The following is a 72,089-nucleotide window of genomic DNA, read 5'->3' as shown; positions in this document are numbered from 1 at the left end:
CCACTTTTTACACCTCTCTGCAACGCAGCTCTGTGGCACTTACTGGAGGTACCTAGTGGGCTAGTTGGACCCTAGGGACCCTCAGGATTCAAATGAACTTAATCTCCCAACTAAAAACGGACACAGGGCGTGTTTACACAGTGGTGAAGGGAGGGGACGGGGCCTGAGTTAACGTGTGCAAAAACGCCCTGTGGCCTGTTTTAAGAGGTAGTTTTAATCCCCCTGCCCTATTATATACTAGGGGCTTACAGAGGAGGGCATGCTAATCACAGGGTGACCCCAACGCATAATGTTCCCTAGTGTATGTAGGTGTTTTCACTGTATTCTAAGTGTCTTTTAACATAGCACTGGCTCTAGGACTGGTTAGTCAGACTCAGTTACCACCAGTATCCGTCTGAAAAAGTTGAGGGTACAGGATGATTTTGCAACAAGGCTTCTTTCTGATCTTCTTTTTGTTCTTTCTGCACGTTATCCTTCTTCCTGCACTTTTCTTCGTCTTTGAGGACTTCTGTTGCTTCTTTCTGCTCTTCTTTTTTTTCTTTCTGTGCATTTTTTCTTCTTTCTTCAAATGTCCTATCTCTGTAGGCATAGTTAGAAATTAGCATTTAAAAAACCTCAGAAATTCACTGAAAAAACCATAGGTTTCAGGGGTGTTATAGTTAGCTGGACATTTCACTTGTACAAAACCATTGAAATTCCCCCGTTATAGTTAGTTCAGCTAACTATAACTCGCGCGCCCGCAATGCACTGCTGATGACGTCACATATTACATCACTCATGACATGGTCAGTGACATCACTCATGACATCACTGATGACATCTCAAATGACATCACTGATGACATCATCCTTGTGATAGAGTGGCAGACCTCCTCTCACCATAATATAACCTTTGATACACACATTCAAAAATAGAGACTAAAATTTTCAAAACAATGGACATACCAATACCAGTTACAACAACCTCTTCAGTAATTCTAAGATCCACATACACATCCACTCATTCACCAACAGTCCTATACAGTCACTCATACATGTACTCACTCATCATATGTACTCATACACCTATACATCCTGTTACACAATGCCACTCATCCATAGAGTTACTCACACACATAGTCACTCATGCTAATAAAGAATCAAACATACATTTACTTGCATATACAGTTATACACACACCACCACACTGACTTCTACGGAAACTTACACATACTTAGTCTTTTAAACAATCACTTATAGAAACACATACTTATTCATACAGGAACTCTTTCAATCTCTCACTCTCACATATACTCACTTATATACACCAATAGTCACATATACTAGTATAAAACATATGTAGTTACTCATAAAGACACTATTGAGACAGTCATTCACTCACTAACACACCCATACACACACTCATCCACCCATACAGTCCTCCACACATGCTGTCTTCAACACATACAAACAGTGAGTCACTCACTCATGCACCTATGCACTACGTAATACCCCCCACCGAACCATGCAGACACTCAGACTGATACTCAAAAAACCAACTAATAACCTATATAGACACCCATGTAGCTACTCACCAACCCATGCAGCCACTTATACACAAAGTGAGAGACTGATACAGATATTTACATATTTAAACATTACTCACTAAGCCATGTATTCACTATGATACACTTAATCAGTGAGTTACACAATCAATTTTTCAAAAACAAATCATCCATTTAGACACTTATATACCCATTTATTCTTCCATCGACCTTGAGATATACATATATAAAACATATTTAATTTTCAGAAAAACACACATTCACTGGATGATGTCATCAGTGATGTCATTTGAGATGTCATGAGTGATGTCACTGACCATGTCATGAGTGATGTAATATGTGACGTCATCAGCAGTGCATTGCGGGCGCCCGAGTTATAGTTAGCTGAACTAACTATAACGGGGGAATTTCAATGGTTTTGTACAAGTGAAAAGTCCAGCTAACTATAACACCCCTGAAACCTATGGTTTTTTCAGTGAATTTCTGAGGTTTTTTTAAATGCTAATTCCTAACTATAACGTGCCTGAAACCTATGGTTTTTTCAGTGTATATATATATATACATTTTCTTCCATTTCACATAAGAAAATAGCTTTTGTTTAAGGGCACGCAAAGTTTTGCGAAGTTTCTAATCTTTAGATTCTGCACAGTTTCATCGTTATCTTCACTGTTTCTGTACATTTTGAGACAATATTCACCCATTAAAAGGTCATTTCCTCTCTGATCGAACTCAGCTAAGCCTGATGTGTGCGCAGAGTTTTCGGAGAGGTTCCCTTTTGTGCAGCAGTCCCATTGATGTCTAGAAAACGAAGAACCTTTTTTTTTTTAAGAATATCTCCCTCTGAACCATTTTGTTAATCGTAAGTAGAGATATAGGCAACGTACATTTCTGTCAAAGTTACAGTTGTCTCAAAAAATGTCTGAAAGTGAAAAACGCTCCACCTTCACACAGTTGCAGAACTTTCCACAGTTCCTCTTGAAGGCTGCAAAAAACGTTTGTATATTTACAAGCCCCTCTAGATAAAATCTTATTGCATTGGCCCTTCATCACTACAGATCAGAAAGAAGCACTCTTCAAAATTCTTCTTATACCAGGGCAACTGGAATAATGCGATTGTGTGGCCGCTGCAATGTTCGCATACTTATAGATTTGACACATAATCCGTCATCTACCGCATCATCTGCTGATATTAACAACAACACAAAAATTGTTCTATCTCAAACGGTTCCAGAGTTAGTAAAAGTGCAATGACACAAGGTGCCATGCGGTGGAAGGCTGAATGTTAGCTGCTCACCTCCAGGTTTTCGACGCAACCCTTCTCGCATGGAGCACAGAGGTGGGACACTGCCCAGAGCGTGAGTGATTTAGAAAAGTAGCTGCCATTCTCTATGCTAAGGAGAAGAGGATGCGAGGTGGTGGTGCCGCATTAGCTGACTGATATAAGCAGGGGACGAGCCAACAAGGAGAGCGGGTGGCGGGGACGCGCACATCTTCACGCAGTGAGGGAAACGGCCAACGCGGTGTGCAACTGCCTTTACCTGTCTGCTGTGAGGGGAACAGCCGCAGTCAACTACCTCTCCCAGAATCCCCCCAACCTGACACCACCTGTGACGCCGCGACACGCGCCCGGAGGTGCGATTTAAGCAGCCCTTGCCCCCCCGCAGCGCGGGACGCGCCAACAAGGAGAGCGGGTGGTGGAGACGCGCTTATTATCACGCCGTGAGGGAAACAGCCAACGCGGTGTGCAACTGCCCTTACCTGCCTGCCGTGAGGGGAACGGCCACAGTCAACTACCTCTGCCAGAATCCCCTCAACCTGACACCACCTGTTACGGCGCGACATGCGCCCTTAGGCGCGATTTAAGCAGCCCATGCCTCCCTCAGCGTGGGACGCACGTAGGTGGGCCTGTCTGCGCCCATCAGCGGCAGTACAAGGCAGGGCAGGGACATCCCCCTTGGTTGGTACAGCGGGCATAACTACACATGACTCCTGGTCCTGGAACAAGATCGATAAGCACCAGTAAGCCTTGGTGGTGAGATCAAACTTCCCTATCCCTCCTTTTTTCCTGGACTGTAACTACTACCCTCTCATTACCGTTAAAAAAACCCATAGACTGTCCGTTAAGTGGTGGTTGGTTTTTTGGGGTAGCCCAAAGGAAACTGTCAAAAGTTGTTTTTTTACTAATTACTTTTAAAAACTAACGGCCAAGTGTTTACCTGCACGCCTAATTTGTTGTTCACCTTAGCTATATAGGTCTTTTAAAGATTTTAAAGGAGTTCAGATACCTGTTAGTGGCTGGAGTCTTCTATTATGCTCTTTATGGTCATAGTTACACTGCTACCCACATCCTAATCCAGTTTTGCAAATTGCATTTTGATACTTTTCCTTTTTTTTTTTTCTGTGCCCTGGGTACTCTTTTTATCTTGCCTCCCTTGTTCCCTATTCTCTTAGAGAACTAGCAGTCCTCAAATAACATTTCATCTTCTTTGAAAACATGCCATAATCGCGGGTAAGCGCGTTTATGTAGAAAAGAAACAACAGGCTCCCCCTAAGTCAAAAACTAAAGCACAACCCACCTCTATTGATAGCATGCTTGAGAAGGCTCTAGGAGTGGACAGAGAGACGACTATCTCTAACCCCAAACTTGGAGCTACCTCTGGTTGATTTAGATACATCACAAGTTTCAGGAACCCTCCTTACCTACATTCCTGGGGGCCAATCACCTGCAGTGGAAGCAATTATAATTGAGCAAAGTATGGAGGATCCACAAACACGGCCCATTACTAAAGGGAAACCCAAACCACAAGCTAAACCAATGGCTAGAAGGAAGAAGGTGACGAGAGAGAAGCCAGATAATAGAGGTACTGGGATGGGAGGTTTAGTAAATAGCTCCGAGCCGGTCACTGAACAACCTGCCTGGGTGACCAAATTAGTAGTGGATTTGCAAACACAAGTTAGGGCCATAGTTCAGGATGAGATCAAATCCATTTTAGATAGGGTTGATAAGATGGCCACCCTGCTCAAGGAACTGACAGGTGACAGGGGAGAAGTTGACAGGGGGTTTGCAAATGGGAATGACGGGACTGGCATTGGACCTATAGCATTAGTTGAAACCAACACTATAAGGGCAGCCCCGTCCCTCTTACAGAATGACGCCTCGGTTTTTGCTGCACTAAACCTTGAGAGACAGCAACCCGCAACCTCTAGTAGAGTCACTTTAAAGAGACAGCACACCACAATCCCAAATAGACCTAATCCATTGTCTTTAGATCAACAACCCAACATGGATTGGCAGTCGAAGAAACAGTGGGAGGGTGTAGGATCCAAAAAGCGCACTGAAGCGTCTAACAAAAATCCCTCCCTCCCAGTCTTAACTTTACCACCCGCATCAACTCCCTATGTCCTTGTTCTTGCAGGTATCCCTGAGCTAAGAGGGGGGCCAACATGAAGCGCACCAGGAATTAAAAAACCAAAGTTTGTCCTGGCTAGTTAACCATAGACAATTTATGTATGATGATGCAGGAGAGATTTTAACAACACGTAGAGTTGACTGGTTTGGTTGGAGACTGAAGGACATTCACGGTGATTGTATAGTGATAAACTTTAGAAATCCGTGTGTTGTCCAAGATATTTTAAACAGAGACGATGGGAGCCGGATGGGTACGATTAGAGTTTTGCCGTTGGGTTATTTTCATCCCCCAGAGAGAGCTCACCAAGCAAGAAAGAAACTTGGTTGGGACTGGAGACCAGAAATTCAAAGTTACCATACAGCTTCCCTAGATCATTATCGACTCAGGCAGCCAATTTACAATATCCCTACATCAAACAGATTCTATGGCTTAGAAGGAGTAGAATGACTCGAGCCCAAGGCCACAGGACCCGGTGATCTACGGGGCGAGACCCAGACGGGAACTGTTATATCCGAGTTGGATCTAGGGAAATGTGCGACTACAGGGGAGGGAAAAACCAGTGGGAGCATGAGCGGCTCCCTAGGAATAAAAGAGGGACGCAACACGGCCAAAATCAGCATTCAGCTCCCTCAGCTAGTCTGTAGTGGAACTGTCAGGAAAGCTGCTCTTTGGCTTTGCAGGACCTCGCCTTCACCCACCACTGAAGTTGTTGCTAAAATTAATACCCTGGAGCCACCAAAGCTGCAAGTCATATCCTGGAACGTAGCTGGTCTAAACCCTAGATATCCCAGATTGGGGTCACTTTATTGACCAATTTGAAATCTGTATGTTCCAGGAGACGTGGGCAAGAGAGGAAGTCTCAAAACTGTGCTTTGCTACTTTTTGCATTCCTGCAGTATCGTGGCAAAGGGAGGCCCTCAGGTGGATTATGCACATGGGTAGGTGTCCACCTCGTCTGCACAGCCAATAAGATAGAAACATCTTCAAATTACATCTTTTGTGTCCTCCTCCACTTCCCGCTAAAGATTACTATTGCACTCATCAATGTGTATTCAAGACCAGTTAGATGGGGCCAGGAGTCAAAAACTCTTGACAAATTAACTTCCTTTCTAGCCACATGCCCGAAAAGTATATGGTGATTATAGGAGGAGATTTTAACTGTCAGTTTGAGCCATTAGAAGGCATCTATAAGGATGGCTCCTGTGAAGAAGATCAATATTGGGCCATCCCAGAGTCCACTAGCCCTTTAGTTAAAATCGCGTCCCCTCTGGTGATACAGATGAGCTCCCTTGTCCTAAATCATTCACTAAGGGCATGTAACGGACGAACAAAGTCGGATTCCCCGAGCAATCTTACCTTTAACAGAAACGGCCGAGGCTCTCTACTAGATTACATCCTAGTCGATTTAAAATCCTGGCATAGAGTATTTGATTTCAAGGTCAAGAAGCGGCTTGACAGTGATCATAATGCCCTTGTACTGGAGCTACACAAGTTAAAACCTCTGAGTGCTCCAGGGTCACAGGACCCAGCTGATGCTAGGCTGTCTCTCACCTCTTGTAGGAGGAGAGTCAAGTGGGCTGACTTATACCAGACACAAGAAAGGCTAGGGTCCCTGTATGAAGCTATTATGCCTGCCCTCTTGACTGCAACCGAATCTGTCTCTGCTATTGGAATTACAATTGACCCACAGATAGTAGCCCTGAACCATAGTAGGCTAATGTCAACTCTGGCCGAATACTTCTTCCCCTTGAAAACTATCTGGCCAAATAGGAAAACGCTGCACACCTGGTACAATGCCCAATGCTGAAAGGCTAAATCAGCCTTGATTTTAGCCATCAAAGCCAACGACCGCCCTTTAACTAAATCAAATAGAGCGGCCTATCATTTAAGCATTGGGGAAGCAAAAAAAGGCTGGGAAAGTGACAAGTGGGACACTCTGAGAAGTTCTCTGAGCTCCCATGATATGAGGACCTTTTGGAAAGTGGTCAACTCAGGCACTTCTGAGGTAAAATCACTGATCGAACCAAACTTAGAGGCAGAAGTGTGGAGGGTCCACTTTGAGTCCTTCTACACGAGGACTGAGACAGTGGATGGCGCAGTACTGGTTGACTGCCAGACTGCACCCATGACCACCCCCAGGACCAGCGACGTTATCCCGACCATAACACTTAAAGAGATAACGAATGCCCTAGACAAAATAGCACCAGGTAAGGCGCCAGGACTGGATAAGATCCCTGGGGATCTATTCCACAGTGAACCATCAATTTGGGCATCCATCCTTTGGGTTTTATTTAATGCTATTATGCAAGGTATGCAGATCCCCGCTAGTTGGGCCGGAGCTGAAATTATTCCAATCTATAAACAGGGTTCTCCGTTGTTACCTACAAACTATAGGCCCATAAGCCTCATAGACATAAGCCAAAAGATTTTTGCGCGAGTGTTGTTGTCTCGGCTGCAGAGTTGGATGGAGGAGCACAAGATACTCAGTCTCCTCCAGGCAGGGTTCAGAGAAAAAATGTCTACACTGTATCAGACCCTCAGGCTACAGGTACTACATTGGAAGATCGTGTGTGTGGAGGGTGGCAGCCTCTACCTAGTATTTGTAGACCTGAAATCAGCGTTCGATCTGGTCCCAAAAGACAAGCTGTGGGCGGTTCTCTGTGAGTTGGGGGTTCCGGTATACCTATGCCAGATCTTGAGGCGGCTACATGAAGGTAATTACGCCCAAATAAGGTATGGCAAGGAAGGAAAACTCACGGCCCCCATTCACGTAGGAAGAGGTGTTCGTCAGGGATGTGTCCTCGCTCCGACCCTTTTTAGCCTGTTCATAAACGCGTTAGTTGATTTTTTACTCATTGAGAAAGATTTGGACGTCCCTAATCTGGCAACACGTAAAATTCCCGCTATGATGTTCGACACTTTATTGCTATCAAAATCTCCCATGGGGATACAGAGAGTACTTAATAGATTTGATGCCTTTTGTAAAGAAAGAGGGCTTGAGATTAACCTCCAAAAAACAAAATTTATGGTGTTTAACTCAGCCAAAAGTTCCCGATCAAATCCATCCCTTAATGGCACACCCCTTGAGAGAGTATCCGCTTTTGACTATCTCGGCATAACCATCACTGAAACAATGGATTGGGGGGCCCAAATCAAAAAATCTACTCTGAAATTAGCACAAACAGAAGGGGGCCTAGCGAAGGTTTTTCGTAAATCCAGTCACAAACCTGTGAGCCCAGCTATAGAAATATAAAAGGTTCAAGCCAGGGAGCAGCATTGTATGGTGCCGAGATGTGGGGTCATTGCTGTCCTGACAGCCTCACGAAGATAGAAAACACCTTTCTCAGGCAACTGTTTGGTCTCCCCAGGAGCTCCCCCCTTGTGCCGCTCCGCTTGGACCTTGAGGTAAGGGCTATTGCTGAAGAAGTCAACCTTAGACCGATTTTATTTTGGCGGTGACTATGGGTTACCCCAGAACTTGCCGATTATAGGGATGAAGTCACAGAGGTGATGACTTTACCAGGGACAAAGAGACTACCCTGGCTCGCCCACGTTCGTCATACCTTAATGACTATGGGACGAGGGCAATCTCTGGGATAACCCAGAAGAGGCATGTGCCATAGTGTCTAGGAAAGAACTAAAGGACTGTTACTGGGAGCACAAACGGGCACAACTCCAGAGTAATCCCCTAGTAGGCAAGTTAACTGCAGCTTTTTTAGAAACCAAGGACCTGTATAGCTTGGAGCCGGCATTGAACGACATCAAGCCGGCAGGAGCCAGGAAGCTTTACCTCCAGTTTAGACATGGGGTGCTGCCACTCCGCTCCTTTACAAATAAATGGGCGGGCTCTCAATCCCAGGGGTGTCCGGATTGTGACTTTAACACAGAATCAGTCCATCATGTGTTTTTCTGTTGCCCCGAGTATCTTTAAGCAAGAAAACGGTGGCTGGTCCAGATCTGCAGAAACTTGGGAACTAGGCGCAGTTCTGAGGCCTACAAGATACTGAAAAACGACACTAGCCTCCCCATAGTTTATTCAGTAGCAGACTTTATATTCTCTATGTGGTGTACTCGTAGAGTACTCCTAAAGCCAACTCAGTAAAATTAATAGTAATACAAGAAGAAAAATGAATTGAATGTCGTTTATCTACCTTATGCTACTCCAAAGGTATTAACTGTTTAATCTGGAATTACTGTTATGGCTTAATCTATTTGTTATTAATGGGAATGTACCGCTACACAGGATTGATGCCTTTGAGATTTGAACGTTTATACCAGAGTAGTTAAAACTTTGATTTATTAAATCTTGCCTGGTGAATTGTTTGTATATTTGGCACATGCACCTTATAATCGCTTTTATTATTCCCTATTTTCGACTGTTATGGTGACTCCTATGGAGAGAACCTCCCACCACTTAGCTGCTACCATGGACTGTACTGTATTTTTAGTGTTTTAGGCCTTAACTGGCCATGTTTTTATTCAATTTTCTATAATTGTACACATTTGGCTCTTTTATATTTATTTTTAAGTAAATAAAATGTGTGCTATTTGTATCTGTGCTTTTATGGTCAAACTGGCCGAAATAAAGCTATTATTGAATTGAATTGAATTTTGCAAAGCTGGCCTGATCTTCTTTCTGTTGCTTATAGTTATATTTCGGTATTAAACTTGTACTAATGAGGTGTAATCAATGCCCAGACAGTGTTAATAAGTTTTGAAATGAAAAAATAATGAAGCACTACTATTTTTAAAACATGCTGCATAATTTGCCTATTCTTGCCGCATCATTTACTCAACTCTATCTCATAATTTGACCCTCTTCTGCCACATAATTACTTTGCTGATACCCTGGACCGCAAGCTAAGCATTCTAGGTCCGTGTGAGGTACAGGTGCTCCCCAAGTATAGAAACAGACCGGGTAGCTCTCAGGCACCTATGAAATTCCTACTGAATGCTAGAACTTCCCACTCTTTGATGTGCGCATTTTAAATGTTAATAACGTTTTTGAAACAAGAAATTATTAACTCTTCATCCCATAATATAATATGACGGCCGTAAACCGTGACAAGTGAAAGCAGCAATCCCTCCTCGTGCTCAAAACCAAACAAAGCGCTCTGATACCCGATACTGGGTCAAGTTCGCACTATATAAAACTCTGTAAAAAAAAGAAAAAAAAGACACTTACCAGTAAGACACATCCTGGTGAAACACAACCAAAAGCATCAAAAAATAAACAAGGGAAAACGCAAAGTACAAAAGTTGCATTTATTACTGCACAGTTAAAACGCACATTCAAACAAACTCTCAAACAAATATAGTTTTCACCAGGACAAACACACCACGAACTGATTTCACTTTAAGTATTTGTGCAGCCTTTACTTATTGAAACATAGAGAAAATACATGTTTCAGGCAAAATAAGTCTGTCCATTCATATTTACACAAATTGCAAACACCGCAAAATTGGTTCCTTTGTTTTTGTTGAGTCATTCATTGACCAGAGCTTCTTCGATAATATGTCTATAACTCATTTAAAGTTATGTACAGGGTTCAATAAACGCGCTCATGCGGTTTTAGACCCATTTCTTCAACTTATCAATGCCTCATCATCTATGCAGCATTAGGTGAGCAGAAAATATGAACAATGGTAAAGGTGGATTTGACATGTTTCTGTACCAGTGAAGATGTTCTGTGTCCCAGCCCCTGTTGGGTTTCACTTGCGTTGTCCTTAATACAAAGCTCTTCCAATTTTGCGTGCCTGAGAGTCTTTCTACTATGTCTGTTTAATAAAACATAAGCATTATTTCAAGGGAGTTTCCAAATCTATTCACTAACGGTCTTTAAAGGCTAATTGTGAACAGTAAGCACTGTGACACCCAGGTTTCCTGGCGACATCTTCCTTTGCAGCATAAATCAAAACCTTCCCTCCCCCCCCAAACGAAAAGTGACTACATATTTAAGTAAACCTTAATTGAAATTAGTTGCGTGAATCTCAACAAGAAGAACGAGCATTTGCAATGCTATAGGTCTCGTATTTACGCGAGTTTGAGCCATCGGCATTGTAAATGGCAATGCCTTTTATTTATATTTTGGTTTTTAAAACATAAATAAAAGACATTGTCATTTACAATGCCAGTAGCTTACATTCCTGCAAATGCGAGACCTATTGCATTCCAAATGCTTGTTAGTAATCTCTTTGACCCTGCCCCCATGGCACTAAAACCACAGTTCTCACTTTCACTTCAAGGGCTCGGAATGAATGAAGACAGCCTGGAAATGCACCAATTAACATTGTTCGCACTTCCAGGTCATCTTCATTTACATATACTTGCAGAGGCATCTACGTCCACCTGGGAACCCATGGGGAGGGGTAGCACGCCCCACATTTTGAAGGCCTGTGCCTTAGAGAGTAACACATATTACTTACACAAATTCTTCATAAAATATTTAAAAATTGAGCATTGCCAAGATGACAGATGGGTAGGATATGCTCTGTGGCGCTTGTATCCCCACAGAGAAGCTCAATCCACATCCTGCACTGTGGAAAACCAGCCAGCGATTTCAATGATTCTGGCTGGATAAGGGTAAGGTGATGAAAGTTTCTGGGCCAAAAGAAACACATGATGCCGCTGTGCTTGTGATACCAATTGTTTTTATAATGCAGTCTTTGTTAATTACTTTTTCTCATAGTGCTAGGGTGGCATTGGAGGAAGTTCTTCTCTGTGGTCTGAGGTAATAGCTTAGAGACAAGCGCTTAATGTGTTGTTTGCTCTGCAGACAGCAGCCTGACTGACGGTGTATTCATCTGTTTTGTGGTATTGGAACAAACACATGGGAAGGGATAAGTGCTGTTGACTACTTTTCATCTTTAAATCATCTTATAATATATATTCTGAAGTGGGTTGAGCTATGTAAACTGTGTCTTAACCTAAATTGATATATATGAGTCATGTGAACGTAAGCGGATAGACTAATGTTTAAAGTGTTATAGCCTTAGAGAGATATGCAGAGTGAAAAACGAATTATTGATGTGACAGTTTAGTAAAGTGGATTACAAGGTGAGGCATTTTGATAAGTATCGTTCTCAGAAACAGACCTTCTAAGACAGTAGGGAGCTAATTCTGTTGTAGCCAAAAAGTAATACATAGATATGGATAACCGGTCAAGATCGTAAGGCCTGCCTACTCTACTAAATAACCTCCTTGAAATAAATTAACAGTGATACTCTGGATTCCTCACCTGAGTTAATCCCAGGCTATTTTTAGGTCTCGCTGAGTCAGCGCGCATGCGCTGCTCGGAGAGACTTTAGTAAGGGCTTTAAAAAATGCTACCGCCGGCTCCAGCTTGCAGTGCATGTACGCGGGCGCGCGTTTCAGCAGAGGCACCATATGGCGTGATTACTGCTGCGTGCGCACCACTCGCGCACATGCACTGCAAGCTGTGGCCGGCGGTGGCATTTTTAGATTGCTAATCGCAGCACCGGTGCTTTACTTTTAACATTAAAAGTAAAGCGCCGGTGTCGCGATTATAGCAGAAGTAAAGAAATAGAAACAAACATCTATTTCTTTACTTTTGCTATAATCGCGGCACCCGCTTTTAATTTTAATGTTAAAAGTAAAGCGCCGATGCCGCGATTATAGCAAAAGTAAAGAAATAGAAACAAACATCTATTTCTTTACTTTTGCTACAATCGCGGCACCCGCGCTTTACTTTTAATGTTAAAAGTAAAGCACCGGTGTCGCGATTATAAAGAAAACAAGCATTGGCATAGCCAATAGGTCTCGCCTTTGGGACCTTATAAGTGTTTAGCCATGCAACAGTTGCATAACTAAATACTTATAAGGTCCCAAAAGCGAGACCTATTGGCTATGCCAATGCTTGTTTTTAAAGCTGTTCAGTTGGAGTTGGCTCGCCGTCTTTACTGTACTGATGTCTCTGATAGTCTCTATCACATACCTCCACCTTCAAGCTGTGCAGCTTTAGGTCCTTGTATCTTATGTAAGATGTATGCTGCAGGTCTTGCGTCATCTTGGTATAGCAGCTCTCCTTACCTGGATACCCGTAGTCTTTCTTTCTGTATCCTTATGTGCATAGATCTCTTCTGGAGATGTAAAGGTGATGGGTGACAAAGGAGTCTGAATTTCAGGTGGCCCAGAACAGTATTGTTACTTTGGCATTTGATATAGAAGAGCTGGAGACCTTGCATGCGCTATGCTTTTGGAGCATGTATAGTCGTCTGCAATATGGATACGCCAAGTGGCATCTCTGTGTTCCTGGCACAGTGACATAATATTCTAAGGTATCTTACAGGTAACAATGACACACAGGAAAATAGTAAAGGAACTAGGACTCAGTGTCGTTTTTTTTTATTAAGTCTTTTTATTGTAAATAATTTCCGTGGAAAAAGTTAAATTGCACACTTTATTTTGACCGTTTGCAGTGTTTGAACTTCTGAATAAAGCAGATAGAAGCATAAAGCAAAAATTTAACCACCCTCCCCCACAATGCTGGAGGCTGAATACCCTCTGTCTCACTCCTTCCAGGTCAAGTACCAAGGATCACAGGTTCAAAATTAGGTCAATCCATGCTATGCCAAGTTTTAAAGGCACTTCACCTTTTTTTTTTTTATCCCTTTGAGCTTTGGTGTTTAACAGTGGAGATAATCACATCAGGGTTTTTTTTATAATTAGATGTGTCTCACACTGGGTGTTTGTTGTCCACGAATTTTCCTGCTGTTGTAGAAAAATATTTATTTGTGTCCCCTGCCTAAAGCCAGTAATCACTTGGGCTCTTGCCTACTCGCACTCAAAGACTTCAGTTGATTATTGCAGTCCTACAACATTTTGCGGACACTTCTGCATACCAAAAGGCACCCATAGCTGAAGGCCAGACGTGGGTAAACCCAGAAAGAGGATAACCAAACCCAAACGACAACTCTAGCTGTAGGGTATTCATAGGGAAAAGGCGCAGGTCAACTGTAGCCCACTCCAGCCAAATGGCAATCCTAACCACAACTCAACTTCATATCAATCTTAGCCGAAGTGTAACAACCATGGTCGTAGGACATGCCTACGAGAACCCAGACAGAGGGCATTTCTATCACAACTTTTTTCAAAATTTGACAATAGGTTTAATTTTCCTAGTGTAAAATTATACTAAAACAAAACTATATTTATCTGGCTTTTTTATCTGAAGACTGAAAAAAAAACTCATGTTTCCAACACACTATGAATGGAATTCAGGGAAAAGTGGGCATGCATGAAAATGTGTTTTAAATTAAGTTTACAGGGTCTCTAAAGTGCCATTAAACGGCGGACAATCGAAAAGAAAACAGATGCGATCACAATGAGGTGTAAACGTTGAGTATTGGAGCTCATCTAACTAGCAAATAAGATCATGTATTCTTATTCCAATATTCGTAGGGGACTTTTCTGTCCCTTGTTAACGCTGGTCCTCATAAGTCATCATGCTGGCCAACTTTATATACTTTGAGTACATCATTACAGGTGTGTTACAGTCCCCTTGAAAGAGTTTGGGCATGCCATGGCCAACTTGGTCCCTGCAGAGAAACATGTCCCTAAAATACTTAATTGTCTAATCTTAGCTTCACTCTCCCACCAGTTATGGTTAACACTTCGCACCCTGATTCTTCACACCTTGAACTGTCTACCCTTTGAAATACAACCTGCAAAGGGCCTTCATCCACATTTACATTAAACTCAACAAATGATTGTGCAATGGCGCTAAAAATATAGTTTTGTAAAGATTTATATTTATATATATACTATTTAAAAAAATATGCAGAATATGGGGACTGCTACCTTCTCAACTTAAACTGAGTAGCCTGATATATGACTGACTGCCGGCCCCTAAACTCTTTCAAACACCCTGGCTTCCCTTGAAGTGTAACTGTGTCCATATAGGCCAGTTCGACCCTGGAGAAAGAGACTGGGTAGGGACTGAGATATATCGCTGACACCAAAGCCCTGCATGGTGCTTATTTAATCTCAAGGTACATGTCATCAACTCCTGTGGTGAGAAATTTTTACGGCCACTCACCCCAAACGTACAGTTGCATAAAATACATTTATGTTTTACTCTCTACAAAAATAAGTACAAAACTATAAGTACTGTCTCTTTTTATGTTTGAGAAGCTAGGGGGTTGTAAGTACCCTAGCGGCTCTGTCCTTTCCCACCCTCACTGGATGCCCCAGGTGCAAGGATAAGAGACTTGAGTGCATCTCCCTTCCCACCCACTCATATCCCCAATTTGTCTTCATTTTCCCTTGTAAACTCAAGCAGCACAGTGACTGTCAATCCCAGTCATGTATAGAAGTCTAGTTCAGTTGGCTTTGTGGTGCTCCTTCTCGGCCAAGTAATCGGGTCCTGTGCCCAAAGGGCCCCCACTCATAAAAAGGATCCAATTGGGCCCCACTCAGTGAGGTCCGGGGGGTAAGGGAGGTCGAGCTCAAACAACTGGTCCAGGTTGACAGATTGTGAGAGGTAGTCATTTTTCTCTTGCTCCTCCCAGGGATGCTGGAGGAACGAGGTGGCCAAGAAAGTTTCTTCTAAATCCAACTGGTTCTGGTTGGACTCAGTCAGTACTTGATCCTGCCCCACAGCACTCCAAGCCTGGGGGCAGCTGATGTGCTTCCCCTGCACTGTCAGGTCCACAGCCTGGGCTGACGGACTCCCAGGAGGTGTCACCTCTAGCTCATCAAAAGTGGTAAAGTCACTATTCAGGTTTGTGTCAAAGATAGCTTCCCAGTCAAAGTCGCCCTTTAGTGGGCCCAGCTCAGCCTGCTCCTCCTGAGTTAGAAGTGGTGTACTGGTGAGGCGTGGTGCCTTGCACATCCGCTTAGGTTGTGGCTGCTTGCGCTTGTGGGGGGGCACCCTGCCATCTGCCGGGTTCCAGTTCTGGTCGTTGGTGGCATCCTCGAACTCCTGTAGCAGCTGCTGAGACTCCATGCTGATGTTCAGGGCTGCATTGCCTAACCAGGGCGAGGTGGACAAGTCAGCCACTGAGCCAGCAGCAGACATCATGCCCTGAGTGAACGCAGGGTGAATCTGCACTGGGGGTAGGCGACGTTTCTTGATGGCCCCATTCATCAGCCTGTCGGCGTACTGCGGGTCGATCTTCCAGAATCCCCCTTTTCCAGGCTCGTCTTTCTCCCGTGGCACTTTAATGAAGCACTTGTTTAAGGACAGGTTGTGTCTTATAGAATTCTAAAGAGATAAAGAGATAGAAACCATGAGCAGATTGCATGCAAATGCCAAAAGCATCCTTTTACATTCATATCACATTTTGAAATATATAAATCACAGGTCAGCCAGATATTTTTTGTTATTACTGAGCAAAATTAAGGTGATACTGTGAAAATGTCCCATTTCCAGCCATCTCATATCAGATCTTGCAAGGTTCAAGAATGCTAAAGAAAGACCCCTAATAAAGCTGGATGCTTTTTTAACACACTGCTTTTAGGCTAAAGGGTAGGCTTGATTTCTGTTCATCTGTGGTTGATACTGAGGAGGGATGTGAGCAGGCCCTGGGACCCCACATGCTGCATAGCTGACAAAGCTTGGATAAGAGGTATCATCTTGAACCTCTCTGAGGTTAAAAGCCTAAAACTAAATGCGGACAAGACGGAGGTCCTGTTCTTCGGTCAGGCCTCCACTCCATCTGCAGGGTTATGGTGGCCAGCAGAAGTGGGCTCAACACCGTCTCCAGCAAATACAGCGAGGAATCTGGGCATCAAATGGGATTCAGACCTTTCATTTGCGAACCAAGTTCAACATATTCCCTTGTCCTGCTTCGGGAAGCTAAGAAGTCTAAGGAAATTCCTGCACTTATTACCGGAGGAAAGCCGCAGGATCATAGTCCATGCTACTGTGACCTCTCAGCTTGACTATGCAAACAGTCTGTAACTAGGGCTACCTTCTTATTTGATCAACAGACTCCAGATGGTTCAAAATGCGGCAGCGAGATTAATCCGATGGGTCCCATTCTGTCATCATATCTCCCCTCATATCAGACAACTCCATTGGCACCTGGTAGCTAAAAGGATAGAGTTCAGGTCCCTGACCCTGGCCTTTCGTGCCCTGCATGATAAAGGACCTAGATATCTCAGACATAGGCTTTGTCCATATCAACATAAATGCACTCTGAGATCCAACTCCCAGCACCTGCTTTGTGTACCTCGCTATGCTAAAGCCCAAATAGGAGGCAGGTCCTTCACAGTGAGGACAACCAGGTAGTGGAACTCCTTACCCTCTCAAATGTGCATGGTTGAATCAGAACACGAGTTCAGGAAGATCCTGAAGACCTAGCTCTTTAGCCAAGGCTAGCCTTCCTGTTGACCCTGATCCCTCTTCTGTTTCATCCGCTCAGTGCCGGGACACCTCTGTTTGAGGTAGCTGTCGCGCTCTATAAATGGCACTATTATTATTATTATTGGGTGTTACTTCCGGGAGACTCTGTACTCTCAAAAGCTCTGCAGGCACCCTTTAGGCTATGGGCATATTACCAGAAAGATTCAGACAGACTGAAACACTCAGCTGTTTGCTTACAAAGAAAGTGATGAATGGTGTGATGCCTTTTTACCCCCCTGCCCCGCCTCCCCCATTTGAGGTGAATGTGTTTTCCTCCGTAACACACCAGGTTGACTTTTTTTACTCAGGAAGTGGAGGTGGCAGCGAACTCTCCTTTGTTATGAATAGTTTTTCTGCAATAAGTAGCGCACCCTAACCATAATTTGGCTGAATGACCTGAACAGCGCAAATCGACTTTTACCGTGTTGTTTCCTTTTTGTATTGTTATAAAACCTCACCCTTGTTGGGGAAGAAACATTTTTGCGTTAGAACGAGAGGAACGGCACTTTTTTTCTGCAGGTCTTTGTGCAAAGCTGAACCCTACAGTCTAGCCTTGCAACGTATGGCGTCCTGTATAGGCACAGCTCTAGAGGGCTGTTCCTTAGGTTTATATTCAAGGAAGAGCTTTGCACTTTTACTGTCACTTTTAAACAGCGGACTCAGTATTCTACCCGAGGCTCTCGAGAATACATCATCCTACATGCGATTAATTCCATAAATGTAACTCCTCCTCTCTCTTTATATGGACATGGTTGCCTCAAAGCTTATTTCTGCATGGAACGAATGCTGGGTGTTTGGAGATCCGGGTGCACGACCCCTGCAAACATTATCTTTGAGCCCTGGCCGCAGCACCGTGAATAAGTGGATGAAAAAAACCCACTCGGCCCTTTGGCTGCACTCCAGAGTACACAGCAACCAAGGCACCGAACAAACTGGATGCGGTGGGCTGCTGCCCCACTGGTCCCGCCCCTTTCAAGAATTAAAGTATTAGAAGTTATCGGAGTCGTAGAGTATGACAGGGGGAAACAAAATAAAATAATAAGGCTGAGGAACCAGATAAAGAAGAGAAGACAGTGCAAAAGTAAACACAAGCAGCAGGGTGTAGGCGGATGAAGGTCAGACACAAAGAAAGTGTTCATCCCCCTCCTGCTGCCTCAAGAACCCCAGGAATTCTGTACATTTCGGGATTTTCAGTTTAATGAAATTCACCAAGGTTCAGAGGACAGCACAGCTCCTTTGCCCTCCCCCTTCTTCTCTCTATTCAGCCAGCAGTGCAGGGTTGATTATTACCCGGCCAGTTAACATATTTATCATTCCTGGCTGGTGCTAGCTACTCCAGTGGGAGATCTAAAAACGATTTATTTTTTACACATTTAATTAAATCCCGGAGACTGTTCTCGGTAGCAGATAAGCCCGTCGGGGGTCTTTCGTCGCTTTTCAACGTTCCTGTTACTTTCGAACATAGGCAGCCGCCTCTACACACCACTGTCTCTGTCCCTAGGGTGTATCAGGAGCCTAAATTCTGGCAATCCTCAGCAACCAATCATGTTTTTATAACCCGAGAAGACCCTCTAATGCATCCCTGCACCCCCCGCCCCCCCCCCCGCCCGCCACTAGGGAGCCGAGTTTCACCCCTACTACTGCGGAACTCGTCAAAATAATACAATTAAGACCAACCCACAACCCTGCCCTAGCACGACCACCCCACTGACTCCCCGTTCCCGACCAACGATGCTTTGCCGAGGGTCGTATTGGGGCAAAGAAAATAGGCCAAGTTACCAAAAAACGTAGGCCGCGTTCACCAATCATGATCCGAGACTTCGCGTGGCACACTGTTTTAGTACTTCCTGGTAGACATGCTTCCTGAAAATTCAGGTGCTAGTGGTGTATTCTTAAACACATTAAGTCAGTGATATTGTTCTAATATGTATAGGATTGTAGGGTATATTTACAGAGGTTAGCATGTTTAGCCACTAAAGGAACTTTTAGGTGAATCAGTGGCAAATGGTGGATGTGTTAACCCATCAAGGAGTTTGCAGCCCCAAATGCACTAACAAATTAGAACAAGCAGCCGCCTTTTTTTGGTACAGAAAACAACCCATACTGTACTTGCAAGGTAATCCGACCGGAAGTATTTAAAATAGGTCTAAGCCATCACCACTGCTGCCTCTCTTGATTCTTGTGACTGACACTGTATGAAATACAGGTAATTCACAGACACTGTATCGAAACCAAGGGTACCACACTGCTGCTGCCACCTGCCAGGACTTTGCAACAAAAATGCTGCCAGATTCCAAAATTCTAATTTTGATGACATCACTACTGCCAGCTCCTTTAATCTCAAAATGGTGCTGAGCAGCAGCTTTTTCTGCATCCAGTTTAGCAGGATTAAGGAATTCACAAGCCTAAACAGATATGGGGTAGAGGTAGTTTACCAATAAACATTATGCCTATAATCACCAAAGTCACATAAGAAAATTCCACCCCAACCATGAGGCCTAACAAGTTACAACCCCTCCATAACTCCTAACCTTTCCAAGTTGTAATTAAATGCCCTGGACTGCAAAATAATGTATCCACTTGAGGAAAATGGTCATTTTGTGTGAACAAATTAGTGTGCGATGCTGGCTGGACATGACAAGTGAACGCCAACCCTGTGCCTTTGTTTATTCCTACTTTAGCTTGTTTCACAATGACAAGAGGAAGTCTGTGTTACACATACCCCTGACAGTCAGTGTTGAAGTGGAATGGGCTACCTGGAGAAGGTGGCTCTGTGTGGGACTTTTTGGCTCCGCTGCATCATCCCAGCATTGCCAAGCACCCAGGAAGTGAATGAGGTGAATCCAAATGTTATGTGTGGCAAAAGGCTAAAACGAAGTGGGTAGAGTTGGAGAACGGTATGTAAGAATATCAATGACAAAAATATTGACTGCAATAAATTATCACACAAATAATGTTTACAAAAATATTAGTCCATTAAGTGTATCGTTTCTATTAACTCCAATCAGGTGATATTTTTTTTAACAATATGTAGGGTATATTTTGGCACATGATGCTTGGGCCATAATATTCAGATCTCATACTGGGTAGAGGGAGGAAACTAAAAATAACATTACGTACAAGTATTATGGAAACTGGAAGTGGACTTTGGGAAACTCAAGCAATATTTCACTGATCTGGTGTTTCTGAAAGGCTAACAGGGTTGGCTCGACGTTAGTCACATGGCAAGCCAGTTTTATAGCTCTTCTGGTGTTATCTGGTTGGTGTTCTACCAAAGTATTGCTTTTTTTAATATCGACCTCCACTTATATTATTATTATTGACTCCGGACGACTACCAACGTATTGTCAGGGTAATTAGATGTGGAGTTAAGAATAGTACATTTATAAAGTATACTCTGATATTATTGACCCCGATATTTTGATATACAAACACCTACTTAAGCACCCACATTTATTGCCAGCTTCCCAACAGTCAGTGATTTCTTATTCCTACCTTCTTACTTTGGTGTTCTCCAACTTTGTCTCCCTAAAATTCCTTTATCACACATCTTTTTGTAGTCCCCAATTTTCTCTTCTACTTCCATGGATTCACAGGGTTCTTTGGCCCCACCTTTTATTCTCTAATTTCCTGTTCCATTTTGTGATCCCCAATTACCTACTGTGCCTGCTTGTGCTGTATGTTGTGTTATCACATTCTTAGTTTTAATGCCCTTCCCCATTCCAATTTCTTGATTCGAATAATCTCTTCGACTTTCTCGACTATCTCATACTCTTCATGGTCCCACTTCTTCATTGATTGCTCTGCACCCTACTTCTGGATTGATTTCCAGTCCCATACATCACATTAACACTTTTTCTCTGGTACCTATTGTGCTGCTGTAGCTCCATTACCCTGTTTAACCACCCAATAAAGAATTTTGAGACAAATCTAAACTGAAGTTACAGAGCTGACTTGATATCTCATCCCATAAAGTACAATCTAGACCTGGAACATGTAGATATTTACAGAAAAAATCTCTAGAATCTCTTAGATACTCCGTTTGAAGATGGATATGCGAGTGGACTACTCTAAATCTAAGGGCACACCGTGCATAGCCTTGGCATCCCAGAGCCTATAAGTGATTCCATTTGCAGTGTTCAGTACAGAAGAACGTTAATTTAGTAAAAATTGAGCCATCTACAACCTAGCGAGGGGCATTTAGAATGCAGCACCAGATTTTCCAGCATACCAGCGGGTCTCTGGGATATGAGAGTGTTGTTAGGTTAAAAAAGGCAGTGATCCCAAGTTGTCCTGTGTCAAAGGTGAACACATCATCGAGTTCTTGTTTTCTTGGCATTCTGGGACTCAAAGTCTGAAGGTAGTGATATGTTATTGGAAATTGTATACTGCACAGTATGCAGATGATATGGCCTAGTGGTCCTGTCACCTATATGGGAGTGTTTTTACTCATAGGTGGGAGGGTTTCATTACAAACTTGAGTCTGAGTCATTCTGTACTGCTATGCTTCTGGTATTATGTCCTTATCTATCTCTGAGACTGTAAGGCAGGGGTCTTCAAACTGGCAGGCGGGACCCCCTAGAAGGGCCGCAAGTGATCCCAGGGGGGGGGGGGGGCGCCAGGCTCTAGCCAAAAGAAGCATTATGCTGATAGCCGTGCTTTCTTTTCGGCTGACACAACCAGCAGCAGTAACCGCTCTGTATTTATCGGCATCACTAACATGTTTTCTCATTTCTATCCTGGGTGGGAGAAGGTGTCAAAAGGGAAGGGACTCCAAATATTCTTCAAACCCCAACCACTATTTCTAATAATCACACTGTGGATACTTTTACACATTAGTAAGGCCTGCCTGACCAGAATAGTATGTTTGGCAATCATGTTTTGATTGCATTTTTACAACGGTAACAGAACTTACCTGCAATGTTTAAATAAGTCTAGACATACTTATACATTGCCAATTTAATTGAATAATGGGGAAAATGTTGAAGGGGGGGGGGGGGGGGAGATGATTTTTTTGTTGTTGTTGCACTGGAGGCCAGCATTGAAAAGTTTGAAGACAACTACTTTAAGGTGTAACATTCAAGGTATGTGGTTGGCTGTTTATTGGTATGGTACCAAAATATTGTGCATTCAAGGTATGTGGTTGGGTGTTAATTGGTATGCTACCAAAACATTGTGCATTCAAGGTATGTGGTTGGCTGTTTATTGGTATGGTACCAAAACATTGTAACCTAAATATTATTTGAAAAAAGATCATGTGCTAAATCTTGTTAAAGTATCACCTTATTGGAGTGCTAAATCTTGTTGAAAGTATCAACTCATTGGAGTGCTAAATTTTGGTAAAAGCATCACCTCATTGGAGTTAATAACCGAAAAACTACACCCACTGGAGTGATAGTTTTGTAAATGATATTTAGACCATGATATTTATGTCAGATGATATTTTTGCTATCATTATTCTGGCAGGCACCACTGCATTCATATGACAAGCATTGGCATAGCCAATAGGTCTCGCTTTTGGTATCTTGTAAGTGGGTAGTTAGCTAGCATATATTTTTATGTGCAGTAATATAAAGCAAGTTGGGCCAGCCGCGCACAAGATGTGTGCCCCCCCATTGTTTAAGATTAAGCTCAGTGTATGTGATGAGGGACTCTCAAGTTTCCCATATCTCACGGGCTGCATGGAGGCCCCATGAAGTGTTGGGGGCCCTTTGAAGGGTTGGGGACCCCTCTACGCCACAAAGACTGCAGAAGTCTGTGTTATGCAGTGTGCCAGATGGATCGTCAGGTGAAAAGTTTCCAATAGCAGTGTGCTGAGACTCAAATGTTGGAAACCTCGTGGTTCAACTCGTGGTTCCCCTGACTACGAGTTTGGCCCTCAGGCGTGAGGTGCTCCTCCTATCTCGAACTCTAAAAGTGGCTATCACTTTCTGCCGAAATCCGATCATTCTCTCTTGCCTCCTAAATTGAAATCAGGTCCCAGAATTATATTTTGAGAAAAACAGCAGCCGCTCGGAAAGGTAAATATGGCTGCGCCTCTCTGTTTTCAGAAGATGGTAAAGTTCCTTTGCGTCTGTTTCCTCGCAGGGCTAGTTATCAATAGCAAATTTCCATTTTAGAAAGTCATAACGGCACGACTGTTTCTCTGCGGATCTATTTGCGACGATACAGCCTACAGAGGTTTGTACAGCCATGGAGAATGCTCTCTGATAATAGACTGTCCCGCTGTTACATGGTTTATGCAAACTTCACATTTATCACAGCGAAAGTATCTATCCACAGGCTTGAGGCGCAGCAAACAAGTGCACAACAAAAAAAGCAAATGCAGGACCACATGTCCACACCCAGGAGCAGAGAGTTTTTAAAACCGGGTTGGAATTATACGAGGGTCCACGGGGAGGCTGGCCGGTGGCTACTGAGAGACAACACACGGATTATTTTCATTGCCAATAGCGTGTAGGCCACGTGCTGGCAGAGCCCCACTGGGACATGGCTTACAATCTACCCACGCGACAGTCCTTGCCCAAAGTGACCCCTGCTAGGAAACCAAAGCTAACAGCCTAGCCCACGCCGATTTTTTTAAAAAAAGTTTTGAATAACATTGCTTGAAATGAGAAAGAAATACTGTACAGGCAGTGCTTATTTTGAGCCGGTGTTTACAGGCAGGACCCCAGGGACTCATTTTTTGGTACCGGGACTTATTTTTCTTCTTCTTTAGCTTTGACCCAGAGCAAGAGAGAGAAAGGCAAAAGGGGGAGGGGGGAATAAGGAAACAATGATGCAAAAATAGGGACAAAGGGAGAATGCAAGGATTAAAAACAGTAACGGCGGATTTCCCGTATCTGGACACCATTTTATCCTAGGCAATCTGTCTTCCTGTACATTTACAGAACTACGAGTCATGGAACACAAATGAACCCCTGCCTCCAGCCCGGGCATTATGTGGGGGTGTGAGGAGGGGTGCAGGGAGACTCTTTCTATCCCGGCTGATTAAATAAATGTGTTTAGCATGCAAGTGGGTAAATAACGGACCTAACACCCGCATTTCATTTCCCACAACCCTTCAACTGCCTGTATTCCAGGGTTATAAGGATGTTGATGCTGGGAGGGGTGCAGGGTCGTTCTCCGGAAGCATTAGGGGTGGGGAGCTTTGATCTACTCTTCTGCTGGGTTGCAGGCGCTCTGGGAACAGCCAGTTTCGCAGAGCAGTTTTCATTGTGGTACCCAGGTATGAGGGCAAAGCGTGGCAGGTAGGTGTAAGCACGCCCCAGCTCCATTAGCGGGATCTCCGCAGACTGCGTATGTAAGGCTCACCAGGCCTCAACCTGCGCCTTTGTGTACCCTGAATAGTACTCTCTTCAGTTCCCACCTAACCCTCTCTGGACATCCTGACATTTATTACTGTAAGCATCACTCTGACTTGAACCTCACACTGTCTACGGGTAGCTCACTTCCGTCTGAACCTTTTCTTCCGGTGTACTCACCTCTTTGGTACGTCACAGCGGCTCATCCAGGCGAAGCGCTGCCCCTCCCAACCGCTCTTGGTCTTTCCATAGCGGATGACATCCTCGAAGAGACAGAGCAGGGTGCGAGAGAAGTAAGTAGTGCAGACGCTGCGATGCAGCAGCTGAGCTAGCAGGAAAGCCACGGCCAGCGCCAGCCAGAGGCAGGCCACAAAGTTCGGCTTAGTGGCCGTCCCCAGCATTGCCCAAACAGCTGGTTCGCACAGAAGAGAATTACGTGTGGTCAAGCATGCCTCGCTGTTTCATCTGCCTGGTGGAAAGTATCAGCATGGAAACATTTACTTGTTGCGGGATTGTTACGAGAGAACGGTGGGCGGGACTGAGGTTACCATGTTTGCGGAGCCTGCAGACTGTGATGCTTTTAAATACAAGCGGCGTTATTTCATTCTGTGTTCTTAATAAGTTAGCAGCAATTAAATTGAAATAGAATAGATTATTAGTTCTTTTCGAAGAGTTGTACACTTGCTCTGCAGTCATAAAATGAAGAGATCCTAGGAAGGAGTTCTGAGAGAATACAAAACAAGCCCGCGAGTGGTGCGCGCGCGCGTGCCACACCGAGACATGTGTTTTGAATTATCGCGCACGCGTTTGTGCATGATAATTCAAAACACATGGCGGCCGGGCGGGTAACTGCAACCAATAGGCGTGGGCAGAGCAATGCACCCGGCTTTGGCCAATTGCGTGCTGTCTTTGTTGAAAAGACGCACGCAAAGGCCAATAGCATGGGGCAAAACTAAAAGCACACACACGAGCGTGTGCGAGCATGTGGTGTGATTTCCGAAAGCCCTTACTAAAAGTTGAGCAGAGCAGCGCATGCACGCTGCGCTCGGCTCGACCTAAAAAAGGAACAAGTGAATCCATTGGTTGCCAATGTCTTATTTATCGAACAATTTGTATATGATCATATGGTTGAGATGGAAATATCAAAAATATGAGTAATAAAATCTGGACTGTATGGGAAACCAAAATGAGCCGTGGCAAAAATTGGCACACTGCAGTAGGTCTTGTCAATAATGGAACCATAGTGGCTTGGTTGGGTCATGAGGCCATGACAGCTCACTCAGCTCTGAAAGAAGTCTCCTAGGCCAGCAGCTTATGGTGGAAATGCCAAAGTGAGAGAATGGCCAGCCGAGTCACAATGCAAAGAAAAGGATGTGGATGAATTTCTCTAACTTCATATGGGTAAACCTGACATCTCTTAAATATAGTGCATCAGGTAGATCTCGCAATATATCCTTGCCTGGTACCTTACCTGCCAAGTGGGGTCAGCATGTCTGAAGTAGCAAAAGTTGTCCGTTATCCATTTGTAGATGGCAGACAGAGTGATCTTGGCCTTCTTACTGGCCTGCATGGCCATGCAAATGAGTGTGGCATATGAGTAGGGTGGCTTTACATGGGGGTTTGTCTTGTAATCCACATCTTCTGGGGGTGTTGCTGGCCCTCCAAGACCACAGGGGAGGGCAACTCTGGTGGTGGAGGATGAGATGGGTTTGCCTGGTGTGTGTGGCATGCCCATGCAAGCTGAGTCCCCTGCCAGCGGAGAGCTTGGTGCCACCGAGCCTGGCATGTTGCTGTAGCCATGGGGGTCAGCAGGGCTGCCTGAGCCTGTTGCAGTCTTACCCACATTGGCATTGATAATGGAAAACTCCTGCAGCCACTGCAGGCTAGTGAGACTGTCGTCCAGGTTGAGCGTGTCTCCCATGCTGCTGTCCTGTGTATCTTCGCCCTCCACCTGCAGGCTCATCCAGCTCTCAGCCATGTCTGGGGCTGCCAAAATAGGCAAGTCCAACATCCAGGACCTTGGACTGGGGCCCGGGGCGCCCAGGTTCTTATGACGCAGCCGGCACACCTGCAAGCAGAGGTGGAAAAAGAAGACATAAGTTAGAATGCAAGATGTATCAGCAGTCTGACTTAACAAATGAATAACAACATTCACATTTTTTTGGCGTCTGTGAAAAGCTGGATTGGTATATGGTGTACACTTATGTAAGTGGGCACCTTGCATCAATCCAGAGAACCCTTATGGTGATTTTAGTGGTCTTAGACAACCTTAGAAAGCTCTCTAAGTGGTAGCTGTGGAGAGCAGCATTCAGACTTAGTTCAGAAGGAGTGTATAGCAGCTTGTTTTGCCAGATCATAACCTTATTGATATAGATTAAGTGAAAAAGAACCACACAGTGTAATTATAAAAATATGTATTTATTATATAACACTCGCTAACAAATACAGGTATCTCCTAGCCAGAGATACACACAATGCACACAATATTTTCAATAGAAACAGGTAAGTAGAACGTAATACACAGTGGTCACCAGGGGGAGACCAAACCATATACTAAATTAGTGGAATGTGAACCACCTCTCTAGTCAGGACTGTACCCAGAAGACGTAGAATTGTCGGGGACCCAAGGACCCACCCAAGGCAAGTAACTAGGAGCCCCACAGAGGTTGTGTGGTAAGTGGGAACACGACCGCGCGACCAATACAAATCAATGGGTATGTCACGGTTGCAATTTTAAAGAAGAAGGACCCTTCCCACCGGACCCTGAAGAAATCCTGTGGAAGACAGAAGGTTGGAGAGCTACCCCACCCGTGGATACCTTAGGAACCAGGATACCTGCCCCATGGAAGCCAGATGCATAGGTGTGAAGTGGCGCTGGAAACCGCCTTAGATTCCAACGGAGGACTTCAGAAAGATCCTGCTGCTGGAGAAGGTGAAAGTGTCCGGTGGAACCCAAAGGTGGATTCAAGATGTGAAGAACCTGCAAGCAGAGGGGACAGAGTCTATACCACCCAAGGGTGACCAGGAGACACAGAAGACGAATGCCCACCGATGTCAGGTTCTGCATGGGAGCCGAAGATGTCCTTAGAACTGCAGCTGTGTGGACCAGGCGATGCTGTGGAAGACCAGGAGCTGTACACGAGCTGTCCCACGTCGGATGTCGAGAGTTGAGGGGTCGGTGTCCAGCGGGAGCCCCATCAAGCCTTGGCAACTGCAACCAACATGGAAGTGGAGAAAGGTGTAATGTCAGGACCAGCAAAGTCCACAGGACTCACCACAAGCAGGGGGGTCAGGGCCAGCCCTGAGCAATAAGGGGAGACCAAAGAATACAAAGATGACCTTCAAGAGGACCCACAGGCCGGAGGCACTGGAGTCACAAGAGGACCTCAGCAGCTCACCAAAGATGCAAGCCCACGATGCAAGAGATGCGGTGAGGATGAAGATCTTGGTCACAGGAGATGCTTGAGGTTGGGGCTACTTGGAGCCCGAAGATTTTGATGGAAGGAAACCAACAAGCCTTTGCAACTGCAAGTCGATGCAGTGCACAGGGGTTTGGTTCCTGCGGCTCCGACAAGGGATACTGGTCTCAAACTTGGTGAGAGGGCAGGGCAGGCTTTAAGAGATGTGAAGAACCATCACCTGTGTTGCTGAGCCTTTCGGGGTCCGGGGGAGCTCAGGATCAGCAGACCGGTCAGCGTAGTTGCCGTGCCTGCGGATGCAGAGAAGTGACTCCTTCACTTCAAGGGAGATTCCTTCAGGTGTCTTGGATGCCCACAGGCCTTAGAAGGTTTCTGTATGGTGCACAGGCATGGACGTTGCAGCAGACGAGCAGGGTAACAAGATCAGGAGCAGCTGGAGTCTTCCTAATTGCAGACTTGACACCCAGAGCGAAGCCCAGAGTGTCCAGACTGTTAAAGAAGGAGTGGTGTCTGAAATTAATCTTGTCCCACGACAAATCTAGGGACCCACCCACAGGTCAGCCCTTAAATACCCTAAGTGAAGGGTTAGGATAAATTCAGTGGTCCCTCCCAAAGGGGGGGCTGGACAAGGGGTAGGATACTCCTCTGTCCTTTGTCTAGTTTTGCGGCAGAGCGGGAGCCAAGGGCTCCCTGAATTGGTTTGAACTGGACTATGCATGGAGGGCACCAAGTGTGCCCTGCACGCAGACTATGTGGCAAGTGCTCCCACCCTGCTCTAATACACTAAATCCTGTTTGGGAGGTGGTCACACCTCCCTGTGACAGGATATCTATTGTTCTGCCTTTCCCTGCCCGAGCTTGGCTCAGCAGCAGGAGGGGAGTAACGTATCTCTGGCCGGCAGGAGCCCTGGCTTGCTGTCCGGGTCTGGAAGACAGGTACCGGGAGCACCAAGGGCCTCCCAAATGAGATTTACGGTGCATGGATTCATACCTCGGTGTGGGAGATATGATTCCAAGATGTTTGATATCAAACATGATCGGATTCGTTGCAGCCAGTTTCGAGATGGTCACCGCATAATGACCCTGTGTACCTCTATATGTTATGTGGCTGTCTCACAACCAAGGAGAATGGACTCCGTAGGGATGTCCTGCTCATGCAGGGGCACCCTCACACTTAGAACCAAGCACCCTGCCTTCAGGATTGCAAAGGTCTGCTGTAGGGGTGACTTATAGGTTTTAAGTGCAGTGATCTTAGATATAGGGAAACCTATATATTTCATAAGTGGTGCTAGCTCCAGCTTACACAGGCTGCAATGGCAGGGCTGTAGAGATAGTTTGAATGGTCTCCCATAGGTGGCGTAATACATGCTTAAGCCTATGGAGGACCTCTGGGGTACCTATGCCCTGGGTACCTTAGAACAATATACTAGGGACTGATAAAGGTACCCCAGTATCCAATTTGGGATGTACCTAAGTACTTACCATTACCATTTAGGGGAGAATGCACAGAGACTGGGGTCCTGATTCGCAGGATCCCAGTCAGAATAGTCAGAAACAGCATTACATCAAGCAAAAGTGGGGGTAACCATAAAAGTAGATACTACTTTCCTACAACTAATAGCCACCAAAATTGAAGCTTTCAGAGGCTGAGGCTGACAAGATTCTGCCACAGTCCAGGCCTGACATGTTATCTACTGTTTTTGTCGTCTAGGACAAGTCTACCATCCAGCCCGCTGTGCCCCAGGCCTTAACTTCTGTCCCAGTCCTCATGGGCATTACTGATGTGTACGGGCCTAACATGCAAGCCTGACGTGTGACTAACTGCCATGCCCTACCAGACAAATGTCACGTGTTACTGAGTGTGGCCTTACTACTCTTGACTGTCTTGCCCTCTCAGACAAGCCTGGTAGGTAAGTCTACCCTAGCCGTAGCACCCTTCCAGAGGCAGTCTCTGCCGACCGGCCCCTTGTGACTCCCATCTGAGAGCTAGAGGAGTATCTGGGAACCTAATGTGGTGTCCCTCAAAGAAGTGCTTCCCTGAAACGACGCGACACCAGTCGGAGAGCTAGAGGCGCCTCGATCAACATAATGCGGCACCCGTTTGGTGATGAGCTAAGGGGACCGTTAGTAATCTCGTGGAGACCAAGCAGCTTCCTCGGACCACATGTGGCCTCCGTCTATGAGTGATAGCAGCTCTAGTGTCCTCATGTACTGCCCAGGTGAGAGCTAGGGCTACCTCTCGAGAACTCTCGTATGGCCCACGTGAGAGCGAGAGGGACCCCTAGTAACTTCAGGTGGGACCCTTCTGCCAGCGAGTGGGCCCTGTGGCGAGCTCATGTGGACATCTGAGAGAAAGGCGTACGTACAGGAAGCAGAGCAAGAAGTGTTTTATTGACCTAATTTTTTTTTATAAGGAGTTTTATATAGCGGGAACGTGACCCGGTATCGGGTATCCGAGCGCTTTATATAGCACCAGTTGCGTTACATGAGGGCACATTAAGTGATTTGCCCAGAATCACAGGATGTTCAGCGTCATTGCCGAGACTGGAACCCAGTTCCCCAGATTCCAAGTCGACCGCCCTAGCCGTTAGGCCAACTCCTCTCCCCAATGTCTCTTCATGTCTGTACTCCTTTGTGTAAGCAGGAAGATGGCACTGATTGTGCGATGTGGCGCCGCTCTGGAAGCGAATGGAGCCTCTTGTGGTTTCAGAGGTAGCCCCATGCATTTCCTGTACGCTCAATCTGCAAGATATCTCAGCGAGATAAAATGCTAGTATTTGGTGTGATCTGCACTTCATGGTTACCCAGGCAGTGCGACCCGAGACGTTCATAATTCGGTAGTTAATAAATCAAGAAACAATACATTGGGTCGTAGTAACATGCTGTTAACAGCACGGTATTATTGAGTACTAGATATAAAAGAGTTTTTCTTCTCTTTATTTAAATGCGTTTGACATCTTCAGACGAAATCTGAGAACGCACACTGTACCTGGGCCGTCGCACCCACATGCCTTCTCTGTGTACTCATTGCTATCAGATAAAGGCTAATGGTTCCGGCTGGCTAGCTGCGCCAGTGGGGTGGAAGCCTTCTGCTGCCTGCACCACTCGGCTCCTTGTGCCACCCTGTGATGGAAGCATCCTGCGGTTGGCAGCTGGTTTATGCTTGTTCTACTCGGTTGGTAGGACTCTGCTGTTGTGCCAGTTCTGGTGTAGAAGCTCTGTGCTGCATCTGCCACCTGTGCTAGCGAAGGTGGAAGCTTACAGCTACTTGTGGAGCTGTGAGTCGAGGGTGGTAATGCCCTGCTACTTGTGTCATCTGCTGTCCGTTTCACCCTGGGTGGTAGGACCCTGCTGCTATTGCTACCGCTGGGGTGGAAGATTCCTGCCGTCTTTGCAACCCCTGGAGTGGAAGCTCCTTCCTTACATTCCCACTTTAGGAGGGTTTAGAATCGTGATGCCCTGCTGGCTGTGCCACTCTGGATTGGACTTTCCTTCCTGTTTGTGTCACTCTGATGTGGTGGAATCCTATATGTGCCTTCTATGGGGTGGGGGCTCCCTGCTACTTGAGCCGCTCCTAGCACAGCCATGCCCTGCTCTGAGCAGGAATGTGCCCGCCCAGGCGCGCGATGGTGCCATCGCCAGGATACAGGCGTCTGGGGACAGTTCTGGAAACACCTTGCGTCATCTTCTCCGAGTGAGCCGCAGCCCAGCTGACTGTTTGAAGGCCCATGTCTGAGCCTCCAGGAGATGTGAATGAGGGACCTGGGCACAACCGAAAGGACAAGCTGGGCCTCGAGTTACAGATGCAATTAGAAGTAACCCCGCCCCCACCAACCCCCTATTCAAGGGTGGGTGAGATGGAGGAAAGAAGGCAAGGAAATGGATCAGACATGGGAGGACAGTTAGGAGAGTCGGAAAACTGAGCAGGGCAACAATTAATGAATGATTGAGACCCAACCAGGGTGGATGGAAATCGGAAGGTGATACCCAGGGTGATAGGGCAAACGTACACATCAGAACCACGAGGCTTGTGGTGGCAGTGTGCGGCCATGGAGTTATAGGTCAAATGGGGCAGGACTCAGGCACCTGTGAGACCCATGGGAGTGAGACATAAACATTGGTAAAAAGCCTGAGATGGATCATGGTGGTAGGGTATCTGGGAGGTTCAGTGTCCGGTTCCGGGCATGAAAGAGGTCAAGAGTAGACAGCACTGGTAATGTGGCTGACTGCGGCAACACCACGCAGTGCGCCCATGTAAGAGGGTGGCCACCGTAGTGGCACATTCCGGCACATCTCAGGGTACTAGTCTGGGGGACCCCCTACACCCACCAGGGAGTCCCCCAAAGTCCGGCACCTATGCTGCGTCACTTCTGGCGAACATAGGGCTGGGGCCAGGTACTTAAACCTGCCCCCGCCCATTGGCCATCCTCTTTGTCCCTCCCGGTCACACTTGTGTGTCATGTCACCTGGCGGGCAGGGCAGCTTAGGTCATTCAACACTGCCTGCCCTTGGATCGTCCGTAAGTTAACCCACCCACAAACCTTGGGTGGAAAGATTATTTATTGCAGTGCATGCTAATAACTCATCATGTTTTGGGGAGGGTTGTTGATATCGGCACTATGCCCAGGGTGGCGGGTGCAGGTACATGTGAGAAGCATTGTGACTGGACACAGAGCTGGCTGATGTACAAGATGGCCGCGTGAATGTCCAGCTTAGGGTGAGACTGTGCAGACTCAGTTGACACCCATGATACTGTCAGGGCCCAGGTATGAGTGTATGCAACAAACTTTCAGGGGAACAAAATAATTTGCTCTGTTTTTTCCAACATTCGTGAGAAGGGCATTAAGAAACAGTGGGTTACCCATATGTGCCTTTTCGGTTTCCCCATTTTAAACCACCGAAAAAGTTTAATCAGATCTGGGGTCTGAAAGGCTTTTGACCAGGTCTTAATCAAGTGAGTTCTGCTGTTAAAGAGATGGTCAAACTTAATCACTTCCTCTGGGAGTCTAGGTAGAGATAAGTTAATCATTGCAAATCTTTTCAGCTCGCTAAACATGGCTATTACGTAGATGAATGTTAACTTTCAAGGCTTTTAGAGTCTTTAATCAGTACCATTTTATGCCTCAAGCAACTTTCTCTCCTCTCCTGGCGCACTACATCTATCCACCGCTAGTTGGCGACATCTACAGAAGCAAGTGGCCACAGGTACAACCCAGCTCTCTCTGTAGCCTCTGCAGATAAAGGCCTTCTGGATACTTCCCTTGTTTGCTAAAAACTGCCCTATTCTATTTTAATCGACACAGGGGAGGTTTTTAGTCCATCCCTGAGACCTACATGATTCAGAGATCTTAGATCCTCTTTGTTAACTTTTTCAGTTTTCACATAGTGCAAACTTGGGGGCATATTATCTAGGGCTGGCGATAAATAACGCAATGCGCGCTTAGTGCTTTTTTATTTATCGCCGTCCATCGCTGAAATTTATCGCCCTGGTAGCGTGTTATTAACAACGCGTTTCTCCAGGGCGATAAAAATTCCAGCGATAGCAGGGAAATCGCAGTTTTGCAGGGAACATCGCTGGTTTTCCAGCGATGTTCCCTGCAAAACTGCGATAACCTTGCTGATTAGACCCTGTGGTCGTATCAGCATAATCCACCCCAATGTTAGGGATAGGTAAGTCTGCATTTTAGCAGATGTTAGTTTTTGGCGAAAAGAGCAGTTTTCTCCAAAACTAACGTCTGCTTAAATGCTGGGGCAGCTTTGTAAATATTGCGATGTGCACATCAGCGATATTTGCAAGGTTGTACTGCCCAGTGACGCCCACTTTGCATCTCATTAGAGATACAAAGCGAGGCGTCGATAACAAGGCTGCTAACATGCGCTAATGCATGTTAGGACTGCCTTGTTAATAGGGTGAAAACATTATCTCCGCTTTTTTGGCTTTGAAAGCCAAAACAGCGAAGATAAGGCCCTTGATAATATGCCCCTTGGTCATACAGGTGCTTTACACGAGTAGTTTGAGAACCAGATTTGAGATTTATGTTTTTTACAGACACAGGGATATGTAATGGTTTGCCAGAATTGCTCTGAGGCCGGGCTTCTAACCTGGTTCCCCAGTCGGTTTCTTCGACAATCAGGCCACACCCTAACATCTTTAGTCTTGGTTTGCATCCAGACCTGCCTCGCCAGGCTATGGGGGACTCTTATGAGTTAATGCAATGCCACGGCATCGCAGCTGGCCAGAACCCTAAAGGGCAGAGGAAGGGCCTACGTTAAGACAAAATGTACTTAATTAAGATGCGTCATACTACTGGTGAGTTTTAAAACCTGCCTATAAAAGACTACGTCGTCGTAGTGAGATATATTCATACTGCACAAACATACGTTGATCGGAGTGACTGGTGAGTACACTTAATGCCACAGAACCCCAATAGACCCCGAAGACACGCTTGGCAGTGACTGCAGACACAGCTTTGGGGAAACCTCCACCTCGAAGCTCATTTAATACCTCAGCATCTTACCCAAATGTATTCCAGCCTCTTGTCTACACAAACCCTTGGATTTCATTGCCTGCTTTCTGTGCCCATTATTTTGCGACACTTTCCATAACCCTAGTCTTTCAGTGCCATGGTATTATGTGCTAATTCAATACCCAACAGCCTCCTAGAGTAGTGGGGCCTGCAGAACCCACCTAATGTCCCAGCACCTCCTGTAACTATCCATCAGTGGCAGTAGATTCCTCTTGTAGCCATTCAATACCCACCACCCCAGCTTTCCGTTGGTCCCCGAGACAATGGGTTTTGTAGAGGCCACTGTTTTTTTTCTCAGCACCTATTGTGTAACTGTACAGTCGGGGAATGGAATTCCTGCTGTACCCGTTCAGTAATCCACCACCCACTATCTGCTCTGCCCTAATAGGTGGTTGGTGGCTGTGCAGTGCCTACACCTCTAGCCACTTCCCTTAACGAGGAGGGCATTCCTGCTGTATAGGTTTAATATCCCAACTAACGCCATATTCATCGCCCCCTGGAGAAAGAAAGGTGGTCCCTGCAAAGCCCATATATTGCTCAACACCCCCTTTGACTCTATCTCCTCAAGAGCTGGGGATACACACACACAGAAACTTTTCACCTGCACTTGTACATGAGAGGGCCATTCAAAGTGCACTTTTTCACCCAACCCCACTTCTGACATCATCCCCCCCAGGACTGGGCATTGCTGCTTTGCACATAGGTGTTACCCCACTAGCAGCCCTATACACCAGTCCCTCTGACATGTAGTATCTGCAGGGCCCACTTAATGTCCCAGCCAGCCTCCTCTAACTCCATTAGTTGAGGAGCAGCGCTGTCTACAATATAGATTTAAACCCCAACACTGCCCCCTGCAGAAAGGTGGTCCCAGTACAGCTCATTTCCTCTATCTAGCCCTATCTGTGTAGGGGCAGGGACATGGACATCCTCCTGTGCAGTACAATATCTCACCACCAGCCTTAATGTGCACCTCCTACAGACTGACTGTCAGTGTCTGTAGAATGTTGTTCCTGTTTTATATGGAGCAGTGGCCCCAAGGCACAGTTCGATAAATGCAAAATCACCACGTTTTTAACCTCGTCTTGGAGAACTTGGGGAATCCTTAATTTCCCCAAACATATTCTGGGATCGGAGATAAAATAAAAAATATGCCACCTAGACTATTTTTTGGAACATTGCACTTTCCCCAAATATTCTCGGACTGGAGTTAGATTCGTAAATCTAACCTCCCAGTGCCTGCATCTCCCGGTGCCTGCATCTCCCGTTGCTGCTCTGTGGGCGCTACTATAGAACCCACTCGTTGCCCCAGCACTTCCCCAACGCCTTCATTTTTGGGGCAGGAATGTCCTGATATACCCATTCAGTGGTGCCCATCGCCTCGCATATACCGCGTCAACTGCCTGTGCACTTCCTCCCAGGGACAGCGTCCCCGGGGGCGTATTTAAGTTCGGGTTCACACTCCTCTGTTTACTCATGTTTTGGCAGCTCACCGCGGCTCCCTGCTGCCAGCCTTTCTATGCGCCGCTCTGAAAACAGGCACGTTGCTGACATGGCGGTCATCGCCCTCCGTGGGGTAGGCACCGCCCACAGCACTGCTCACAGACAGGAGGCGCTGGGGTCTGCGCCGACTGTGATAAACCCATGCCCATAAAACTCTGCTCTTTCTTCAAGGTCTAGTTGCAGAAAACAAAGGAACATGCAAAAATAAACTTGTATCGTTAACGTCTTCAAATTATAATAAGTTTCAGTAACCCCATCTTGTATTCCTCGCGGTGTGCCTCACATTTAGGACAAACACATGCATTTATATTTCATGAGGCCGCAACCGAGCGAACTCTAGGGCTGATTTTGTACAACTAATTTATGTTTGTATATTCCATTTCGTATCACTCGCTTTGGTAGAACAATACTTCACTACCCTGAGAAAAGATTATGTAATGCACCTGTTCATCTCAAGTCAACGAGACCATCACTTTAAAATGTGGATGAACGAAAAACAAATATATTTCTCACATCATCCTTTTCTGCACTAAATAACTGCATACCCAAAAACGTTGTTTGACATAATATGGTGGAAACTTTGCCCTGTGTCAGCTCAACTTCTAATTTAGGTCAGCTACTAAACAAATGTGGTCAAAACTAGCGTTCACGAGTTTTTTTCAAAAGTTATAGCTACAAAATAACCAGACTCTTTAAATGCAAAGAGAAGCACAGCAGACATTGCCAAAATCTCCCCCAAATCAAAAAGAATCCTGTCAAACTCGACTACTTAAGACGAACACAGCAGAGGTACAAGACTTTAACTACAACAGTAATCTATTGATAAATAGCAAGACAGGTGCACACTGGGACACCGACGGTCCGTTTATCAGCTTAAGACACGAGTCTTTCGCTTTTTGAAACAAGAAAGATGGTCTCGGAAATAAAAAAAAAAGGGAACCAATGCCTTTAAATAACGGAATTTTAGATAGAAACAACACCCACACGTTGTAAAAGACAGCCTGCGCTATTTCAATGAAACGACTGGTTGCTTTACAACGAAATAACTTTTTCTGAGATAAAAGTAACCCGTTGTCGAAAGGGTTAGGTATTTAAATAAAAATAAGCAACTGTTTAGGGCAAGCAAACGTAATTTGTAAATAACTTGCTAAGGATGGAAATGTGTGTTTTTAAATAAAGATGCAATTTTTAAGATTGTGCATCAGTATTGCTAATTGTCCATATGGTCACACATCCATTCCATAGCTGTCTGTGCGACAAAAGACGCAGAGTCGTTCCTCACCTGTTTCGGAGCTGCGTGCAGGGGGCTGCAGCTACTAGGGGAGTGCTTCACATAGGGCGTTCCTCTTGGGGTGCTGCTAGCTAGGAGACCGGGGAGTCCTGCTGGTGCTAGGGGTGATTTCCTGGGTGTGGTACTTTTTCCAATGGGGTGGTGTTAGGCTTCGTTCGGTGCTGCTTTTCCTGGGGTGCAGTATTCCTCCTTGGGGAGATCGAAAGATGCTTATCCAGCGGTACTGTTTTCATGGGGTGTATCTGTGCTCCTTATCCTGGGTGCCGCTGGAGGGTGACCTCCTTCAGAAGGCTGAAGGACAGACAGGTCCTGCCCTGCCTGCTCCCTGGGGGCTCCTTCTCCCGGGAGTACACCTGCCGTGTGATGGGACGGAGCGCGGTGGTTCGCACTAAGCTTGCTTTCTTCCTTGGTTGCTGCTAGGACTGGGGAGTACTGCTCCTACTGGAGTTTAGGGACGCTCGTGTAGAAGTCTCTGGATAAGGTGGGTCCGGCCCCCTTCTTTTGCCCCTTTCTGCGTGAGTTATGGCCTCAGTCCCATTTGGCAGCAGCTTTTATCCCAAAGGCTGCTACACATAACATTCTGAGAAGGCTTCCTTGGCAGCCAAGGCAACGCCCCGCCCCTGTAAACAGCTTCCAGTGCTGCGATTGGGCCAACGTCTCCATGGAGAGCCTCAATCACTGCAGGGCAGTTACAGCGCCAGAGGCTGCTGGGGAGAGCGGCGGCTGCAGTGGACTCTCATTTGGGGAGGGGGTGCTGCGGGGGCAGAACGTTCTGGGTCTCACAACTTGGGGCGAGCTCAGGGATTGGGGTTTTTATAGACTGGTGACGGGGGGGAGGGGGAGACTCAGAATACAACCGGGAGCCGGGAGGTATGTCTGCTTACACTTCAATATATGGTACGGATTCTTCATATATATGATACGGATTCTCCAGTTTGCAGCCTGTAAAGGAGAGGCGGGGGGCAGTCTCAGAGTTTAACCCTGGGGAGGAGGAGCTAACTGTTCATAGTTTAAGATGCTTTTTATTTATTAAATCTCCAGTTTTTGGTGCATGTCAAACAGGTTTGGGAGGAGGTGGACCACTGAGTGAGAATGGATGGGTGGGGTCACTTGATTAACGTTAGAGAAAATGCCTCTTACATCTCTGGCCTGCTGCGGTTCTCTCCAAACTGGAGCCAGGGGCTAGGGATGTCAAACTGAAGCCCGGGAGGGTGGTGATCCCCAGGCTGCAGCTTTAGGGAGGAGGGGGGAGGGTGGAATGGGTGAGCAGGGGGTTTTCAAGCTGCAGCCAGTGAAGAATTCACTCAGCACAGTAACTGCCGGCCCTAGAACTGCTAAATGGCCCTCGAATCCTCTTATACTGCTACTTGGAAGGGTGTCTCACGCTATAGCTGGAGGTGGCACCCCTCTAGTCAGCACCTGAAACTAGGGGTGTCCTCAGGGTGCAGGTTAGAGGGGATGGGGCTCACGGTTCGAAGTAGTTAGACTACTCCTTTGACTCTGAAACCAGGGAAAGGTATCTAGCTGTGCCTGGCGCTGGGCCTTCAAAGTGCAGTCTCGGGTGGAAGGAACTCCAACCGTGGATCTCACTCAACCCTTATTCTGAAACCATATATAGGGACGTTTCTTGCCTCCTTCATTTTCCGGTTCCTGTTCTACCCCCACCCCTATGGCAAGGTTAGACTAACATCCATAACGCACCCTATACTTTTCTCTCTCAGAACTGGATGCTCATTTTCATTACTTTTCTAAACATCAGATACTCCAATATTGTGTGTGTGTAAATGTATTTAAGGATATTTGTAGAGCACAAACCTGGCTAGGAGAACAAGACTGCTGAACATGGGCACGAATCCTAAGATATAATGTGGGATCATATATATACAAGAGGCAGAATCATCCGGGGTTTGCATCCTGTGGTGTACAGATGTAATGTTCTCTGAAGAAATGAGTTTGTCTGTTCAAGTGTCATTCACATTTTACTTCTGCCCACCACATTGTACAGCAGTGGTCTTCAAACATTTAATGCTGTGCCCATCTTCGAGGTAAAACAAATAATCATTTGGGCTTCTCCAGAATAAAACAAGTATTTTTTCACAATTCCATAAAATTGTTAATGCTTAATTATGTATAAATATATTTAAACATTCCAGTTATCCCTATTAAAACTAAACTCAAATACATGATAGCCAACATACTATTCTGGTGAGCAAGGTCTTACTAAAGTGTTAAAGTATCATTTGGAGGCCCTCCCCCTTTGACACCTACTCACAGCCAGGATATGAACAACAAAAGATGTTAGTAAAGGCCAAATACTGAGTGGCAAAGTGCTGCTGTGGGGGTCACTCTCCAGGTAGAAGACCTCTGCTTTATAGTATGGCACAGTGAGTCAGTTACTTCATCCGTTGGCTGTCTTGGACTTTGAGTGACATCCCCTTGCCTGATCACATATGTACAACCAACTGAAATGGAGTGCTCTTCGTTGTCAGAATTTGTGTGTCTTGGCCTGCTGTGCACCCCCTTAATTTTTATTTGCTTGCCATTTCATTTTTGCAAACTGCATATGTTTACACATACATAAAAAAATGCATGCTTTCAATGCATTGGCCTTGCCAGTGCTTCTTTACATGTGTAGTCTCTAGTCTTGTGATGACCTGACTTCTGCTATGGTAATTTCTAGTTCAGTTAAGCAGGGATGCCTTTGCGGGTGGCCATTTACATGGTTTTCTGGTATTGAAGATGTGTAGTGGTGCCAGTGTTGTTCTTTCACAGTTCGTTGATACAGTTAAACATCTTCATGACTTTCATTAGATGAATACAGTATGTAGGGTGCCTTTCAGGGCAGCCAGATTGATGTTGGGGAGACAGATTAGAACATTACCTGCATTCAGCTGTGTGAGGCCCAGGACTCGGATTATTGCTTGAAGTCAGCCTCATGAAGCAAATGTTTCCATTTCATCAGCATAGAGAGCTAGTACCTTGCTCTCTGTTTTCCCCGTTACTGTTCTTCTAGTGAGGTGTTCTTTGAACAAGATGTCAGAGTCGAGGGTAAATCCAACAGAGAGGGTTTCCAACCAACAACCCTTACTTTGCCCAATGTCTACGATGTATGTGAGGTATGGGTGGTAGGAGGGTATCAACACCCTCTTTGAATTCTTTTCACACCAGTCCCTTTAAAGTGCCCTCCTTGATTTCCTGCATGACTGAGCCACTTTCAGCTCCCCTCTTATCCATTAGCCCTCTGTTCTGTGCTGCCTGCCAGTGAGAGTGCCAGCCTATGCTGAGGGCTGATTATGGGGGACCTGCCCACTGCAAATGACCACCCATGGAATAGACATAATGCTTACCTACCCTGTTCTTAAGATATTTTCCCATCTTGTGGGTCCCTTTTTAGACTGACCTTCAATAGGGGTGCACTTTGCAGGGTGCTGAGCACCAGCCTAATCATTTAAAAGGTCTCTATAGACTTCCTAACAGTCACTAATTGCTGTAGCCGTCATTTGTTCATCCTTGTAATATAGCTCCCCTGGCTCTTAATTATTACTTTGTTAGGTAATCACTTTACCTGCTTGCCCGTAGGCATGTTTTTTGTGGGTTCAGAGCGCATACGTCCTCTACAGTCTGGTAGACACAAAACAAGAAGACCATAAATAAATAAATACCTGTTAAACGTTCAGGCTCAAACAGGCTGTAGACACTCTCTCCCACCCACTGGCCCAATCATACTTTCTTGTAGGCACATTGTCAGTCAGAACCTGACACAGACCAGTGCTACAGCTCTAATCAGTAGAGGATACCCATCACCCCAACTAAACTGTATTGCCCTGCCATCTACGGGGTCTGTAGGGAAAAACCCTACACTGCTGAGATTCACTGCTTTCAATGATTCAATTTAGGGACTGTGCTACATCCAGCAGCATGGTCCAAGTCCACTTTTGACTGTCCGACTCCAAAAGTCCACAGAAAACACTTTCTTATGTCTGTCCCACCCACCATGGCTGGTGAACCAGCCATGCTCTCTGTATTTCATTGGCTAAGTTTAGCTCAGACTTCTGCCTACCCCTATGGGTAAGCTCTGACTTCTTTTCCCCCCATGCTTCAATTCTCTCTTTAACTGCGTACAACCCTTATGTTCTGGTATCACTTTGCAGCATAGTGTAGCTCAATCTCTGCATGCACATTCCCCATTAACTGACTTCCTACGTGGTATTGCTCCCATTCCACCTGCTCTGGACGTGGCTCCATGATTTAACTCACTGTTTTCCCTGTGATCCTGCTCAGACGTTGTTGTGTTTCGATTTAGATGTCTGTACATAGTTTTTCCTAAATCATGTCCTTATATAGGCACAATTGCATTGCCCTTATTTAGGCATAGAACCCCAGTCCTTATTTAGGCATTAGCCATGCTATCCAAATACAGGCATGGTCACCTACATCCGTTCATCCCCACGTCACAACGAGTTTTTAGAAACCAGACCCTTAAGCCATCGGGACTTTCCCTAGCTAGGATTATTGATTTCTCCAACTACTCATCTATTATGCATGAACTACTATTCCTTAGGGGTTCATTCATGACGTCTTCCTCTGCCCGACTTTACATCAATGCTAACATTCCTAAGAACCTTCCAGGTATAAATATTCCTTCCCTTACCATGGCAAACCACGGCTCGACTGCACAGCTCGATACGGCTCGCCACGGCAAGTTCGGAAGAATTCGAGTCCCCGCCTGACGCACTGACCAGACGCTGTCATCCCTGCTCGCAGAGAATCCAGCTTCCAGTGTTCTGACTCCCTTCGCGGGGTGTTAGAGTTTGAGACCCGGAAAAAGATTCCCACCTCTCTCATTCTAAGGTATGGAGCTGACTTGAACCTAGAGGGACTCTTGGCATATGCAAAACTATAGCTTACCATACTATAGAATACGGCACCTACTTCTTACCTTGTACTATACTTAGGTTAGGTACACTGGGGTAGAACTATTTAGAATAATCAAACGAGTATCCACATTTTAGCCTATGTTATTTATGTATGTGTATATGATATATGTCATAGCTAGAAGACAATGCTGTTGCAGTATTATTTCTTCTTACTGCTTACGCTGTACGTATTATATTTCGCATACTGTCTTGCGATTGTAACAGCTCATATCTCTTACACGAGAAACAAGTCTGTTCAATAAATCCTTTTATTGAAATGCCCGTTGTTAGAAAACCCACTCCCACACCGGAAGGGTGGTAGTGTTCTCCCAGACATACACTGTGGTAGCTTGGCTCGAGTGGTCAGGGATCAGGCACCGTGCTAAGCATACGTCATACCCACACAATAACCATGCGTGCATCCGTTCCAAAAACGACACTACACCTTAAAAATTATACTGAAAATATATCTCTTTATCTTCTTTTCTCTTAGTTGCTGATCAAATAAATAATAATACAACCACAGTACACAAGGCTTTTCCTGTGGAAGGGTACGTCAAATAAATACTATCTCAACGATTCAATAAATAAGGTAGATCATAAATAATCAAGGCATAAATATAAGTGCATTACATAACAGGCAATTAGATATTATGAGGCAATAAATACTGCGAGACAATAAATACTGTGCAACCATAAATACTGTGAAACAATAAATACTGTAAGGCAATAAATACTGTGAGGCAATAAATAGGATAAATACAATAAATACAGTGCTCTCAATAAATAATAAAAGCCAACAGTGACACTTGAAAATCAGTTCACATTCCTGAGGTACTATGGGATGATTTGACTCAATCCCAGCTTGTAGAGATTTGGATGGCCTGAGGGGTATACTCCCTAGCTTGGACAAGGCTGAGGCCTCAACTGAGGTAGATCAAGGGGGGATCTAGAGATCTGGCTCTCCCACACTACACAACCCCTCTGTATTAGACTCAGCTCACCCCTGGCACTATCAAGCTGGTTCCAGCACCTCTCTAGCCTCTAGGATGGTCTCTTAGGGCTTCACAGGGCCTTAGGCGCCCTCTATTCCACTTACTGCCCTCTTTATGAAGTTCCGACGCCGCTGGAGTCGTGTCGACGCCGTGAGGCGGTTCCGGTTCGATGTCGGCGGCCTCGGCTCGATGTCGACCTCCGGTTCGAGGACGTCGGGCAGTCTTGGCTTGATGTCGACTTCGGGCGGCTCCGGTTCGATGACGTCGGGCGGCCTCGGCTCGATGTCGACTTCCGGCGGCTCCGGAGTGCGATCTCCACTCCCGACCTCCGGTGCTCCTTTCCTCGGGTTCCGGCGACTCCGGAGTGCGACCTCCACTCCCGACCTCCGGCACGATTCTCTTCAGGTTCCGGCGACTCCGGAGTGCGATCTCCACTCCTGACCTCCGGCACGCTTCACCTCGGTCTCCGGCGACTCCGGAGGGCGGACTTCACTCCCCCGTCGACGCCGCTCACTCGACCTCGGGTGACTTCCTCCTCGACCTCTGGTACTCTCCACGACCTTCGTCGGCGCCCTCTCTCGACCTCTGGCGGCTCCGGGTACGACGTCTGCTTTCCAGTCAGCGCCGCTTCTCCACCTCGGGCTCCAGGTCTCCAGGCTTCACGACGTTGGACTTCAAGAAGTTACCAGTAACCAGGTCAGGAACTTGCTGTTCTTCACTTTTAAGGCCTGTTCCTGCTGTCCAGGTCCTTAAGATGGTTTTCTCTTGCTTTCTCCCACACAGGGCTCCAGGCTGGGCTCAGTCAGTAGGGACCAGTATCAAGGGTGGGTTTATGGACCCCACTCCAGGCACAAGTTTCCACCCCTGCTGCCTCACTCCTTCCTCCTTCAGGTTTCTGCTCCTCTCTCTTCACCAGTCAGGTGCCAACTGCCAGCTCCAACTGTCAACTCTGACTTAGCTTCCCAACATTCTAAACCGCCTCCAACTGTCACAGGGTTCCAGAATGTTGCAGAAGGTTCTAGTAGGTTCCAGTGATGTCACAGGTGACAATGGGTGGCCTCCATTTTGTGCTCCAGGCCCTCAGACAGAAGTTCCAGGGGTAGATAAAATGGCTCCCTGAATCTGCATCACTACTAAAAAGTCTGGTGGTTCCCGAAAAGGAAAAAATACTAACAGGGTTTGAGGCAAAAGTGGGACAAAATAAATAATGATGAGGAGGGACCACCCAAAGGGCTGACAGGTCTAACACGCGTCCCCCCCAGCTGAAAGTGGGGATAGCTACCCAACCCCTTGGGAGTTCTCATCACTAAGGCGGAAATACCTTGAGAGACCGTCTGCATTGGCGTGGTCCACTCCAGGCCGATGTTCCACCTGAAAGTCCATTCCCTGTAGGGAGATAGACCACCTCAACAACTTGGGATTCTCCCCCTTCATCTGCATCAGCCAACGAAGGGGTCTGTGGTCGGTCTGAACTAGGAAGTGCGAGCCAAACAGGTATGGCCGCAACTTCTTCAGAGCCCATACCACGGCAAAGGCTTCACGCTCTATGGCACTCCACTTCTGTTCCCTGGGAAGTAGTCTCCGGGATAGGAAGACCACGGGTTGATCCAGACCCTCTTCATTGAGTTGCGATAACACTGCCCCAATGCCATGTTCTGATGCATCTGTCTGGACAATGAACTTCTTGGAAAAGTCTGGGGCCCTTAAGACCGGGGCCTCGCACATGGCTTGCTTCAGCTTCACGAAGGCCTGCTGACAAGCCTCCGTCCAGACTACCCGTCGAGGTTGTTTCTTGGACGTGAGCTCCGTGAGGGGGGCTACAATGGTTCCGTACCCCTTCACGAAGCTGCGGTAGTATCCCGTGAGGCCCAGAAAAGCTCGGACCTCAGTCTGTGTCTTGGGGGGTTCCCAGGCCATGATGGCCTCGATCTTCGCCTGGAGGGGTTGCACCGCTCCCCTACCCACCAAGTGTCCAAGGTACACTACCGACCCCTGCCCGATCTGGCACTTGCTGGCCTTGATCGTTAACCCAGCTTGTCTCAGGGCCTGGAGAACAGCTTGCAGGTGACGCAAGTGATCCTCCCAGCTGTTACTGAAGACGGCTATGTCATCCAGATAAGCAGCAGAGAAACTCTCCATTCCGGTGAGGATCTGGTTTACCAGGCGCTGAAACGTGGCAGGTGCGTTCTTGAGCCCAAAGGGCATCACACAGAACTGGTAGTGGCCATTGGGCGTGGAGAAGGCTGACCTTTCCCTTGCTCCATCGGTCAAAGAGATCTGCCAGTACCCAGAAGTAAGGTCAAAGTTTGGTTACTGAATTCAGTCCCCAGTCCCCGGTAGTCCACACAGAACCTCAGTTCCGGTTGGGCACCCGGTGGTGCAGCTTTTGGTACTAACACCACCGGACTGGACCAGGGGCTGCTGGAAGGTTCGATCACTCCTAGCTCCAGCATCTTAGTGACTTCACTGTTAATGCTGGCCTTCACCTTGTCTGACATCCGGTAGATCTTGGACTTCACAGGTGGGCTGTCTCCTGTGTCCACATCATGGACGCACAGGTGAGTCCTACCCGGAACAAGGGAGAACAACGAAGAGTACTGTCCCAGGACCTGGCGGCAGTCCTCCTGCTGTTCAGGAGTTAGAGATGGGGAGAGAATCACTCCCTCCACCGACCCATCCTTCTCTTGAGACGCAAACAAATTGGGGAGAGGCTCGCTTTCCGCGTCCTCTGCTCCGTCAGTCACCATCATCAAAATGACTTCGGGCCTCTCGTGGTGGGGTTTGAGGCGGTTGGCATGCAGCACCCGTAGGGGCTGACGAGGGGTTTTAAGATCCACCAAGTAGGTAGCCTTACCCTTCTTCTCCAACACCTCAAAGGGTCCTGACCAGCGATCCTGGAGGGCGCTAAGCTCTCCCGGTTCGATCACCCACACCTTCTGGCCAGGCTCCAACTCCACCGTGTGAGCGTTGTGGTCATACCACGCCTTCATTACTGCTTGGCTGGCTTCCAAGTTGTCAGAAGCTTGCTTCCACAACTTAGCCATTTGGCTCCGGAAGGCCAGCATGTAGCTCACCACGTCCTGGGGAAGCTTCCTGGGAGTTCTCTCCCATCCGTCTCTCACCAGGTTGAGAGGTCCACGTACAGGGTGCCCATACAAAAGCTCGAAGGGGCTGAAGCCCACTCCCTTCTGTGGCACTTCCCTGTAAGAAAAGAGTAGACAGGGTAGGAGGACGTCCCATTTCCTCCGCAGGCTTTCAGGCAGACTTCTGATCATGCCTTTCAAGGTTTTGTTGAACCTCTCCACCAGACCATTGGTCTGGGGGTGGTAAGGAGTGGTGAACCGGTATGTCACTCCACACTCCTTCCACATCGCCCGCATGTACGCTGACATGAAGTTGGTCCCCCTGTCGGACACAACTTCCTTGGGAAAACCCACTCGGGTAAAGATTCCCATCAGGGCCCTAGCCACAACAGGTGCTGTTATGGTCCTCAGAGGTATTGCCTCTGGGTACCGTGTGGCATGATCCACCAGAACCAGGATAAACCTGTGACCAGCTGTAGTAGGCGGATCTAATGGACCCACAATGTCGATGCCCACCCTTTCAAAGGGGGTGCTAACAACAGGAAGTGGTTCCAGGGGAGCTTTCAGCTTCACCCCTGTTTTCCCACTGGCTTGGCAAGACACACATGTCCGGCAGTAGGTGTCGGACGACACTTTCATCTGAGGCCAATAAAAGTGTGGGACAAGACGGGCGAAGGTCTTGTCTTGCCCCAGGTGTCCTGCCAATGGGATCTCGTGAGCCAACTCCAGAAGGAAGGCTCGATAACGTTGAGGGACTACCAAGGCTCGTGACGATCCATGTAGGGGTGCCTTGGGTTCACTGTAGAGGAGGCCATCCTCCCAGTAAACACTGTAGTTCCCTTCAACGTTCCCTGCTGCCTGGGCTTCGGCCTGTCGCCTCAGTCCCTCAAGGGTAGGGCACTCCTGCTGGCCCTGGCAGAATTCCTCCCTGGACGGGCCTCCCTCCACGTGCCACTCGGCCGGGATGGGTAGGTCCTCCAGTTCGGTGACATCCCCCACCGCAGACTCCTGGTCCACCACCTCCGGTGGCCTATCCGTCCTACGGGGGGCGGACGCCGAGGCAGGCTCCTCCTGTCCTCGGTTCTTCCCTTGACTGGCAGCTGGCTGGGCCTTTGTTCCAGGCTCCAGCCGAAACGAACTCCCTCTCCGGGTAGTCGCGGACCTTGTGCTCACACAGGCCCAGTCAGGTGTACCCAGCATCTCAGTGTGAGTCCGGTATTCCACCTCTTTCCAAGCATTGTGCTCCATGTCATTCCCCAGTAGACAATCGACTGGCACGGCAGGGCTTACGGCAACTCGAAGTGAACCTGCAACCCCCTCCCATTCAAAGGGAACCTCGGCCACCGGATAGTGGCCTGTTCTGCCGTCAGCCATCGCGGCTGGGTGGAGTACATCGGGAATTACCTGCTCTGGAGACACCAGTTGGCTACGTACCATAGTCATACTGGCTCCTGTGTCTCTCAGAGCCTCCCCTCTTTGGCCGTTGATGGTGACCCACTGCCCATACTTTGCGGTATTTGCGGGCACCTGGATCTTAGGAACCATCTCCCGTTCTCCCAGGGACACTAAAGTGACACCCGCCCACTCCCTTCTCTTAATTAAAGGCATCTCCTCCCCGAGCACTACACTAGCTACTCCGGGGGCCTTTCCTCCAATGGGAGGGGGTGGTCGTTTTGGGCACTTCGCATCTCCCTTATAGTGTCCAACGCCACCGCACTCGAAGCAATGGACAACCCTTGGCTGCTGACTCTGGCCAGGATTAGGGTTTCTGGGTGGGTTAGCCCTAGGGGTGAATCCTGTTCCCTTACCTTGGAAATTATTTTGGGGGCCTTTGGAGAACTCCTTTTTCTTTTCCCCTACCTCTTTCTTCTGGGGGGCGCCCTGTCCGGCCTTTTGAGTATCCCCTCCAGTCCCCCTTGTGGACACCCGGGTACTAGCCCAAATGTCCGCCTCCTCAGCAAGCTTCCGGGGATTGGTCAGCTTGCTATCCACCAGGTGTTGACGCAGTTCAGGGAAACATTTTTCGAGCAGGTGTTCCTTCAGTACCAAATCAAACAACCCCTCGTAGTTCCTCACTTCACTGCCCTGAATCCAACCCTCTAATGCCTTCTTTGCATAATCCAGGAAGTCCACCCAATTCTGTGTGCCCAGTTTGTGGCTACCCCGGAACTTCTGTCTGTATTTCTCGGGTGTTAGTCCAAACTTTCGTATGAGCGCCACTTTCATGGTGGGGTAGTGGGTCTGCTCATCCTGCTCTAGGGCCAATAATGCATCCCTACCAGCTGGAGGCATGTACCTGTACAATCCCCCTCCCCAGTACTTCTCTGAAACCCCATGGGCCCTTAATGAGACCTCATAGGCCGCTAGCCACTTGGCAATATCGTCGCCCACACCATAGCTAGCCACTAGGTCCTTCGGCAAATAGGGTTTGGGTTCCCTGGTGAACTCTCTTTCTTCGCTGCCACCATTAGGAATAGGGTGTGCTCCGGCTCGTAGGATCTGAAGATCTATCTCTTTCAGCCTTAGCTCATGAGCCATCCTCTGTTCCTCCTTCTCTTTCTCCAGCCTTGCTAAGTCCCATGTGAGCTGTCTTTTCTCCCTCCGGTCTGTTAACTCCACTTCAGACAAGCCACCGCTAGAGGCACTGCTGCCCTTCCTAGAAAGTGTCCTGGGCCCCGCTAACAGGTTCCCCACCTCAGGTTGGTACAAACCAGCTCCCTCACTGTCGGGCTCTCTATCCCTGTCCTCCTCCTCAGCCTTGCTTTCCCGTCGTGCCTCCCCCCAAGCCCTTAAGCTGGTTTGGAGTGCACCCTTCTTTGCTCCTGGGGGACAATACACCCCCTCCCGCTGACAAAACTCCCTGAGTTGGGCCACAGTATAGGTTTCCAGGTCTTCTAGCACAAACTCCATTTTGCCCACTCAGGTCAGAGGACAGTTATTTGCAGAAGCTATGCAGGGGGGTACCTTTTATAATACCTCCTCCCACCACCAGAGTAAATTTGGAAAAAACAAAAACTCACAATTAGGAAGGCCGCTTGGAGAAAACTCCCGGTGTAGGCCTATGGACTACCCACAGTTATTGTCGAGTATACGTAGGCACAGCTCGATCCCACCACTGAACACCAATTATGTTAGAAAACCCACTCCCACACCGGAAGGGTGGTAGTGTTCTCCCAGACATACACTGTGGTAGCTTGGCTCGAGTGGTCAGGGATCAGGCACCGTGCTAAGCATACGTCATACCCACACAATAACCATGCGTGCATCCGTTCCAAAAACGACACTACACCTTAAAAATGATACTGAAAATATATCTCTTTATCTTCTTTTCTCTTAGTTGCTGATGAAATAAATAATAATACAATCACAGTACACAAGGCTTTTCCTGTGGAAGGGTACGTCAAATAAATACTATCTCAACGATTCAATAAATAAGGTAGATCATAAATAATCAAGGCATAAATATAAGTTCATTACATAACAGGCAATTAGATATTATGAGGCAATAAATAATGCGAGACAATAAATACTGTGCAACCATAAATACTGTGAAACAATAAATACTGTAAGGCAATAAATACTGTGAGGCAATAAATAGGATAAATACAATAAATACAGTGCTCTCAATAAATAATAAAAGCCAACAGTGACACTTGAAAATCAGTTCACATTCCTGAGGTACTATGGGATGATTTGACCCAATCCCAGCTTGTAGAGATTTGGATGGCCTGAGGGGTATACTCCCTAGCTTGGACAAGGCTGAGGCCTCAACTGAGGTAGATCAAGGGGGGATCTAGAGATCTGGCTCTCCCACACTACACAACCCCTCTGTATTAGACTCAGCTCACCCCTGGCACCATCAAGCTGGTTCCAGCACCTCTCTAGCCTCTAGGATGGTCTCTTAGGGCTTCACAGGGCCTTAGGCGCCCTCTATTCCACTTACTGCCCTTTTTATGAAGTTCCGACGCCGCTGGAGTCGTGTCGACGCCGTGAGGCGGTTCCGGTTCGATGTCGGCGGCCTCGGCTCAATGACAGTTCTTGTCGACGCCGGTAGGCGGTTCCGGTTCGATGTCGGCGGCCTCGGCTCGATGTCGACCTCCGGTTCGAGGACGTCGGGCAGTCTTGGCTCGATGTCGACTTCGGGCGGCTCCGGTTCGATGACGTCGGGCGGCCTCGGCTCGATGTCGACTTCCGGCGGCTCCGGAGTGCGATCTCCACTCCCGACCTCCGGTGCTCCTTTCCTCGGGTTCCGGCGACTCCGGAGTGCGACCTCCACTCCCGACCTCCGGCACGATTCTCTTCAGGTTCCGGCGACTCCGGAGTGCGATCTCCACTCCCGACCTCCGGCACGCTTCACCTCGGTCTCCGGCGACTCCGGAGGGCGGACTTCACTCCCCCGTCGACGCCGCTCACTCGACCTCGGGTGACTTCCTCCTCGACCTCTGGTACTCTCCACGACCTTCGTCGGCGCCCTCTCTCGACCTCTGGCGGCTCCGGGTACGACGTCTGCTTTCCAGTCAGCGCCGCTTCTCCACCTCGGGCTCCAGGTCTCCAGGCTTCACGACGTTGGACTTCAAGTTACCAGTAACCAGGTCAGGAACTTGCTGTTCTTTACTTTTAAGGCCTGTTCCTGCTGTCCAGGTCCTTAAGATGGTTTTCTCTTGCTTTCTCCCTCACAGGGCTCCAGGCTGGGCTCAGTCAGTAGGGACCAGTATCAAGGGTGGGTTTATGGACCCCACTCCAGGCACAAGTTTCCACCCCTGCTGCCTCACTCCTTCCTCCTTCAGGTTTCTGCTCCTCTCTCTTCACCAGTCAGGTGCCAACTGCCATCTCCAACTGTCAACTCTGACTTAGCTTCCCAACATTCTAAACCGCCTCCAACTGTCACAGGGTTCCAGAATGTTGCAGAAGGTTCTAGTAGGTTCCAGTGATGTCACAGGTGACAATGGGTGGCCTCCATTTTGTGCTCCAGGCCCTCAGACAGAAGTTCCAGGGGTAGATAAAATTGCTCCCTGAATCTGCATCAATACTAAAAAGTCTGGTGGTTCCCGAAAAGGAAAAAATACTAACAGGGTTTGAGGCAAAAGTGGGACAAAATAAATAATGATGAGGAGGGACCACCCAAAGGGCTGACAGGTCTAACACCCGTCTATCTATTTCTGTGTAACTCTGAAGAAACTAAGCATGCACGATTGACTGAGTGAAACTGTTATCTGTTGTTTCCATGATTCTGAGACATGTTCCGATTCTAAGGGAAACAAAGTTGTCATGTTTATGTGGTTGCCAGAAACTAATCCCTTCATGTTTATTCAAGGAGTTTCTAGTGGCCTCTGAGTTAGCTGGCACACAAAGTAATTAAGTTTAATGTACTCGATAGAGGCATACTGACCTCAGTCCTATGCCACAACTATAGTGTATATTATTCCAATGCGCAGAGCCTATAAAGGAAATAGGAACTACACTACAATGTTGCCCGGACCCACATTAATTGTTCATGTTTTTTTTTTTACCAAGAGCGCAATGAACATTTATTATGTCAGAGCATCTAAGACAGATGGAAGTTTGGTGGTAGCCTGCGGTACTCGACAAGATATTTGGCCACTGTTGGATTGGAACAACCACAGTGATTTTTGGGTTCTGTCAATAAGTAATTCCTCTTCGTGACAGGGCCAGCCCTAGCATTACTATATGGGTGGCCACACCACTCAGAAACATGGTGAGATGCACTGTCAAACGCTGTTGACAGGTCTAGTATGATTAATGTGACAAAGTGTCCTCGGCCATTGGCTTACATTAATTCCTTGCTTTAAAAGTGTGGTATTCAAGTCTTTAACTCACCCAGGTGGGAATTCCAACTGGGTGTCGTCTAGCTGCATGTTGTTTTTGAGCATTTGGTTAGGGGTCTGCTGTGTGGTGAGCCAATCTTCATTTTTGACAAAACAATGGGTATGAGGAGCAACACGGTAGAGAAAATATGTTTGTCATTGATTTAAGCAGGACTTTGGTGATGGACATAGTGTATTAGAAGCCAGTTCCAGTCAATAGTGCTGGTCATTTGTCTATTATCAACTTACTGACCTGAACCGGGCACCAAGGGTTAAGAGAAAAATAACTGGCATTATTGATTAGATCAGATGGTAAACGGTACCCTTACAGTATAAATGCTCTTCAAGGCCTTTCACAAAAATATATTTTTGATGGCTATAGTGTGGACAGAGCTTGAAGTCCCCTAGCGCCTTTGTGGGCATATTTTATGCTGATGTTACATTCAAGCTCAAGTTCTGTCTGTCACTGCCCTCTATTTTACGTTCAGCACACCTAGTGTCTCAGTGACTAGAATACACATCTCTTGAAGTGATGTTTCAGAAAAAATGCACATGATTGTCATTACCATATCCAACCTCGCCACTTCTGGTCCTGCCTCAAAAGAGCTCCTCACTGCTAAGCATCGGTGCAGCTTGGGAAATTGACCCTCTTTATTGAAAGAAGGCACTGCGCTCTCCCCCTAAGAAGACCAGCTCTGTGTTCCACGAAGGCCTAATTTCTGTCTCAGTGGATAGCCCCTATTTGTCATGGAAGTCTGCTCTTTGCCACAAGGACGCAGTAGCGGCTGGCAGTAAATTAGTAAATGGGAGGGGTTGCGCGGGGGGGTCGACATTACAAAATAAAAAAAACGTACTTACATTCTCACCGAGTCTGCAGCCGCCTCACCTCGGCCATGTCATCCCTCCGGAACCAGGAAGCTCCCAGGCTCCCTCCCCTGACCATTCACAACGCAACAATGCAGCGTTGTGATTGGTCTGAGCGCCGTAGCTCAGCGCTCAGACGGGACCTGGGAGGGTTTGCATGTTTCTCAACAGGCTGTGTAATGCAGCCTGGTGAGGAACATGCAAAGTGCGCATGACTGCTTGGGGTGGCTTGAAGGGTCGTCCAGCAGTCATGAGCACTTTGGAGTATGCAGCAACCACTCCTTCTCCCTGACGTCACAAGAGCCCAGCCCTGCCCAACCTGGCTGAAAAAAAAATGATAATAACAGAAATAGCTTCTGTAATTATCATTTAATTTTTTTACAGTGCTCTGCGAGCAGTGGGTTGACGCTCCTCCGCCCTAGCGGAGGAGCCGCCACTGCAAGGACGGTTGTTTGGTTCGGGAGTTACAGTGAGGGTGGAACCACGTTTTCCTGTACCCCGCAAGTGTGACCACGCTTGCCTTAACCACGCTTATGCCTTTACCACGCATGTGTATGGTAAAGGCAGTCAATGCTCTAGATTCAGAGGAGATGGGCAGAGAGAGTGTAAGGAGGAACAAGAAGGACCAGGACAGGAAGGATTGAGACGCGGCTTGTTACGTAGGGCTGGGGTCCGGGTTTTAGGGCTCAGGGTGGGTGGAGGGTCAGGTCGTTTTTAGGTCTCGCCTGACCCAGCACTTGCGCTGGTCTGGCAAGACTTTAAGTAAGGGCTTAAAAATATGCTACCGCCGGCTGCAGCTTGCAGTGCATGTGCGCGGGCATGCGCTTGAGCAGAGGCACCATATGGCATTCCTCATGCTCATTAAGCGCATTGTTTGCCGCGCCCCTCACCGCGATCAATTTCGCTTCGCGCAAAGGCTGCGCGCGCACCACTCGCTTTATACTCTCTCTTGTTTTTCTTTTATTACAAATGACCAGAGCCATCACAATGCGACCGCAGTAAGGACCTTAGAAATTTGCTTTTAAACATGCAGTACAGGCTCTCTTGCAGTAAAATTACTTAAGATTGGGGACTTTGAAAATGACGAGACACATGACGCTTTAACGAGAATTTTAAAATGTGATGAAAAAGGTGTGGAGATCATTAAATAAAGCACGACCAGAAAAGCGTACCTAGAACTCCTCTACAAGAGATGTGAGCGATGTAAGATGTGACCGATGTAATTATAGGCGTGGCTAAAAACTTGTAAACTAAAATTCTGTGTTTCACACAGCATATCGCCTGAACTGAACCCGTCAAGCTCCGAGCAACTTAAACCCCTGCCTGTAATCACTCTAGGTGTCTCGCTGCTAGATGAATGGCTTGGGTAAGGCGTGTCCTCTGACTGCACCAATACCTACACAGGCAGTAATTTACCTGGCCACAGCATATATTCCACACACCCTTACCTACCGGGCTGGTAATGTGCAGCCCCTAGATGCATCTCCATGCACACCTGTGCGTTGGGCGGGATGGTCCGTTGCTTACCCTTCAGCATGACTCCACACTGCCGGGTTATGACCGTGCCTGAAAACTTAACAGGAGTAGCACACTCAATGGACAGCAACAGAATCCCGCCGGCTGCCTGGTCCACGTGCGTGCACAGCGTGACCTCATGCACGTTCCTCGCAAGGGTGAAACCCTAGGACGCAAACGGAGAAAGACACATTGCAACTGGCGGCCATAATAGAATGTTGCCACTATCACCAAAAACAAAGGGTTAGATTAGTTTTTTCTTGTAAAAAAAGGTGTAGTTATGGAATCACTGTTAATCTTTTCACTATAGGTAAAACCTTCTATTTTTCTATAAAGAAACCCCACTCATAGTACATATATATTCATGAACACGATAATATACACATTAGAATACTTTCTGGAGTGCATTCCAATCGCTCTCGTGTTTCCAAAGAAATTAAGTATAATTTCCGTATTGCTTTGCTCACCTAAGGTTTTCGAAATCTTGCTTTTAAGAGGACGATTATTTTAAAGGTGCAACTCGAAACAGTTTACGAAAACGGAAGATAAGGATTTGGCCTAACAGCCAGAGCTGCCGATTTGAAGCAAGGGAACCAGGCTCGAGTCTCGCCGTGGGCTCAACACCCCGTGTTTCTGCCAAATCACTTAATCGCCAGTCCCCGTGCCTACCAAAAACAAATGTTTCCTTGTGTAACATAACTGGTGCTCATGTAAAGCGCTCCAATACCTTCGGGTCAAGTTTGTGCTATTTGGAACTGCAGAAAAGAAACAAGCATTGGCATAGCCAAAATAGGTCTTGCCTCTTTGACCTTATAAAGTGTTTTGCCACCAGAGCTATTGGCTTTACCAATGTCTTTAAGCTATGTTGTAGAGCAGTGTAGCTGCTGTGCAGCATGTTGAAAAGTTATAATTAGGTGTTAAGCATTTTGTTTCCTAACTAAGTAGACATTATGTACAACTGAACGACCCTAAAAACAAGCATTAAAAATGCAATAGGTCTCACCTTTAATTAAGTTAAAGCCATTTGCTTTGCGATACAATACCATTAGCCAATAGGTCTCGCTTTTGGGACCTTATAAGTATTTAGTTATGCAGCACAATATCCTTGGTGCAATAACATCAACTGTTGCATGGCTAAAAACGTATAAGGGCCCAAAGTCGAGACCTATTGGCTATGCCAATGCTTGTTAGTGCTGGGGGCTGGTTTTAGGGCACAGGGTGGGTGGGGTTCTCAGGTAGTTTTTAGGCCTGGGGGCCGGTTTTAGGGCTCAGGGTGGGGGGGGCTGGAGTTGGGCAATTTTTAGGGCTGGGGGGCGGTTGTAGGGCTCGGTGCCGGGGGCTTGGGTCAGGATAGTTTTTAGGGCTGGTGCCCGGTTTTAGGGCTCAGGGTGGGTGGGGGGGGGGGTCAGGATCTTTTTTAAGGCAGGGTGATTTGCAGGACTGGGGGCTGGGTTTTAGGGCTCAGGGCCGGGGGGTGGCTAGTGTGTGATCTTTACCACGCATGTGCCTTTACCAATCATGCTTTTACAACAAAATTAGTTGGAAAGGCATGCATGATAAAGAAGCGGGCGCAGAAAAGAACGCATTGTTAAGGCATGCAATATAATTGCATGCCTAGTTCCGTCATAAAACCGTTTGGTTCACTCGGAAAAAGGCAGTTTGTAAATAAGAAGAAACAAGCATTGGCATAGCCAATAGGTCTCGCTTTTGGGACCTTATAAGTATTTAGTTATGCAGCACAATATCCTTGGTGCAACAACATCATCTGTTGCATGGGTAAACACTTATAAGGTCCCAAAAGCGAGACCTATTGGCTATGCCAATGCTTGTTAGAAGTTTGGGTAGATTTTAGGGGTCAGGGTTGTTTTAAGGGCAGGGGGCCAGGTTTCAGGGCTCAGGGAGGGATTGAGGAAGTTTTCAGGCATACGGGTCAGTCTTTAGGGATCAGGGTGGGGGGTTGGGGTCAGGGTAGTTTTTAGAACATGGAGCTCAGATTTAGGACTCGACTGAGGGAACGGGCAGTTTCAGGGCTCAGGCAGTTTTAGGGCTCAGGGCAGGGGACTGGGTTAGGGAAGTTTTTAGGACGTGGAGGCCAGTTTTAGGGGTTGGTGCTGGGGGGACAGTTTTCAGGGCTGGGGCAGTAGCAGGGATCAAGGGCAGGTCTGGGAATGGGGAAGTTTTAAATATGTGGGGTTTAGTTTTAGGGCTCAGTGCAGGAAGGCTGGGGTGTGATTTTTACCACGCATATCCTTTACCAATTACGTCTTAATCACGAAATTGCATGGTAAAGATATGCATGGTAAAGGAATGCGTTGTTAAGACACATTCTGTCATACAACCTATTTCACACAATGGTTTACACTGGTACCACCCCCATGCCCACTGTTTTCCACCAGCTTTTAATGTTGCTGCCCCATGTTTCAACCTTTTTGTGTGCTCAACTGATGCCTGTTCATTCCTCAAATCACAAGCCTCAGGTCCTTCAATTGTGTCTTCTGGGTAACTCTGCGCCTTTTCCTTACTCCCATCACCAACCCGCCTGCTCCAAACATACTTTACAAAAAAGCCCTGTCTTCTTTTATTTGTTTGGTCAGGTGTTTCAACTTTTTCCATCCACACCCAATAATGGACACCATGGTAAAGAGAACCCTTTGTAAGAGTCTGTCAGTGGAATCAGCATAGTGAAACATGTGCGCTTGACCCGCTGCATCAAAATAGTCAGTGTTCCATAAGCCCAGTGACTAATGCCATAGTAGTATATTATTATTATTATTTTTATCTCTTTTACTTTACAGAGTACTTCTGAAGGCCAAGGGATGGCGTTTTTCTGCAGTATCATATGAGCACGGAGTCAAGGAAAACAAATACTATCAAAGCCAAAATGTCTGGGTTTATTGTGCATTTAGCGAGGAGGAGACACACATGTAGGAAAGGACAGAGAGGCTATAGCTGTAAATTAGCCACACATGCAGGTCAATGCAAGCATTCAAGGAGAGGACAACAGACAACCAATAGATTCACGTAACAGAAGAATACTCAACTGGACTGAGCTAAGGCATAATTGACAATGGCTGGTCAAAGAAAGCCAATGGTTGAAAGGATTAGATCCAAAGACCAATCCATGTAAATTGTTAGCAATAGGTTTATTTAACAGCTGTACTGTCAAAATCCAAACCTAAAAACTTCGGAGTTTGCTATCCTGCTTGGCATGGAAATCCGAATACACTTTATTGATATGCAAATTTGTCCAAAGAACCAAGTTGTGTTTGCGAAAAAATGAGAAACGCATAACACAATTTTACAGCAGCTTACTCATCTACCAAGCTTAAGGCTACTTGTACCTAATAAAAAATTGTTTTCCAAGTCCCAGCAGTCATTTCACTGGTACTCCCTGCTTGCACAGAGGGTTTAGACATTTTAAACCCACTGCTCATGAGCAGCATTCACAGAAGTAAACTTGTTCGTTAGGCCCTCAGAAGGGTGTCTGCGTCATTGGATATTTACTGGTGAGTAAGTCTTGGAACCCTTCTTATCCAAATAACCTACATAAGATCAACCTGGAAATTCACCCTTACCTAAGGGCATTTTAAAGAATTCATGTCATTGAAGAGAAACTGGTGAGCAGGTACATGCAATGTCGGCCAAACTGTATTAATTATGGTAAATTATCCACTTATTTACAAGAACACTTCCTGATAAACATATCATGGGGATTTTTTTCCCTAATGTGAGTTAGGTCAGCTGCACCGAGATTTATAAGTAGTTTCTGATTTTGGGAGCAAATCTTTACAATGATTGCTGCTGTTTTATAGCTTTTTGAAGTTTCTAGTTTCAACATAAAGGGTATGTTAAATGCTCAACATGTGTACGCCAACAGACCTTATGATGTTTTTGCCAGTTAACTTGCGGACATGTTGACTAGATGAGCTATCCTGAAGAAGCGGACTTCCTGGCCACTTACCTGACGCTACATTTTGACCTGGTAGTCACATGCGGATATGGGCATGAAACTCAGAAATTTGGGGAAGTATAACAGAACATCAGGAATGATAAAAACAAAACTGTTTACATTTCTCACATACAGCCACTTATTACAAATAGTTCATATGAAATAATGCACACTCACATTGTTGTGATGTAGAACCTGAAGTACCATGTTTACATTATTTAGGGCGTGTACTCTCGTCGAACCACGTTCTCTGGGCTACAAAAAAAGAAGTAAAAGTAAGCTTCACATAAACATTTTTAAAAACAATTAATCCGCATATTACGGAATTAATTAGGAAAAGAATGCGCGAGAGTAAAACAGTTTGGGAAAAATGAAAGAAGCTAACGTGGGCTGCGCAGGATGATCAACCTCTGAAGAGACAAGAAGGCAGGCTCAAGAGAAGAACATTAGCTTTTCTCTGCACAATAATAAGTAATGTACATACAATTCACAAAGAAATATACAGAGCGATAATGATAACAACAATAACAAAAACCTTTCCATTATCAAAGAGAAGTTAATAAAATGTTACTCCAAATATCAATTAATCTTTTTTCGTGAATAGAAAACTTTACGATTTTAATGCACGTTTTCCAAGTCTGATTCTTCAGCAACAAAATTCTGTCTTAATGATTTGTTTCCATTTGACTAGGTCTTTCTCCATCCATACATGTCTACCTAGACTTCCTGCTGTTCAGAAATAATATTCCGCTTTGGCTATGAGTGAACTTATCATCTAGAGATATGTTGCTAAAAGCGTAACCCTGAAACGCGTTGAACATTATCTCTTAATATTTTTTTACGTACATTTGAGCACCCCACACATGGGTAGCAGGGCGTAGCTTCCATTGGTGCGGCAGGTGCAGTGACACCAGGGCAGGGAAATCTTCAGACCACTGATCCCTGATTATTGATTTTTTTTGTCATTGAAACAGCAGCCAGGGGGCAAATGTCCTTCCTTGCACAAGGGAACCTGAAACACTGGCTATGACACTGAGACGTACTAAGCGCTATACACATATTAAAATAGTACACAATATACTACAGCATTCTTTGCCACCCTAAGGCTGCCTTGACATACAGACAAAGCAGAAGAGATAAGGTTAAGGAAAAGAAGGGACAAGAAAGAAGAGAAAAGAGCGACGGGATGAGGAAATAATGATCTTAGCTGGGGTGTTTGGATCCGCCATATGGCATTCAGACTTAAGGCACCCGGGTGGCTGGTTGTTAAGGATGCAACGAGAGAGCAAGTGAGGCAAAGCAGGAACAACAAGCAGCCGTGCGGCCGAAAAAGCGAAAGTAATTGCAGTGAAGCGCGCGCGCCCGCTCACAGGCACTGTAGCTCTAGGCTGGCCTGGTAGCACTTTTTGGAGCCCTCTCAAAAGGTCTTGTGTGGTAAATATTCTTTTTACCTTGACTGAATTTCATGCGGAATCTAAAATAAAGTAAAATAGCTCAGAATAACAAGAGGCAGAATCCGTGGTATAAGAGATTTTCTGAATGGGCTTTATTCCAAAATGGCCGACTCGAGTGGCGGCCTTCAGGTTCCGTCACCACGAGGGTTCAGGAAGTGAAGTACAATACTTTATTGACAAGAAGTAACTTTTATAGGTCATACATTACAATGAAACGAATGCAAAAGGCGTAACAATTGATAAGAGGAATGACATACTGGTACGTAATCGAAACTAGGCGTAATAAGGAGCAGAAAGAAACATGATTGGCTCTGATTATCATGCATAGGTGGATCTATAAGATAATACTTAACATAGATGCGCGCGCAGCAGCATGACGTGTGATTGACGTGCAACTAGGGGGTGACGGGGACTTGACATTTAGCTCTACATGTGGAGACGAGAAGTCTGGGGGGTCAAGTCAACCTAATCCCAAATCATATCTAACATCCTATGTTTAGAGAACTATGTTATCCACAAGAAAAGACTCTCGGACAGAATCTATTCTATACTGACTGTGTGTGCGTACAAGCGTCTAAGTGTCTATATGAGATGCGAGGGGCAGAAAACTTTCCATGGCAACAGGGCTATGAATTACTTGCAGGAGGACGGAAAGGCCGAGTCCTTTGCTTGTGAGCTAAAGGAAATGTTTACCTAAATCACTGGACAGGAATGCATCGGCTGAAGAGCAAAGTAGATAATTCGAAGGTGAAATACAGCTTCTTGGCAGGCAGGCAAAACTGGCCGAGGCAGGCACCGTTAGCTGCACAGGGAGTAGGACAAAGTTCATGGATACAGATGCGAGCTCAAGCTGAAGCTGTCAGAGACAGAGAGCAGGGAAGGCTTTAAGGACAGAATCGGGCCTACTAGCCTGAACTGTAAAAATGGAGTAACTTAGCCATATAAAGTCGGTGGCCTTTCATACTTAGGAATCGAATATCCAGCCCATTGATGGCGGATCTGACAGAGAACATGTCGACGGTAGACACACATATGTTTGCGTCTTGGACACTGGAACTGGAGGGAACATACATGTACTTGTGACATGCACATAGAACCATTGGGGTCCAAGATAGGGGACATAACTGATCAGGAAAATCCACATTTCCACATTCCCTCCTTGTCCCCTACTTTCCCTTCAAGAGATATCAATCTTCATCATTCCATCGATTTGCTCATGGAGCATCATTTCTTCTTCCTTCTTCTTCCGGCATTTTGAACGAGAACCTTGATATGGAATGCATGATGTGGCACACAGACCACAAATCACTGGTCCACATTGCAGGCATAAACAACAACTGAAGAGCATAAGAAGGCCAATACCTAGGAAGGATAGAACTCTCCATCCCCAGGCTGATATCACACTCCAAAACCACCCGGACCACGTCCAAGTGCCTGGATTTTCGTGTATCTGGCTCACAATCTTATGAAGGCGTGTTATAGCTTTATATACAGATGGCGAATTTTCTGGTATGAATATGCAGCAGCTGGATCCGATGACCCTGCAAGCTCCGCCCCTATCGGCCAGGATGACGTCAAGGACAAGACGATTCTGGAGAACAACAATTCTCATCACTGATTGTTCCTCTGTCAGATTGCCTAGGGCGGCTATAGTCTCGTTTACTACAGCTTCAAGAGTCTTGGTTAGTCTGCGTATCAGCTTACTATTTGATATTGTACCTATATAGGGAAAGATGCCTTTATTGAAATCTACATACTTGTCCCATGCCGTCTCAGTATAATCGACAACTGGGAGATCTCTTCGCTCTCTATTGTGTACTAAATTAACATTCCGATAATAATCAGGTGGAGCTAGGAAAACAGGTGGCAGAAGGAATGCTATGTAACAGGTACCATCCCAATCCAGAGGCAGAAGCATATATGCCGTCTGACCACATATAAAGTAAGAATGGCGAGAAGCCCTAAATGAAGATTTACCTTGATCACTATATTCTACTGTAGTAACGCATTGGCTATGGCCCATATGTATGGAACCAACTTTTCTTACACATAATTCACCCTTAACTGGAAATACTGACATAGTGGGCAGAATTAGTTCAACTTCGGATTTGACATTCAGAATCATAAGATTAGGTGTAAAATTACCTAATTTATACACTTCATTTTCTAGATCAGTTCCTGTTCTACTGGGGTGACCCTCCTTATTAGGATGACAGACTTTGAATAAAACTAGATTCAGATTTCCCCATATCCAATGTTGTTGATAAACTGCTGTGTCTGGGTCTATGGAATTTAGTAAACTAAACCATGCTCCACAGGAGCCATTGTGTGTGAACGGATGTGGAAAGAAAGGCAGAACTCCTTTGTTATTCTGATAGGGAGGGAGTCGGCCACACACCCAACAATTGGTGGCATTACTAGTCTGATGGGAATGATGTAACATACTAATGAAAGTGTTATTGCGCAGCGCAAGTCTATAAGATAATTCATGTGGCGGAAGGTCACTAAAAGAATGTTCAGCAGCAACATTATAAACATGTCTAGAAATAGGATGATATATGTGCAAAATCACACTCGTAATAATTATTAAAACACTCAATAAAAACAAAATTAATAATGTCCTCATACAGTAGCTATGCAGTGATTTACAATACGCCTGTCGTTTCAACATTTCTCGGGTATTTTCTCTACTCAGGTCCAAGGGATACATGTCGGAGACAATTCAACCGCTTCACCTTGGAGAGGACTTAAACAATCAAATTGCTCGACTGTTTGGGCCTAAGCTTTAATTTATAGCACTGAGAGTCATTCTGTTCAATAAAAGGAAGTTTTGAATCAGTCTGTGAGGGAGTGCAGGGCACAGTGTCTATATCCGAGGATAGTCCATTAAATTTCTTAACGTGGCTGGAATGTATCCATCCTTTGCGGCCCTCCACTTTCACGGCTGTTCTTGTGGTCAGCAGGACTAGCTTCGGTGTTTTCCACCTGGGCTCCAATTGGGTTTTCCGATCGAAATTCCTCACAAACACCAGATCCCCCGGAGCAACGTCATGGGGTTTCACCTCAGTGTTGTCAGGAAAAGCTGCAGCTACCTGTGAACGACAAGATTGTAGTGCAGACATCAAGGAAGCCAAGTAATCTGTCAGCATATTACAATTAACATCAGTTATTTTACGTGGTATAGGCGTCCCCCACATATTTGGTGGTCTTCCGAAGATCACCTCATACGGGGATAGCCCTGTTCGAGAGTGTGCTACCATTCTTATGTAAAATAATGCAACTGGTAATGCTACTATCCAGTCAACACCTTTCTCCTTACATATTTTAGACAATCTGATTTTCAAAATTTGATTATGTCGTTCCACGAGACCTGCTGCCTCGGGGTGTCGGACACAGTGGAATTTCCACTGATATCCCAACAAAAGTGAGACATGTTTCATTAATTCGGATGAGAAAGGCTGGCCGTTATCTGAATATACAACACGTGGTAAACCGTACCGCGGGAAGAATTCTCGAACTAACTGTTTGGCAGTAGTCGGGGCCGTGTAATCTGATACTGGGTACGCCTCAGTCCATCGGGAGAGAGCGCAGACAACTACCAGAACATATTTGAATCCTCGACATCGTTCCATCTGGATATAATCCATTTGGAGTACTTCAAAAGGATGGTCAGGAGTCTGGAATCCACCCTGTTCTACGGGAACACTTTTTCCTGGGTTGAACTGACAACATATCATACAGGTACGGACTTTTTGTTTAGCCGCTGCTCGTAAATGTTTGTTGAACCAAATGTGTTGAATGCTATCTAGCATAGCTTTCTCTCCTAAATGCGCTGGGCTGTGAATTGTAGCTATAATGGCTTGGACCATAGAGTCAGGAAGAAACCATACAGATTTCTCCTTCGTCATCCATCCCTGATCTGTCTGGATCCCTCCTAGTTCAGTCCATTTCTTTAATTCTTCTGCAGTAGCATGTGTCTGTATGTCAATTACGTCAAGTGCGGGATCCTTAATTGTCATACACTGTGTTGGTGTCTGAACTATTGGCTTTGTCATGTCTAATGTGCGATTCTGAGCAGTCTGTTTAGCTGTTCTGTCAGCTAAATCATTGCCTTGAGAAATGATATCAGTAACCTTCGTGTGTGCTTTACATTTCATAATCGATATGGCAGTTGGTAGATGTATTGCGTCTAACAAGGCATGAATGAGGGTTCTGTGCTGAATGTGGGCACCATGGGAGGTTAAATAACCTCTCTCTCGCCACAGCACGCCGAAGTCGTGTACAACTCCGAATGCATAACGTGAGTCAGTGTATACATTAACTTTCTTATTTGTGGCTTGAATACAGGCTTGTGTTAGGGCAATAAGTTCTGCTGCTTGGGCTGACAAAGTATCTATACAATTTGTCTCAATAACTTCAGTGTCTGTTGTGACTGCATACGCGGCCACTAAGTCTCCTGTACTTGCTCTCATGCACGATCCATCTACATACAACGTCAGGTCTGGATCTAACAATGGAACGTCTGTCAAGTCTTGTCTAGGTTTCGTCTTTATTTCAATAATTTCAACACAATCATGAGCTAGTGGGTCTGTTCCAATTACAGGTAATAGTGTAGCAGGATTCAATGTATTACACCGTCGGATCTCTATGTGTGGCTGAAACAATGTCAGTTCATAACCGGTAAGTCTTGCTATGGTCAAGTGTTGTGTTTGTGTTCGGTTCACAAGAACTTCTACTGCATGTGGTACTTGTACTGTCAATGGATGTCCTAACACTATGGCATCGCTTTGTCTGATTGCTAAAGCTGTTGCTGCCACCGATTTCAGGCACGCGGGCAAAGCCTGAGCTACGGGATCTAATGTACTGGAAAAATAAGCACATGGCTTGCGTGATCCTGCTTGATCCTGAGTGAGTACTGACAAAGCAGTACCTTCGCGTTCTGTAACAAAGAGTGTAAAATGTTTGCTATAACATGGTGTTGCTAAAACAGGTGCTTGGCATAAAGCTTCCTTTAGGCTTTCAAAAGCTTGTGTATGTTCCTGAGTCCAAGGGAGAACAGTCGATGTGGCTGCCTCCTGTGTGGTTAACTGAATGAGTGGTTTTGCTAGAAACGCATACTGAGGGATCCACTGCCTACAATATGAAGTGAGGCCTATGAAAGCCCGTACCTCCTTTTGTGTCTGGGGTATTGACATGTTAGCAATTAACTGGATGCGATCTGGTGTAAGCTGCCTTCCCTCCTTGGACAGCGAGTGACCAAGATAAATAACTCGCTGGACACAGAATTGCAGCTTAGAAGGGGACACCTTGTGCCCCTTGTCGGCTAGAAAATGTAAAACTGTCAGAGAAGCCTTTTCACATTCAGGTTCGCTTCTCGCGGTGATCAGCAGATCATCGACATATTGAAGCAGTGCAGTGTTAACTGGCATGTGGATACTGTCAAGTTCTCGTTTCAGTGCTTGGCTGTAGATGCTGGGGCTTTCTGTGAATCCTTGGGGAGCGCGTGAGAATTTAAAGCTGCGCCCATTTAAACTGAATCCGAACAAATATTGGCTTTCCGGATCTATTGGGACGCTAAAAAAGGCATTCTTGAGATCAATTACAGTAAAGAATGTTGCTTCGGAATCAATTGCTGTCAATAATGATGATATATCGGGGACCACAGGAAATTGTGGCACAATGCACTTGTTTAGTTCACGCAAATCAATAACCAATCGGTATACTGGCAGAGCAGTAGGGTCAGTTCGTTTAAGAATCGGAATTATCGGCGAATTACATACATTGGAGTCTGTTTCTACAACTACTCCTTGGGCAATTAACTCATCAATGATTTTCAGCAAAGCCACTACAGCATCTTGCGGTAACTTGTATTGTCGCATTCGTGGTAATACCACTCCTGCCTTGAGTGTAACTCGGTATGGTGTAATGTTCATGCAACCAACATCAGTAGGGCCTTGTGCCCATAGATGCACTGGTAAAGTCTGTAGTCGGGGATCCATGTCTCTAGACACATAGTGACCTTTAAAATCACGTAAAAACAACCTTATTCCTCCCGGAGAACAACATATTATGGCTCCTAGGGCTTTCAGAGTTTTAATTCCTAACAAATTTTCTGGGCATGATTTAGTAAGCAATAAATCTGTAGTTCGTGTCAAAGGTCCTATCGTAAGTGGAAGAGGCTGCGATACTTCATTAACAATAGGTTTTCCTGAAAAACCAAGGGAAACATTTTGAGAGCCTGAGAGGGGTGCCCCTGGAACTTCACTACGTTTTATAGTTGTACGACTTGCCCCTGTATCGAGTAAGAATTTTCTATCTTGACCTAATAATTCACTATGTACATAAGGTCCTTCTTGATCTACAGGAATCTCGATAAGCGGTAAGTCAACTTCCCTCTCTAGGCTGGTTCATGCGTAACGCTGATACTCAGGATATTCATACTGTGCAGTCTGGTACATTTGTCGTGTTGTAGTTTGTGTGGCAGTAACAGGCAACGGTGGTGCAGCTGGCACAAACTGTATTGGCTGTTGTGCGGCTGGCATGGCCTGGGAATGCGGCATAGTTCCTTGTTCATTCTGATCTTGTCTGAGTGGCCGTGATCTTTCTTGTGTTTTACCTATGGCGATATTATGTTTTAAAACTGGACAATCGTGTACGTAATGACCTGGCTTTTTGCAATAATTGCATGTCCCTTTTACTGGTCCTGCTGAATCGGACTGTGTCATACCCTTTTTATGTCCTTCAGCCGGTACTGTCTGAGACACTAGCATTTTCATTTTTGTATCTTTCATACGTCTTTGTTCGTGTTCTTGTTCATCTCTAATTCTATTGTGATGATACTGTAACATTTGTAGCATTTGTGACGGAGTGTTACTTTGCCAGGTACTCTCGAATTTCAATATTCTATTCTTTACTGGAGGTAAAGCATTTTCTACTAATTTTGTCACAAATAAATGTGGATACGACTCACTACTTGTTTTTATACCACTATTTATTCCAAAACATTTTTCAAATCGGGCATAATAGTCACTTGTGTCTTCATCATGCTTTTGTTTACAGGCCGTGATTGCACCCCAATCTTCCTTTTTCGTAGTTAATAAACGTGGCAGTACTTGTACTAGTAAACCTGGTAATGCTTTGACTTTGTCCCCGAGCCCTGAACCTGCAGCTCGGGCCTTTTCTTCCGTCTCTAATGCTGTCCAATCTATCTTTTGGTCTCCCACTTCCCACTCTTTTTCTTTCAGTTTTTCATAAATGCCAGCAGGTAAGAGCACCTTTAATATCGTCATAATATCAGGATAGGTATACTCTCCCATCAGCAACATGTCCTTAATTTCTCGATGGAAACCCGCTGGGTCTTTGTCATGACTTGGTACTACTTTCTTCATTTCTAACAATTCAATTTTTGATATGGGTGTGTATACAAATACACGGTGAAACTCATTGTCTTCGCCTTTTATTGGGTGCACTTCTCGTAAGGGATTTTGTCTATCCATATAATACGGCGTTCTTTCTCTGCGGGGCAGCGAGAAAGAATCCGGACTTACAAAAAGGACATACTGTTTACGTGACACTAATATTTCCTTAATTAACTTGTTACTAGAACCTCTCCATCTGTTCGTGAGTAGTTCCGTTAATATATCAGGTAAAGGACCAGGGTCAGCATGTTGGCTCTTATATAGTATAAGGAGTTGCTGAATCATATAGATTCCAGCTAAACGTTGTTCATCTGCACTAAGGTTAAAAAACGTGTGTGCTACGGTCTCATCACCGTATTTTTCAGGACTGTCAATCCAGTGAACGGCTGATCTGGCTAATTCTTGCTCATCCATGGAATCGAGGAGGTGGTAACCCCTTCGTTCTCGTAGTAGTTTATCTGCGGCTTGGAACAGATGTTCAGGAGACTTTAAATTTATTACAGGCGTCGGATACGTTCTGCTATTATTTGGACATTCTGAGTGTATGGGATCAGAAAAGCATCTAGTATTTTTACAGGATCTTCCTCTGCCTACGTATGCTATGGTTTCTGACTGTCTTGCGGAATTCCCTGATTCGGAGACTTCATCTTGCTCGAACTCGTCTGTTTCCAATCTTTCTTCATGAATACGTTCTATTTCCCTACGGATTTTTCGGCACATGGCTATTATACAGTTTTTCTTATCGTGTCTCCCTTCTGATATATTCTGGCTCCATTTTGTAAGAATAAGCATTGTATTCGGGTCTACCCCCGGTCGGTCTTGATTTCTGATCACACAGTTTATGAGGAAACGTAACAGTTCCCCCTGTATCTCTACTTTCTGGAATTCCATAGCTCTGTTAATACATTCTGGGTCTCGCCCTGTTTGGACAAAATGATATATGTTATCTAGATGCGTAGTCATTCCTGGTAACCTCGCTAAATACTCTGCGGCTCGTCTGATACGTAATGATGCCAGGACCATTTCGTCCTCTTTACCGACCACCGGGTCATATCTACAATCTATAAGGAGTTCCTTAAGCGTGCGTTCATTTACGAATTTGGGTGTACGTGAATGCGCTGATTCTTGAAAAACAAGTTTATTTATTCTAGGTGGCGTAAAAGTATTGCTTGCACCTCCCGTGGCCCCTTCAGGGGCGTCGGGTGTGAATGGATTCGTCGAACGTGACACAGCAACTATAGGTGTCGATACCACTGTAGAATCGATTGCGGGGACAGATGCGGAAACAGATGTGCTTGCCGGAGCTCGTGTCGGGACTTGCTGTTGCACGGGGACAGATACCTGATCCTGACGTTGAACCCCTCTGCCAGACGGTCTATGTGGTGTGGGGTTAGCATACTCGGGAGCTGCGTCATCTAGATATGAGGAAAGAAAAACATCTTCTGCGGTTCTGGGATGCCCTTTTGGATGTACCTTAATTGGAAATAATGGGGGTGGCAAGTCTTTTGGCATCTCTGGAACAGCCTTAGGTAGTCCTTCGGCTAGGAGAGGATACATACCACTCATAAGAGCGTTTCTTTGTCTATCTACTTGTTCTGATTTCACTCGGATACCTTCCTCAATTAATATATTTTCTTGAACTTCCTTTGAACTCTCTTTACTCCTCTCTTCTTGTCTACGTGCTTTTTCTGTACGTCTATGAGATTCTTTACGCCATAACTCAACAGCGTCTTTCTGTGACTGTCTGACTTTTCTTTTCCATAACTCTTCCTCCACTTTCATGATGCACTCTGCATCCCAGGTTCCCGCTGCGGGCCACCTTTGACTTTCCGGCAATCCCTTGGTATAATCTACCCATAGATCAAGAAACAATATGGCATCTAAGCCATACTTGTGATACATAAAATGCCCTGGGGTGTCCCTAGGAGGAATAGGAACTGCTTCTTCGAGCACCCCTTTTCTGGTAGTAATCTGTCTTAACTTCGAGAAGAGCGGCATCTTGACAACTGATCTGATACTTACTCTTGAATTCACTTAATACGAAAAACACAATAATGAACGGTGAACAATGAACAATCATTCATACCACAATATGCAAGACATTTGAACACTTTAAACATTTAAACATTAAACATTTTTTTTAAAAATGACCGACGATGATGACAGTCTGCATAACTAATCACCAAGCTGAATTCTTGACAATAACTGAATACTTCGGAATACTTGATATACTGCTAAACAGTACATATACACTGCTAAACAGTGCAGACCGGATTTGTGTACCCAAATCCGTCTTGACCGGCACAACCTATGTGCGCGTCAACACGCCTCCCCGGCGATGGTACTCACCGAGTAGCTCCTTGAAACGGAAGGCCTCAGAGAATGAACGGGACTCGATGACTGCGGACAGCGGACCCTCTGGACATCGGGATTTCGAAAACCTGGTGGGCCTCTGTATACCTCGGATCTTGCTCTCTCAGCTAGGCTCTGGTCGGGATACTTCGCACTTCTCACCGCCTCGTCTGGGTTGATCGCAGCCTCAGTCGCCCCCGCTTGACCGGAGGGAGCTTACAGGAAATCCTGCTGGTACGCGTTTATGGTCCGTCCAGCTGTGGCAGGAGACCGGGCCTGCAACGCACCGCCGGCGCGTGAGATGAGAAAGTGTCCCTGTTCGGGCGCCATTATGTGGTAAATATTCTTTTTACCTTGACTGAATTTCATGCGGAATCTAAAATAAAGTAAAATAGCTCAGAATAACAAGAGGCAGAATCCGTGGTATAAGAGATTTTCTGAATGGGCTTTATTCCAAAATGGCCGACTCGAGTGGCGGCCTTCAGGTTCCGTCACCACGAGGGTTCAGGAAGTGAAGTACAATACTTTATTGACAAGAAGTAACTTTTATAGGTCATACATTACAATGAAACGAATGCAAAAGGCGTAACAATTGATAAGAGGAATGACATACTGGTACGTAATCGAAACTAGGCGTAATAAGGAGCAGAAAGAAACATGATTGGCTCTGATTATCATGCATAGGTGGATCTATAAGATAATACTTAACATAGATGCGCGCGCAGCAGCATGACGTGTGATTGACGTGCAACTAGGGGGTGACGGGGACTTGACATTTAGCTCTACATGTGGAGACGAGAAGTCTGGGGGGTCAAGTCAACCTAATCCCAAATCATATCTAACATCCTATGTTTAGAGAACTATGTTATCCACAAGAAAAGACTCTCGGACAGAATCTATTCTATACTGACTGTGTGTGCGTACAAGCGTCTAAGTGTCTATATGAGATGCGAGGGGCAGAAAACTTTCCATGGCAACAGGGCTATGAATTACTTGCAGGAGGACGGAAAGGCCGAGTCCTTTGCTTGTGAGCTAAAGGAAATGTTTACCTAAATCACTGGACAGGAATGCATCGGCTGAAGAGCAAAGTAGATAATTCGAAGGTGAAATACAGCTTCTTGGCAGGCAGGCAAAACTGGCCGAGGCAGGCACCGTTAGCTGCACAGGGAGTAGGACAAAGTTCATGGATACAGATGCGAGCTCAAGCTGAAGCTGTCAGAGACAGAGAGCAGGGAAGGCTTTAAGGACAGAATCGGGCCTACTAGCCTGAACTGTAAAAATGGAGTAACTTAGCCATATAAAGTCGGTGGCCTTTCATACTTAGGAATCGAATATCCAGCCCATTGATGGCGGATCTGACAGAGAACATGTCGACGGTAGACACACATATGTTTGCGTCTTGGACACTGGAACTGGAGGGAACATACATGTACTTGTGACATGCACATAGAACCGTTGGGGTCCAAGATAGGGGACATAACTGATCAGGAAAATCCACATTTCCACACTTGCCAGACCAGCGCATGCGCTGGGTCAGGCGAGACCTAAAAAGGGGGAGTCACTGCATTTCCTCCTCCTCTTTTAGGCAGTTATAATCCAACAGAAACATAACATGTAGACATTTTTTTTACAATTAATTAGATACTTTCAAATCGGTTAAAATCCACCGGATAATACATATGGTAAAGTGCTCTACAACTCCACATAATAACATAACAATACATCTGTGCCACATTTCCTTCCAATACTTCCTTTGTATTTCAATAGTGCTTTAATTTTCATCCTTAAGAAGAGAAAGTGAACGGCGTGGGCAAAAGATTTGTTGGGTGCAATGGTTTAATATGCAGCCATGGATCTGGTATCTCTCTACTCTTAAGTTCTTGTCCAATAAGGTTTCACATGACCTCACACTGCTGGCATCTATATATCTGTTAATATGTGATAGAGTGCAGGACGCAAACGGCAGGAGAATCAATGACATTCTATTAGCATCCCCAACTAAGAACAGATTATGACCAGACGAGGCAGTGGCGTAGCAAAACTTGAGGGGGCCCCCCTGCAAAGTACATGGAGCCCCCCCCCTTATTCTCCGTGCCAGAAAAGATCTCTCAGGCCAGCGACTTGCCATACTGCAGGGGCTATTGCTACGCCACTGGTACCAATATGGCTGTTATAAGTAACCCTGGATGGTGGAGTTAACAGTTGGGCTTAGTCTGCAGACAGTCATTCATAGGTAGTGGCCTATCCACTATAGGAGTCCCTGCCATCAGTACGCAGGGGAAGTTTGCCCTATTTTAGGTGGGTTTCCTGATGTATACTCCTGTCAGGATATGCATCATCGGGCCCACTCGTGGTTC

The 72,089-nt window shown here is 46.1% G+C and overlaps 1 protein-coding gene across 2 annotated transcripts; it reads right to left on the bottom strand.

Annotated features, from left to right (window-relative positions):
- Positions 1 to 13,318: 13,318 nt before the first annotated feature.
- On the bottom strand, positions 13,319 to 37,903 carry FOXJ1 (forkhead box J1). 2 transcript variants are annotated; one of them, XM_085616938.1, is made up of 4 exons: positions 37,353 to 37,903; positions 27,675 to 27,836; positions 26,097 to 26,693; positions 13,319 to 16,178 (listed from the first exon to the last, which is right to left on the bottom strand). In XM_085616938.1, the coding sequence occupies exons 2-4, from the start codon at positions 27,690 to 27,692 to the stop codon at positions 15,360 to 15,362; spliced, it is 1,434 nt and encodes a 477-aa protein (XP_085473064.1). In that variant the 5' UTR covers positions 27,693 to 27,836; positions 37,353 to 37,903; the 3' UTR covers positions 13,319 to 15,359. The 2 variants fall into 2 exon arrangements, with proteins under 2 accessions (XP_085473064.1, XP_085473065.1); XM_085616939.1 differs by lacking the exon at positions 27,675 to 27,836.
- Positions 37,904 to 72,089: the final 34,186 nt, after the last annotated feature.

The sequence above is a fragment of the Triturus cristatus genome, chromosome 7 (assembly GCF_964204655.1).
Source record: "Triturus cristatus chromosome 7, aTriCri1.1, whole genome shotgun sequence".
NCBI lineage: Eukaryota > Metazoa > Chordata > Amphibia > Caudata > Salamandridae > Triturus > Triturus cristatus.
This window is presented reverse-complemented; position numbering and strand designations above follow the sequence as displayed.

Coding starts and splice junctions, on each gene's coding strand:
- FOXJ1 (XM_085616938.1), bottom strand. Junction 16,179..26,096: donor ATGCTGACCCCACTTGGCAG/GTAAGGTACCAG, acceptor TTATCTCTTTAG/AATTCTATAAGACACAACCT.